This window comes from Euphorbia lathyris, chromosome 4 (assembly GCF_963576675.1).
Source record: "Euphorbia lathyris chromosome 4, ddEupLath1.1, whole genome shotgun sequence".
Classification (NCBI taxonomy): Eukaryota; Viridiplantae; Streptophyta; class Magnoliopsida; order Malpighiales; family Euphorbiaceae; genus Euphorbia; species Euphorbia lathyris.
Genome location: NC_088913.1, coordinates 44135524 through 44207612, shown reverse-complemented (window position 1 = coordinate 44207612; position 72089 = coordinate 44135524). Strand labels below are relative to the sequence as shown.

General features: G+C 39.4%; 1 protein-coding gene and 1 non-coding gene across 7 annotated transcripts; one reads left to right on the top strand and one right to left on the bottom strand.

Annotated features, from left to right (window-relative positions):
* The first annotated feature begins 34383 nt into the window (after window positions 1–34383).
* Window positions 34384–38557, top strand: LOC136226599 (pentatricopeptide repeat-containing protein At3g53170). Of its 6 annotated transcripts, none has more exons than XM_066015176.1 (5): window positions 34384–34913; window positions 35480–36560; window positions 36778–36850; window positions 37501–37663; window positions 37825–38557. In XM_066015176.1, exons 1-5 carry the CDS (start codon window positions 34575–34577, stop codon window positions 37831–37833), a joined length of 1665 nt encoding a protein of 554 aa, XP_065871248.1. In that variant the 5' UTR covers window positions 34384–34574; the 3' UTR covers window positions 37834–38557. The 6 variants fall into 6 exon arrangements, 5 of the variants coding, with proteins under 5 accessions (XP_065871248.1, XP_065871247.1, XP_065871249.1 ...); XM_066015177.1 differs by having other exon boundaries at window positions 34385–34913; window positions 37501–37591; XM_066015175.1 differs by having other exon boundaries at window positions 37501–38557.
* Window positions 38558–44180: 5623 nt separating this feature from the next.
* Window positions 44181–44287, bottom strand: LOC136228087 (small nucleolar RNA R71). Its single transcript, XR_010688422.1, has one exon. It is a non-coding gene; the product is annotated as a small nucleolar RNA R71 (small nucleolar RNA).
* Window positions 44288–72089: the final 27802 nt, after the last annotated feature.

The window sequence follows — 72089 nt, the reverse complement described above, 5'->3', positions numbered from 1 at the left end:
CCCCCCTTAACTCTATAAAAATGGTATTTTTCACCCCCTTAACTTGTCCAAATTTGTCATTTTACCCCTTCTCAACCCATTGAATATCCTATTTACCCCATTAACTCCATAAAAGTGATATTTCTCACAACTTATGATCATATTTACCCTCTTAACTACATAAAAATGGTATTTTTTATCCCTTTATAGTAGTAAAAAAAGTTGAAAAGAGAAAGAACGAATAAAAAATACAAATAACAAGAACATTAATATAAACAAGTTAAATACATTATATGTAGGGATAATGTACCAAAATAGGCCTATGATTTTTGGGGAAGTATCAATTTAGGTTCCACTTACAAAATAGCATAAATATAAGTTTAACGTTTAAAATTTTTTATCAATTTAGGCCTCGATAACGGATTGTAAGGGGTGAAAAATACCACTTTTATGGAGTTAAGGGGGTAAATAGAACATTCTATGAGTTGGGGGGATAAATAGATAAGTTGAGGGGGGGATAAATAGATAAGTTGAGGGGGTGAGAAATACCACTTTTATGGAGTTAAGGGGGGTAAATAGGACATTCGATGAGTTGAGAGGGTAAAATGACCAATTTGGACAAGTTAAGGGGGCTGGGGAAGCATTAGGCCTATATTATACTAATACTTAAAATTTAAAATATTATTTTTTATTTATTTTTTTATATATTTTGATAAATATTGTTAAAAATTTAATTGATCTCTGCAATATAAACAAAATTTACATAGTATTTAAATTTTAAATATACATAAAATAAAATTTTAAACTCTGAGTTTTATAATTTAATTTAAATTATATATATATATATATATATATATATATATATATATATATTATTTATAAGGTTATCTAGTTCAACCAATCCAAGTCAATCGATTGAACCAATTAATCTTTGACTCAGTTCTCAAACCGGTTCGATTTTCAATCCGATTTTTAAGACATTGGTCAAAAAAATATAGAACAACTGTTGATTGCTTTTAAAAGAGAAATAGGATGTTGTTAGAAAAAGCAACAAAATGTTACTGGCTCTCCTAATCTATTGTTCCCTTATACCATGTTATTTTTAAGGGTAATTAATTTATTAGTCCCTATATTTTGACAAAACACACTATTTAATCTCTGTATTTTTAAAAAAACACACAGTAAGGTCCCTAACCTTTTTCTCAATGAACTGTTTAGTCCCTGCCGTTTTTCTCGGTGAACTGTTTAGTCCCTATCGTTAGACTCTCATGAAGATTCTGTTAGTCAATTTGAATCTGAGTCAAAATCTATTTAAAATAAAAATGTAATGCCTTAACTACCCTTTACCACAAAATCAAATATATAAGACCATTATCTTCATTTTTTCTCATCTTTGCGTCTTCTTTTCCTTTTTATTTTCCTTTCCTTTAGACTCTACTGCATCTGAAATCAACTTTGAGTGTTCTTCTTCTTGATTTTCTTCTTAATCGTTGAAATTCGTAAGCATTGGGCCCATGTTCTTTTTCTTATTCTCCATGCAAATAGGTTCTTTTTCTAAATTGGATTTTCTCTTCTGAAATTTGAAGGCAAATAGTAAAGGGTAATTTAGTTATTTCTGAATTCATAAACGGTAAAAAAATCTAACAAGCAGACGGAATGATTAAACAGTTCACCGAGAAAAAGGTTAGGGACCTTACCGTGTGTTTTTGAAAACACATAGACTAAACAGTGTGTTTTATCAAAATATAGGGACTAATAAATTAATTACCCTATTTTTAATCATCATTAGATAGAAATTGGGTAAATTACACATATGGCCACTAAACTATACTTATTTTCATATTGTGGCCACTGAACTTCAATTCTTCACGGTATGGCCATTGAACTTTGCACTTTGTAACACCGGTGGCCACTGTGACCATTGACCAGCCTTTTTCAACCGTTGACTCCCCTTTTAACCGGATGCCTCTCTCATTTCTCCATTTTAAAACCTAAAATTCCCATTTTACCCTATCTTTCTCTTTCTTTTTCTCTTTATCTTTCTCTTTATCATTCCTTTCTTTGTCTCTCTTTCTCTCTTTATCTTTTGCCTCAAATTAGAAATATGTGATCCTCACTCACTCCTTAAATATGTGATCAATTTAAGAGGTTAGGTGATGCTCGTAAAATATATAGCAGTTAATAGGATTATAGGACAAGTGTATCCTGTTGCAACAAGTAATATTGTGCTAAGCACGAGATCGAACCACAAAGACTATTTGTTATAATTAGTAAATCTACCTAGGCTGATCTAATCATTTAGAGGGTTGAATAAAGGTTTGGGTTTTTAATAATTAACTAAATGAATTAAAAGTGATAACATAACAAAATAAAGTGAACAATTAACAAGGTAGAAGGTGAATTGACGGATGGCACAATCTAGGATGAGGAATCCTTTGATTAAATCCTATGTATGGGTTTAGGGAGCTCAGATTTATGTTTTACCAGTGATTGACGATAATTACCCTAATAAGAAGGACAAATGTGATCAAAATTCATCTAACCTATTCACATGCATTCAGCTAACGACTTGATTAGGCATATAACTTAGGGCATGTAAAGCATTAGGTTCTTTGGCAACTAAGGCTAAAGCCGTAGCCCAGCCACGAAGCCGCATTCCTAGTGGTCTCTAGCAAGATCAGGTTTACACAGGTTCAGCATAGACAATTCCATGGTCAAATTCTTATCTATCTATAATCCTATCTTTGTCAGGTTTATAGGCATTAGGCACAATCATATATACAAAGCAGGCTAGTTGATCGTCATCGAGTCTATAATCCTATTCCTGACAATTTCAAGGCATTAGGCATGTATAAACTGATCAATCAAAGGCCCTAGATCCCTAATCATACATATTCATACAATCAATTTCATCCCCATCTTAGATTGGATGGGGATCAGTTTATAGACAAACTAATCATAGCAATAGAACAATAGAAATAATGGAAAAAGCTTCAATTAAATATAAAGGTAAAAGATAAAAGGGAAAAAGAGAAATCCAAAACCCGTTTGTCTGATCCGATTACAAAAATAGAAGATGAAGTGCTTCTCCCATCAATTGTTCTTCAATAAAAGAAAAGCAAAAATAAATCTAATCTAGAAAGCTGGAAAATAAAACTAAACTAAAATATAATTCTACATTGTGAAAGAGGAAGGAAGAAAAAGATAGAACTAGCTCCCTATTTATAGAGTTAGGGAGAAACCTTAATGCAACAAGGATGAAAAAGACATTTACATAATGTTTTAATGGGCTCCAGGGCCCATATCCGCGAATTTCAACAAAGGGGAAGGCGCTGGTGCGCCTTTCCCCGCCTCGTCTCGTCGAGACAATGAGTGTCTCGACGAGACGAGGGCCTGTCTCGATGAGACAGGTAATGTCTCGACGAGACAGGTCCTAATTGGGGCGATTTTGCTCCGACTTTTATCTGTTTAGGTCCCTGGGCTTCCGAAAGATGCTCTAATAGTCCCTGATGAATCCTAAAAGTGCTCTGATTGTCCCTAAATAGTCTAGAAATGCTCTAATGGGCTTTGGCCTGGTTCGAAAATGCTCGAATAGTCCCTGGAAATCCCTGAAAACACTAATAATGCCATAAATAATGAAAAATACTAAATTTAACTATAAACTATCAAATTAACATCTAAATTAACTAAAAACTAAACTAAAACAATCTAAATTAATCCTAAAAACTCTATAAAATAGGGAGCTATCATTAGGGTTTGAGGATCATGAATGGGAAAAGAAGAAGTGAGGGAAAAAGTACTAGTGGTGGTGGTGTTAGAGGTCGTGGGTCAGTGGTGCCAGTTTATCTCTCTAAATTTTGTTCCTTCACTGCCATCATTGTTTTCCCGCACGCCGTTATTTTCCCACGCACTTCCCTTCACGGATTCACAATGAGGGGGGGGGGGGGGCGCAATAGGGCACTTGCCCCCACTGATTTTTGGGAAATTTTTGAACCCTATATACTTCGCCTCCATTGATTCCGGCAAATGAATCTTTTTGTTATGGTTTCCGTCGACTTGAAAGGGAGAAAGGAAAGGTAGAAGATGAGATATGTCTTTTTATTTCATTAATAACAAATTAGTACTTTACTAAGATTTATTTCGACATTAAGAAGCAGAAATTTGTTACTATTTGCTTCGATCTCTAACTCCAAATCTGCATTTTCTAAAATTGAAGGAGTTGCTTTATAATAAATTTCTTTAGTTTCAATACTCTTTCGATACCCTTATTCCCTTTACTCAGATTATCAATTCCTTTCCTCATTTTCGATCTCTCTCTTGTTCTTGTTCAGAATGAATATTTATTTTCAATCTATGTCATGACAGAATATAAACAATAATGAGTTTGAAGAATGGGTAAACTACACCCATGGAATATTTTGAGCCAATATATGTAGAGATGGAGGTGTATATAAGAGCAACACAGGCAAAAACAAAGCCTACTGAATTTCCAGAGGAAAAGAGTATCCATGGCTTTTCTAGGAAAGAGAGAGTGTGTGTGTGAAAGAAAGAGAAGAAGAGAGAAAGAAGGGTAAAATGGTAATTTTAGGTTTTAAAATGGTGAAAGGAGAGAGAAAGTCGGTTAAAAGGAGAGTCAATGGTTGAAAAAGGCTGGTCAATGGTCACAGTGGTCACCGGCATAACAAAGTGTAAAGTTCAATGGCCATACCAGGAAGAATTGAAGTTCAGTGGCCACAATGTGAAAATGGATATAGTTCAGTGGCCATTAGAGGTGCACGTGGCCGGTTAACCAATCCATTAAGGTTAATTCGGTCGGTTAACCATTTAATCGGATTTTTAAAATACTAATCGTACACTAGTCCACTAAATTCGATTAACCACTAATCGGTTAACCAATTATTTCGGTCGGTTAACCTTTTATTTCGGCTTCTAACCATTTGTAAATAAAAATAAAAATAATAAGAGAATTCTAATTTTTATTGTGAGTGGAATGATGGGTCAATGACAAGTTGAAGAGATTACATCAAACTGTAACAAAAAACAACAGGTAAACCAAACAGTCCACGCATTTTTCCCTTACAACAACTCTTTACAACATCAAATTACTATATTTTTTTGGACTAAAATTATTATTCTCCATGCTTTACCAACTAAGCCCTATTTAAGTATATTAATTTCACTAATTATCTAATTATTTGACAAGTTGGTAATATGAATTGAGCCTTAGTCACCGAAAATAATTAGTGTTTCTTATTAATTTTTTTTGTTATTAACCCTATATTTATTCTAAGTGGGAAAATTATACAATTATATATAAATATAAATAAATATATATTTTAGATGTTTTTAATATTTAATTGATATTCGGTCGGTTTCGGTTAACCGCGGTTTTTTAAATACAAAAACCGTAACCGTAACCATTAACCACTATTTTAAAATTAAAAACCATATACTAATCCATGGGTTTCGGTTAATCTTATTTTTGATTTGGTTTTGGTTTAGTTTTTCGGTTTTTCAATTTTACGGATTTTTGTGTGCACTCCTGATGGCCATGGGTGTAAATTTACCCGATAGAAATTTAACTGACCTTCATTTACAAAATTAAGGCATCAGTAATTTTTATTATTATTTTTTTTAATGAATTACTTCAGCACTGTAAAATGGTCTTTAGTGTTAGTTTAGATTTGTGTCAACTAGGGCTGTAAATGAGCGGCTCAGTGATCGGCTCGATAAAAGCTCGGCTCGATGTTGTCCTAAGATGAGACTCTAGCAAGTGCACTAGATACAAGTAATAAAGTGATAAGTTAAGTATCGTCTCCACAGGGATTGAGATTCAAATGTATATCAGAAATTGTTGCTAAACAGCGTGTGTGTGTCAAACAAGTTTTCTCCTTTTTAATTTGATTGTGTGATGTTGGTTTCGTAAGATGTAAGAGGGCTGATGCAGTAAGAAATAACACAACTTGGTAATGATTTAGAAAATAGAACAGGCTCGACACTGCCGAACAGGTTGTGCTAAGCCTTGCAACATTCCAATGAATACAAGATAATGTCAATGAAGCCAAAGTATCAGTTTTGACGTGAGCTTGAGTCAACTTTCGTGTGTTCTCAAGCTCCTAAGAATTACTAGAACCTTTAGCGTCCTAAAGATACGTTCTTTCTTGCATTAAGAACAAAACTGCATTTCTGATTAAGAAAACCCTTGACACAACCATCTAACTGGTCAGCTTCGAGGTTGGGAGATTAATAGAGATATCAGTGAAGATGTAAGCAGTGTCCTAACATCCATCTAACACATGCATAAATGCCGAGGCATGAAAGTTAAATCCTCATCAATCACAACATTGACAAAATACTAATATTCATTAAAACGATGTAAAACTTACATTACCGGCTCGGCCTGGCCTTGCCCATTCAAAATAGACTACTCACTCATTCTGAGCAGTGAGTAAATCGGAGTTCTTGAAATGTTAAGAGACTCCATTAGAGCTCTCCTTCTTTCTTTCTACAGACAACTATTCTACTTCTAAAAATTACTAAAAGTTCCGAACTCCCTATCTTTCCTTTGCTACACCTACTTAAAGGAGAAAGACAGGGGCAAAAATGGTACAACCTTCGTACCTTTCCAGAAAAATAAGTCAACTAAAAACTAAGACAAAATAACTGAAATGATTAAAGATCGTTTGACCCTTGAACACTCAAGGGGTTGATACTTCATGTCATCATGCTTCTTTAGGTAATGTCGCCTCTACACTTCTCCACCTGCTGCTCTGTCTCTGCCTCTGCCACCTCTGATCTGTCGCTGTCCGTCATTGGATAATCCGGCGTTTGACCGCTGGACATAAGAAAGGCTCCACTCCTCTTTGGCCGTAGTGAAACAAGCTGTTTCCAGCGAGTTTAGCATTTATCTTTACTTATCTGCATAAAGACACTAATCAGTCCTTATTCTTTGCAATATAGCATAAATAACACCCAAATCCCTTAAAAATATCAAGTTAAACTTAGTCAATTTCATGCCTAACAAATACCCCAAAATTGAACCTTTGCTTGTCCTCAAGCAACAAATTGTAAGAAGGAATCAGAAGAAGAGTTAGGAATGAAATTTGTTTCAGAGAATGAAGAAGGGAAAACAAAGATTGTTTTGTGTAATGAGGAAATGAACAGATGCATGCTAAGATTTCATTGACGAATTAAAGCTTGTCGTAAACATTGTGTCCTTTTTGCTCAAGACTTTCCTTAAATCTTAAAATTTAGACTTCCTCCTTCACAAAGAGCTACCTACTTGCCAGACATGCCTTACTAAGGAATGGAATAATTCACTCACTCTCGCATGGCATTTACCTACCACAGGAAAAAGAATGTGATTTCACTCCTCAGCTCAGACACCACACCCTTAGGGTGCGAGTTTGCCTATCGGTCCCGAATCTAAGGGTCAAAGTTCCTCCAGACATAGTCCAAAGGACTTTATAAAGGTTGTAATGTTAGGCTTAGGTTCAGGTTTGACAGTGAAAGGCTATTTCAGTGTATGAACTCTGTCTTTTTGCGATTTATTTACCCTACACAGCCTATATTGATTACTTTTATTCCTCCTTTTTGCTTATCTACACAACCTGTTTCCTCATAACCCAGTGCTCTTTTTGTTATTTCTGAACAGTCATTCCGGTTCCTCCCTCCCCACATTATATTTCCAAGTTCTTTCAGTCTTTTTCTAAGCAATATTTGTTCAACCGCTTATTTCTGTATAACTTAAGCACGTGATTCTATTTTAAACGATTGGCTTTTCGAAGCATAAGACAGAATTCGGGGTGTTTTAGAGTTTTAAGTGAAGGGAGAGGGCTATCATTCGTGGTTCTTCAGAAAAATCAGGTCATGGCTCGACTTGGTTATCCTAATCATTGGAGTGCAAAGCACAGGTGTCTTTTGTGTAGCGGAGAGGGTAACTAAATGCCTTTTTCCTCCTATGAGAGTCAGAACCAATCACCATTTCAACAGGGCACCAAGGCAAATTCTACCTAAAGATAGTGAGCACTGGCCCACTCAGAAAAGAAACAATGCATACCATAGATGCATTCTTAGGCTCAAGTTCTCACTATATTTGGGGAAATACAGTAAGGCAAGGGTTACTAATTTTGAAAGAGGACTTAAAAATTTAAAAAAATTTGGAACTTCCTGATTTGGGGACACAAAATGCAAACAAGCAAGTAACACTAAACTACTACATCAAAACATGCACAGTCTGTTCTTTGATTCCCGGTGAACACAAAACAATTTACTAGATGGTGAATAAATAGGCAGAAGAGAAAATGAACACAATTATCACAATAACTACTGAGGATATATGCAACAGAGATTCTCAAGGGATATTTGTTCTACATCAAATTACTAATTAAACAAACAAAATTTAAAACATTTATCATGTCATGCCCGTATAAATTGTGATACACAATCCCCACCCCCAAATGAAAACCAAACATTTCCTCAATGTTGTTAATACGGCAGTAGAGTGTAGACAAGTGAAAGCATAAATATTCAGGCAGAGCAAAACATGATAGAGTAAGGGTGTTAGAGGTTACCAGATGCTAGGACATCGACAATTTGGACAGATCAGGCGGGTTGGGAGAGAGAGGAGTTAACCTCTCTATCCACAGTGGCAGGAATGCCATCCTCTTTCGAGGGCGTACCAGCATTAGCATTAACATGAGCACTAGTAGGTGTTTCAGGCACTTTTCTTACCGGACTCTTTTCAGAAAAACCAGAAGGACTTTCCTTTCCATGCTCCTCAATACAAATGGTTTTGAGCATATCGATCGACCCTTGTTGAGACTCATATTTCTGCTCCAAGGCGAATATCATTTCGCGGTTTTCCTGATTTTGGGCAAACAGGGCATTGAATCGATCCATTATATCCTCGATGGAAAGCTTTGCACACTTCTGATAGAATGCCAGGTCCTTTGGTTTCTCGACATGTTCAGAATCTGATGAGACCGACACTGTTGGTTCGTTTTTCCTTTTACGGATTTCTGTTTGCCTTGATGTGACAAAGTCCGACATCCATACCCACTTCCCATTTACCATCTTTCCGAACAACATCTTCTGTAGGCTCCGGAGGTCAATCTGGTCCGGGTGGTTCACAATCGTGAGACGAGAGTGGTCTTCGGGTTTAAAAACTCCGATTGATTCAGCAATCCTGGTGACGATGCTCCCACAACAGATGAGTGAAGAGTTCTTCTTGCAGAAAGCGCTGATGTATTCTCCAAACCAGTAGCCTAGATTCATTCTCGGTCCAACTGCCATACTCCACAAGGCGGTGAGATCTGCATGTGGCATGGTGGCTTGATTTTCTCGGGCAAATATTGTGCCGGAAATTAGCTTGTGCAAATAGCGGATTGCATAGTCATCAACATTGGAAGCCTTGGATACGCTACCATCATAGTATTTCTGTCCCGAAATTAACTCCCAGAAAGCCGAAGGGTCAAAGACATCTGGTGTCTTGGTGAATGCCTCTTTGTAGCTTTCCGATTCAAGATCATCGTCATCGGCAGCACCTAACATCTGGTTGAATAGGTTGAGCGACGGTCGCTGGGAGTGACCCATGAGTCGAAAGCTGAACTTTCCCTCTTCCTCATGATCGGTTATCTCCACGTTGTGCTTAAAAGTGGCCAAGAACTCGAGTGGCAGTTCTCGATAGGCAGGTTCCTTCATCTCAAAGAAGCATCCAAAGTGGCCTGCCTCCATGAGTGCGCGCACACGAGTATCAAGCTTCAGCCGCTTTAGGGTTTCCTAACAAACTGTTCGGATGGATCCGAACTCCAGCTTAGCTAGCTCTTCATAGTAAGCCTGTACGGTTGCGTCTTTGAATTGGGACAGTTTCTTCACCAGTTTCTCGTGAACGAAGGCTACAGTATTTTGCTCCGTCATCTTCCCCTTCGCTTTGTCTTTCTTGGATGAGCCCTCAACTTTTACGTGTTTTCCTGAACCACGGGTTCTCATGCTGTGCTCGAGTTTAAATAATGTTTCCCAGTGGTAAAGGGCACAGAGCATGGACTGTCTAAATGAAAAGATCAAACGAAGAAAAGAAAAGGAAAAGAAAGAAAGAAAAACATAGTGAGCGAATGACCGTAATGAAGTAGAGCTCTTAAGTAGGGAGAGCAGAAACGTCCCGTTGCCAATCTGTCATTATAAGGTCGATTCAGAGGACGCCACCTGGACAGATTGGCAAAACGACATGTTCATTCGAAATAGGTTCAAGGGTAACGAACGGTCATGATTTAAATTTCGAATTAATTGCTCCCTATCCGCTTGATTTCATCGAGGAAGACAGGCGAGATGAGTGCCTATGGGGATAGGATTGGACGTCTCTACTTTTTTCTGACTTATATTATTATTAATTTTTTTCTTTTTGTTTTTGCCGCCCAATTTTCCCAAGAGACTGCTCCCCTACGGAACAGGTACATTTGTAAAACTACACCTTTAGGAAAAGGTTTGAGTTTTACCACTGTGCCTGTTCATGAGATACCTATTACGAATCACAGTTCTTTGTTAAATGAATCTACTACAATCGACACTATTTAACCAAATTAAAATAATTAAAATGCAAAGTTACTTGTGCTACAATTGGTGTTTGTAGCGAACACCCTTTTTGTGCTTCTACTGGCTTGGGGGGTCCTGGAAATGAACGGTATCAATCTTCCTTGTGTGATCGTTCTCTAAATATGGTTTTAATCTCTGCCCGTTCACTTTGAAAGGTTCCTGACCTTCCCTGCCAATCTCAACCGCTCCATGATTAAACACCTTGTGCACCATATAAGGTCCCGTCCATCTTGACTTTAGCTTCCTATGAAACAACCTGAGTCTTGAGTTGTACAGGAGGACTCTCTGACCTTCTTGGAATGTTTTTGTCTGGAGTTTTCTATCATGCCACAGCTTTGTCTTGTTTTTGTAATTCACGACATTCTCATATGAGAACAACCTGAACTCTTCCATGTCGTAGAGTTGAAGTCTTCTCTGATCTCCAACAGCCTGTTGCTCAAAATTTAAGAAAGTTAATACCCAGAAGGCCCTGTGTTCCATTTCAACAGGAAGGTGACAAGATTTTCCGTATAACAATCTAAACGGAGACATTCCAATTGGTGTTTTATAGGCAGTCCTATATGCCCAAAGAGCATCGTCAAGCTTGTTCGCCCAGTCTCTCCTAGAATTGCCAACAGTTTTCTCTAAAATTCTTTTGATTTCACGATTGGAAATCTCTACCTGTCCACTTGTTTGTGGATGGTAAGGCATGGCAATTCTGTGAGAGACTCCAAGCTTTCCCATCAGCTTCTCGAATTTGGCATTGCAAAAGTGGGTTCCTTGATCACTAATGATCGCTCGTGGGACACCGAATCTAGCAAACAGCCTTTTCAGGAATTTTACTACCACACGGGTGTCATTGGTGGGACTAGCCATTGCTTCGACCCACTTGCTCACATAATCTACAGCCACTAAGATGTATTTATTTCCCAAGGATGTAGGGAATGGTCCCATAAAATCTATGCCCCAGATGTCAAAAATTTCGCACACAACTATGTTGTTGAGGGGCATAGCATTCCTAGCCGAGATGTTGCCTGTTCGCTGGCACTCATTACAAGTGCTAATGAACAGATGGGCATCTTTAAAAAGTGTTGGCCAGAAAAAACCTGATTGAAGAACCTTAGCCGCAGTTCTGCTAGCGCTATGGTGTCCTCCAGCTTCACGGTTATGACAGTGGCTTAGAACATCATGTCCCTCTTCTTGTGATATACATCTTCGAATAATTTGATCCGTGCACAACCTGAAAAGATAAGGGTCATCCCAAAAGTAATATTTAATTTCAGCAAAAATATTTCTCCTCTGATTAATGGACAGTTTGTAAGGCTTGAGCGAACTTGCTAGGTAATTGGCAATATCGGCAAACCATGGCGCAGACTGTGCAGTGTATAGATGTTCGTCTGGAAACCTTTCAACAATCTCTGGTTGTTCCTGACTGCCTTGGTGATCAATCCTTGACAAATGATCAGCTGCGACATTCTCCGTTCCCTTTTTATCCCTTATTTCTAGATCAAACTCTTGAAGCAATAATAACCATCGGATCAGCCTCGGCTTAGCATCCTTTTTAGTGAACAAGTATCGCAACGCAGCGTGGTCTGTGTGAACAACAACCTTGGATAGCACTAAGTAGGGTCTGAATTTGTCGAAGACATACACAACTGCAAGAAGTTCCTTCTCGGTAGTTGTGTAATTCTGCTGGGCCTCGTTTAATGTCTTGCTTGCATAGTAAATGGGCCGGAACTTATTCTCAATCCTTTGTCCAAGGACAGCTCCCACACAAGTATCGCTTGCGTCGCACATCATTTCAAAAGGTTGCTCCCAGTCCGGTCCTGCTAGTATAGGCGAGTTGATCAGCTTGGTCTTTAGGAGCTCAAAAGCCTTTACACAGTTTGCATCGAAAGAGAATTCGGCTTCCTTATGAAGTAAAGCCGACAAAGGAAGCGCAATCTTTGAAAAGTCCTTGATGAACCTGCGATAAAACCCTGCGTGCCCCAAAAAACTTCGCACATCCTTTACATTGGTAGGCACAGCTAGCTTTTCTATCACATCTACTTTAGCTTTGTCCACTTCCATCCCTTTTTCTGAAATTTTATGCCCAAGGACAATTCCTCCCGTGACCATGAAGTGGCACTTCTCCCAATTTAAGACCAAGTTAGTTTCCTTGCATCGCACAAGCACAGCTTCGAGGTTGTTTAGACAACTATCAAAAGAGTTTCCATAAACCAAGAAGTCATCCATGAATATTTCTACGGTCCACTCCACCATGTCATGAAAAATGGACATCATACATCGCTGAAAAGTGGCTGGAGCGTTGCACAACCCGAACGACATTCTTCTGTAAGCATAAGTCCCATATGGACATGTGAACGTTGTCTTTTCTTGGTCCTCACTATGAATTGCAATTTGGTTGTATCTTGAATAACCGTCGAGAAAACAATAGAAAGCATATCCTGCTAACAGCTCCAGCATCTGATCAATGAAGGGCAAAGGGAAATGATCCTTCCTCGTGGCTTCATTGAGCTTTCTGTAATCAACACAAACTCTCCATCCTGTAATCATTCTTGTGGGCACCAACTCGTCTTTCTCGTTGAGGACTACTGTTGTTCCTCCCTTCTTTGGCACAACATGAACAGGGCTTGTCCACGCACTATCAGATATTGGGTAAATAATGCCAGCATCGAGAAGCTTGATCACTTCTTTTCTCACAACCTCCTTCATGTGGGGATTTAGCCTTCGTTGTGGTTGGACAGTTGGTTTGTGCTCCTTTTCCATCAGGATTCTGTGAACACAGACTGCAGGACTAATTCCTTTTATGTCATCAATTTTCCATGCGATTGCATCCTTCTTTCTTCGCAAGACCGCCATGAGTTGTTCCTTTTGATCAGGAGTTAACTTTGAGAATATGATGACCGGACTTCCGCTGGGTGGTTTAAGGAATGGATACTCGAGGTGTGCAGGCAACGGTTTCAATTCCGGTTTAGTCACTGGCACAGTTGGTATCTCCGGTGGTTCTTGATGAGTAGGAACAGTGGGATCGAAAGGAGGTGCCGGTAAGCTAGATTCAATGGAACAGCCTGTTCCTTCGCATATGTTCACCTCTTCTCCCAATAAAGTTTCTAAAGTGTTCTGTTCCTGCAAAATAGAAAGACTTTGAAAATCATCCAAGAAACAACATGTGTCATCATTATTATTTGCACGTCTCATTGCCTCGTTCATCTTAAAGATGACTTCTTCCCCATTAATCCTTAAAAATAATTATCCCTCGCTTACGTCTATTAATGCCTTCCTTGTGGCTAAAAATGGTCTACCTAGGATGATGGGAACATGCAAGTCTTCATCAATGTCCATTATAATGAAATCAACGGGCAAAATAAATTTCCCTACTTTGACTAGCACGTCTTCCACAACCCCCCTAGGATAGCATACTGAACGATCAGCTAATTGAATAGACATGCGAGTAGGTTGGGGTTCCCCTAATCCAAGTTTTGCATATACAGAGTATGGCATGAGGTTTATGCTAGCTCCTAGATCACATAGTGCATTTTCAATATTTAGCTTTCCAATTGAACAAGGAATCGAAAAACTCCCTGGATCTTTTAGCTTCTTGGGCAGCTGGTGCTTGTTTTGGAGTATTGACGAACAATCTCTATTGAGTTGTATCATGGAAATGTTCTCCAGTTTCTTTTTGTTCGACAGGATGTCTTTGAGGAATTTGGCATATGTCGGCATCTGTGCCAGTGCTTCCACGAAAGGAATGTTGATGTGTAACTTCCTTAAGGTATCCAACACTTTCGAATTCTGCTTTTCCAGCTTTTTGTTGATTAGACGTGTTGGATATGGCACAGGTGGAACATACGGCGGTGGTGGCTTATACATTCTTTCGCCCTCCTCTTGGTCTGGCTTACTTGTATAGTTTGCCTTTCTTGTTTCTTCATTACTAGGAACAGCCTGTTCCTGTTCCCCTTCAGCTTCTTTGGACGTTCCTGCACACTCAGCATTCTTATCAGTCAAAACAATTGGTTGAGTTTCGTTACCAGACCTTAGGGTGATTGCCATGATATCGCCTTTAGGATTTAGCTCTGTGTTGCTTGGCATTATTCCCTTTCCTTTTGATGTGGATGCAGCTATCTGGCGAACTTGTGTCTCCAGATTCTTGATCGACGCCTGTGTCTGTTTCATGAACTGCATCATCATTGTTTTCATATCTGGTTCTACATCTTCCTTTTGTGGCACAGGTTGCTTGTATTGCTTCTAAGGTTATCGTTGGTACTGTCCTCCTTGATGTTGTTGATATCTTTGTTGGTCTTGATACCGTGGTTGGCCCAGCTGGTCTGGTTGGCCTGTCCATCCAAAATTTGGATGGTTCCTGGTTTCAGAGTTGTACGTGTTAGAATATCGGTTAGGCTGGTTCCTTTGATTATACCCTGCGTAGTCACATTCAGCATGTGTGCCCTTTCCTGGCTTAACTCCTGGACAATTTATGTTGAAATGAGCTCCTCCGCAAAAATCACAAATGTCATTGAATGGTGGTTCATTGTGGATTGAAGACACGTTGATCTTTCCCAACTGTCGAGCAAGATGTTCTACCTGACTTGTTAGTTTCGACACAACATCATCATTTCCCATCTTTTTCCCTTCACTCCTGGCTGAGTGCCAGTTGTAACTTGTGCTGACTACCTTCTCAATAAGGTCATACAAAGCCTGTGGCTCAAGATCTTCTGGATTACCGTTAGCAATGGATTCAATTTGAATTTTGTAAATGTTGGTCACACCATTGTAGAAATTTTGCACTTGCATCCACATAGGGATACCATGATTTGGCACCCTTCTCAACAACTCTTTATATCTGTCCCAGGCTTCTGCCAGCGACTCATCCTCTTCTTGTATGAACCGAGACACTTCATTTCTCAGCTTTATGGCTTGTCGGGGTGGGAAATATTTCATCAGAAAAGCTTGCGCCATCTCTTCCTAACTTGTGATTGTTCCTGGCTGTAAATTTCTTAGCCAGTTCTTCGCTTTATCCCTCAGGGAAAAAGGAAACAGCTTCAATCTGATCACATCGTCAAAAACACCTCTGTTCAATCTGAATGTGTTGCATAACGTGATGAATTCTTGAATATGCCCATTTGGATCTTCAGATTGAAACCCATTAAATTGTACGGAGGCCTGGATCATCTGTATCATGGACCCCTTTACTTCGAACATGTTGTTCCCCTCGTTGGGTAACACGATACATGAGGAATGTCCCTCTGTGGTTGGCCTCGAATAATCTCTGATTCGCATAACAGGAGGGTTGTTATTCTCTCCTTCTTCTTCTTGGTTTGGTTGAACTGGTTGTTCGGGTGGTACCCTTCCAGCCATTCTTCTCTCTCGTTGTCTTTCTCTCTGTCTAGCATGTCGAGCTCCCGCTCTGTTTCGTCTACATGTTCTCTCTAACTCGAGATCAATAGGAAAAATAGGAGGTCCAGTTCTACGCATAAACAGGTTAAGAACTTCTTTGTTTCCTACACGCCTTAGCAAACAGATTAAAAACACCCTGTTTCACAGAAATTTCAGATAAATTTTTGTTGCTTTCAATCCCCGGCAACGGTGCCAAAAACTTGTTGTCCTAAGATGAGACTCTAGCAAGTGCACTAGATACAAGTAATAAAGTGATAAGTTAAGTATCGTCTCCACAGGGATTGAGATTCAAATGTATATCAGAAATTGTTGCTAAACAGCGTGTGTGTGTCAAACAAGTTTTCTCCTTTTTAATTTGATTGCGTGATGTTGGTTTCGCAAGATGTAAGAGGGCTGATGCAGTAAGAAATAAGACAACTTGGTAATGATTTAGAAAATAGAACAGGCTCGACACTGCCGAACAGGTTGTGCTAAGCCTTGCAACATTCCAATGAATACAAGATAATGTCAATGAAGCCAAAGTATCAGTTTTGACGTGAGCTTGAGTCAACTTTCATGTGTTCTCAAGCTCCTAAGAATTACTAGAACCTTTAGCGTCCTAAAGATACGTTCTTTCTTGCATTAAGAACAAAACTGCATTTCTGATTAAGAAAACCCTTGACACAACCATCTAACTGGTCAGCTTCGAGGTTGGGAGATTAATAGAGATATCAGTGAAGATGTAAGCAGTGTCCTAACATCCATCTAACACATGCATAAATGCCGAGGCATGAAAGTTAAATCCTCATCAATCACAGCATTGACAAAATACTAATATTCATTAAAACGATGTAAAACTTACATTACCGGCTCGGCCTGGCCGTGCCCATTCAAAATAGACTACTCACTCATTCTGAGCAGTGAGTAAATCGGAGTTCTTGAAACGTTAAGAGACTCCATTAGAGCTCTCCTTCTTTCTTTCTACAGACAACTATTCTACTTCTAAAAATTACTAAAAGTTCTGAACTCCCTATCTTTCCTTTGCTACGCCTACTTAAAGGAGAAAGACAGGGGCAAAAATGGTACAACCTTCGTACCTTTCCAGAAAAATAAGTCAACTAAAAACTAAAACAAAATAACTGAAATGATTAAAGATCGTTTGACCCTTGAACACTCAAGGGGTTGATACTTCATGTCATCATGCTTCTTTAGGTAATGCCGCCTCTACACTTCTCCACCTGCTGCTCTGTCTCTGCCTATGCCACCTCTGATCTGTCGCTGTCCGTCATTGGATAATCCGGCGTTTGACCGCTGGACATAAGAAAGGCTCCACTCCTCTTTGGCCGTAACGAAACAAGCTGTTTCCAGCGAGTTTAGCATTTATCTTTACTTATCTGCATAAAGACACTAATCAGTCCTTATTCTTTGCAATATAGCATAAATAACACCCAAATCCCTTAAAAATATCAAGTTAAACTTAGTCAATTTCATGCCTAACACTCGACTCGGCTCGATTTGTAAATGAGCCGCTCGTGAACACGATTTACTGGTTCGGTTCGTAAACGAGCCAAGCTTGAGCAGGCCAAAGCTCGTCTCGAAAGCTCGCGAGTAGGCTCGATTAGAACATTTATGAACAAATTTTAGTTTTGTAGGAAACTATATAGTTTTGTGTTAGTTCACAAATATCTAAACTTAATATTATTTCATTTGCTATTAGATGACTTCGTTTACAAACTTAATAAATGAGTAATACACGAACTATTTGTAAGCATCTTGTTTATTTATTCACGAACTTTGCTTGTGAGCTTGTTTATGTACACAATTAAAGAGTTATTTACGAGCAAACTTCACAAATATAATTAACAATTTACTCACAAACAATTCATGGTTAGATAATTTTCTTAATGAACCAAGTTCAAAAGAGGATTTTGGGTTCGAAACAAGCTCGAAGCTCGGCTCAAGCTCGTTGAGCAAGACAAAGCTCGGCTCGGGCTCGGCTCGTTAATTTTATAGCAAGCTCGGCTCGGGCTCAAACTCGTTAATTTTATAGCGAGCCAAGTATGAACAGGCCAAAGCTCGGCTCGGCTCGGCTCGATTACAGTGTCAACAAATTAAATGATTGAATATAAATTCTTTATAGAAAAATAAATTTATTTATAAATTTATTTTATTATTATATTTTTATTTAGTTATTTAAATTAATTTTATTATTTTAAAAATTAATTTTATATTTTTATTTAAAACATGTCTATATTAGTTATTTTATATACTAACAGTAACTAACAATTATAATTTTATTAAACGCTAATAATTAAACAGCAAACAGTAAACAACAAACAACGACAACAAACAATAAACAACAGATAAACCAAATGGGCCCTTAGTCTGCTTCCTAAGAATAATATAAACAATGGATAAGGTACCAAAATAGGTCTAAGGTTTTTCGAAAAGTATCAATATGAGCTCCACATATAAAATAGCACCAATGTAGGCTTAACGTTTAAAAAGTATCGATTTAGGTCTCGATAACGAAATGTGATACATCATTCATATTACTCCATTAAGTTAAGTACGTACAATTGACAAAACTTAACGGAGTAATAGAATGACGTGTCACGTTCCGTTATCGGGGTCTAAATTGTATTCTTTTTTAAACGTTAAGCTTATACTGATCCTATTTTATACGTGGAGCCTAAATTGATACTTCTCCAAAAACCATATGCATATTTTAGTACTGTATCCCTATAAACAATTGACTGTGGATGATTTAAGGGGTGACTAATACACATCATCTCTTACAATGTTTCTTATATTCACACCTTATTTATTATTTTATCATTAAAATTATTAAGTATCGTTATATTTAGCAATAATAGGATAAATGAGACTCCTTAATAAAAAAAAATGAAATAAGGATGGATGAGAAGAAAAGAGAGACTTCTCCATAACAGGGATGAGAATATATTGGAGTTGATTTTTAATGATTTTAGGAGTGAAAATATATCGGAGTTGCTTTTTAACTAAAACTCTTCAAATTTTAACTTAAAAGCTTAAATAAATCTTTTGGAGATGCTCGAGATTAGTAAACGTTGATTGAACCCTTTTGTTGGAGAATGGATTTTAGAAGCGTAAATGTTTTGCAAGGTTTGGAAGTATTTATTTAGCATAAATTACATTTGTGGCCATTGAACTTTACCAATTTTAATATTGTGGCTACTGAACTTCAATTCTTAATGGTATGAACACTGAATTTTGCAATTTTTAACACTGATGGACACTCAACTTTAACTAACTCCTCAAAATGACCGTTAATGAACTCAAAATGAAAATATTCAAGAATTAAAGTTGTTCAGAACGACATTTACCACGAAATCATATTTTTTATTTTCCAAAATCACAGTTTTTGGAGCTTTCACTCACTCGCTTTCAACCAAACAACACCTAAATGACTTCAAAATGAAAATTTTTAAGAATTAAAGTTACTTAGTGTTATGGGTCCAGCCCATATTTAAGGTCCATTTAATATTAATTTTGGCTTCTTAGAGAAGCTAAGTTAATATGTATTTAAGTGTATGAGTTGTTATTTATTAAGACAAGTGAAGGAAGAAGAAAAGACACACCAAAAGGAGATTTTCGGATTTGGCCTTTTTCTCTCATTAGGCCAGTTCACTTTTTTGTCGATTCCCGGAGATTGAACCGTCGGATCGTCACGAGTTTTGGACAGGAGCTTCTAGACATATTGTTACTTGTTCTCACCGTTGGGATCGCCGTTCGGAGGTCGGGAAGGTCTGTTCGGAGTTGGGGCAGATTGTAGACTGATTTCTTCTGTTTCTTGGCATTTGTCTACTTCTTGAAATCTCTTATTGTTTCATGATTGTTGGTGGGTTATAAACCTTTTGTAAGACTTTGTTGGGTTTGTTTTGCCCTCAATTTTATCATAATAAGAGAAGTAGGGTGGACTCCTCAAACGTCCCGTGGTTTTTACTCTTCACACCGAAGAGGTTTTCCACCTATAAATCTTGTGTTGTTGATTGTGGTTTTGGATTTCCATTCTTGTGGTTATAGTTGCTATTTTTATTTGGACTTGGGTTGTGCTTTGGTTGATTATTTGTTAGATTGATCCTTGTGGTGTTGTTATTAGTATTCCGCGTATTTGATTGTTGTTATTGGTAACCCGTCTTTTGGGTCCTTCAATTGGTATCAGAGCAAGGTTAATTTGAAGTTAACTATGGAGTCTAATAGCAATATTAGTTCCATGGTTAAATTGACATCAACCAATTATTCTATATGGAGACCTATGATGGAAGATTTGCTTTATTGCAAAGACTTGTATGACCCAATTGATACAGAAATTAAAGAGGATGGTAGTGTGTCTAAACCGGTTAAACATGAAAAGATGGAAGATAGAGAATGGGAAAAGTTGAAAAGAAAGACTTTAGGGACTATCAGACAATGGGTTGATATTAGCATTTTCAACCATGTTTCTCAAGAGTCCGACCCATATGATTTGTGAAAGAAATTAGAAGGTCTTTATGAAAGAAAGACTGCTCATAATAAGGCTTCTTTGATTAAGAGGCTTGTTAATTTGAAGTTGAAAAGTGGGAAGTCAGTTTCTGAACATCTTAGTGATTTTCAAGATATAATCAACAAACTTACCACTATGAAGATTATTCTTGATGATGAGTTGCAGGCTTTATTTCTGTTGAGTTCATTGCCAGATAGTTGGGAAACTCTTGTTGTGACTATTAGTAACTCTACTCCAGATGGTGTACTTTCTTTGGATGTGATCAAAGAGAGTATGTTTAATGAAGAGATAAGAAGAAAGGAGATAGGAGTTGATAATTCACAAGCTCTTGTTGTTGAGAACAGATGTAGAGGCAAGAGTAGAGGTCCAAAGAGGCATGGTAACTCGAGAGGTAGGTCTAAGTCTAGAGATGGGAAAGAGCCTATGGTATGTCATCACTGCAACAAACCGGGTCGCATAAAGAAATATTGTTATCGTTGGAAAAGAGAATAAGGCAAGAAGCAAGATTCTCAGAAGGATGGAGATGACAAAAATACTGCAGCTGTCACTGCTAAAAGTGATGATGGTGTGTGTTGCTTTGATTTGTGCAACTAGTGAGTGTCATTGATAGCGCGTAACGCCTAGTGGTAGAGTTTCTTACGACGGAATATGTGTATTATGAGTGCGGACTCTGTATCTATGGATATGATCTTTTAAATGTTCTTAACTCTACTAGACGCTACGACTACTTAGGGGCAAGTGTACCCCGTCATATCAAGTAATAATCCGGTTAAGACCGGGTATCGAATCCACGGGATTTATAATTACAAGTATTAGATGACTCGGTTTCGTATGTTATTTAAGCGGCGATTACTTTGGGGGTGAAATAAGATACAACTACACACTATCCTAACTATTGGCGACTCAGATTTGTGTAGCTAAAGCCCTATGAAGTGGGATGAATATTGATAAGTTATAACCACGATAAATAAAGACTCTAAATGTATACGGATAATAATTTACTCTTGCAAAGACGACTAAGTATAGTAGGACCGACCCATGAAGCACTTAGACTACGTAATTCCTAGTCAAGGTGTGTCTAATGCGGGGGAATTAGAAACTAGGGCCCGTAAGTTCCGTGGCTTGTTAATTCCTACGGTTTCCGGTTTGTCACTTCCGGTAGGGCAGCACCTATATAACTCCCTAAAGATAGCCCGAATGGCGTCGGAAATCGCGTTCTCCTACACAATAGTCAATTATCAATATAAAAACAAGTAGCAAATACTAACACGTAAAGGGAAATAGAGATTATAAATCCTGAAATTATAAATATGAAATGTATATAAATGGGATACAACCAAGCCTAGTACATAGGAAGAGTACAAGCTAATTAGCACGTAAAAGGGGAGAATCCGCCCTTGAAACTAGCTAACCGGACTCAAAGCCGTCTCCTAGGTCGTGGAGGTGGAACTCTCGAGCTTGGTGACGAATGGTGGAGCGGAACTTCGATGGAATGCCGGAACAACCGAACAAGCTCTCGAGGTGGAGAGTTTAGCTACAAAAACTGAATCTATACTACAACAAGTAACAAAACAAGTATAGTTTGCTCTCTAGTGTGTAATTATTTCTTGGTATTAAATGAAGTTCAAGAGCTTCCTATTTATAGACATCAAGCAAGGGCAAGCTTGTAATTTCACAAAGCACAAGTATGGAGCAACATTATTTGGTGCAGAAATCCCATGATACGCCCCGCGTGAAGTGGTCTACGCCCTGCGTAAATGCCCATTCCGTCAGAAATCTCCTGCATGTGGACCAATTCGTTGTCTTGTTGTCTCAAGCACGCCCTGCGTAAAGGATTGTACGCCCCGTGTGTTTGAGTCTCTGAAGTTTTATTGCTTGAATTGGAGCTTTTACGCCGTGCGTAGCTGAAGTACGCCCCGCGTAAATGAGTCTCTGATCTTTTTATGTTGAAGAACTAACTTTTACGCCCCGCGTATATGGTGATACGCCCCGCGTATGGAGAGTTGACTCTGGGAGACAATGCAGTCTGACTTTCAGGATTAGGCCAATTATTTCCGACATGTGTCATACGCCCCGCGTAGGGTGGCATACGCCCCGCGTATGCTGAGTCAGTTCCACATGGCATCTGCGGATAAGGCAATCATTACCGACACCATGTTTCATGCCCCGCGTAGAGGATTATACGCCCCGCGTATGGAATGGATTTTTTCTCCTTGCTCGTACCTGAAATACAAAACTTGCGAGCCGAGTTAGCTTGACGTTTTTATTTCCTAAACTAATCAAAAACGAGGAAAATTAACTGAAAGTACGAAATCTATTTTTATTTCTTTATTTTATCAAAATGCTTTATTTTTGTAATTAAACTTATTTATTTTATCCGAAATCAACCCGTAAATCACGCTAAAAGATAGGGGTAAAATACCCCTATCAAACCTCCTCGGACTTTAAAGTTTTACTTGTCCTCAAGTAAAAGAAATCGAAAGACAAGGGATTGAGAAAATTAAGAAACAAACCGAAGGTTGGTTTTGCCAAGTGCGTGATTTCAAAGTTATGGTTTTGTGCAAAGGTTTCGGTAAGTACCTACGCAAACAATTGAGTACGGAACTTGTTTGAAACCTCCATGATCAAGATTTAATAGGCAATATTAACGGGGGCTGATTATCTTTTGAGAACCCGATAGTACCTCACCAAGGGATTTCGCTCTTACGCTCAATTTTAGGTGGGTCGGTGTTTTAGCACTCTTCTTTGCACTTACTCGAGATCATGTTGAATTTGCATTTTCATCCGGGTTTTTCCTCCTAAAATATGGTTGGGCAATATTAAAAATGAACCTAGAGGGGGGTTGTAATGTGGGTGGCTTCTTTAGTGGTTAGTTTAAAGAAACTCGAGTTCAAAAATACCGTTTTGTGATTGCACCGTATCATTGCTTATTTCGGCCTTGGCGAATTTTACAAGATATACTTCAAAATTTCTCGGGTGGAGCTTGAGAATGCCTTTTTATTTTTATCGTATCCTTTATTTTGATAGAGGCACAAAAACAATATTTTGAAAACTTATGGTGCTCATTTGCTAAGGCCGTGACTTATTTCAGGTAATTCGGGTGCACTTTGATTATGTCGGTAATTGAACAAGAGGAAAAAGGGTTAAATGTTAAGAGGGTATTAACAAAAAAGTTGGTTAATAGGCTCGAGGGGGTTTCTTAATGTTCAATGAAAACGAGAAAAATAAATTAAGAAAAATTAGCCTAAGTGGGTTCGGTTTATCATCTATTGCCTTTTTACCACAAATAAGTGTACTTAACCCGATATTGGATGCAAATTCTATGAGTCGAGTGAAGTCAAAGCTCTAGAAAAATTGTGAAAGAATTAGAGTTCTCGTACGAACTCCTTTAGGCTCAAAAATACCTCACAAAGATTCAGGTTTAAATTGTGTACTATCAAGTCTTCGCTAAATTCTAAACTCTCCCGTTTTTATTGCCTTTTCAAAGTTCATTATGGAGATAACATTTGGTTTAAGACTCAATGCCTTAGTTTAGTACTAACTTTAAGTTTTGCACAAATTCCCTAATTTCAAAACCAAGACTAAAACTCCTTAATTAGATCATCCCCTTGTGTTGACGTCTTTTATTTTTGACGACAAATAACAGAACTTTAATTAATTTCCGAAGGAGGGATAGCGTGTCGGGATAAATTAGAAGAGTCAATAAATTAGTTTAATTATTTTGTTGTTTATTTTATTTTTATTTTTGTTTTTGTTAGTGCAAACCAAACTAAGAGTGCGGGGTTGCACGACCCTCCGCGTTATTAAAATGACGCCTATTCCAAGGGCGTCGCAAAAAGAAAACAAAACAAAAACAAAAATAAAGAATGAGCTGAAAAAGGGGCCCTTAAGGTCAGATCCTACGCGAGGCGTATCCCTGGGGGCGCCCCGCGTAGAAGAGGCTTTTTAAGTGCACCGGGGCTAGAGACTCAGATACGCGGGGCGCACGTAGAGGGACGCCCCGCGTGTTCCGAGCTCTGAGCCATCTTATTATGGAAAAGGTGGAGCACGCGGGGCGTAACAGGGATACGCCCCGCGTGAATGTTATTAACTCACGCAAAAACAGAAATACAAGTACGGTGCGCGGGGTGTATAGGTGTGTACGCCCCGCGTGGCTTATTCTCCTTTGGATAAAGTGGGAATTTTTTTTTTTTTTTTAAAGAAATGACATGCGGAAAAAAAAATTTGGGAAAGAAAACTCCCTTATTCGAGCTTGGGTTGCCTCCCAAGAAGCGCTACGTTATAGTCGGTGAGCTCGACTTAGCATTTCCTCCTAGGTGTATGCTTCCATTCGCGTTAGAAATGCAAATTCTTTAATAAACAATCCGTACCTACAAAACGGATTGTTAGCTTCAAAAGAATTTAACAAAAACCAAAAACTATATTTACAGAAATTATTGAAGAGTTTCGTTTGCTCCCTTTTCGACTCCTTTGGTAGTTCAAAAAGAGTGAAATATTCCGAGGTAGAAGGAACCTCAAACTCTTCTAGCTTTGGATTTATTTCCATGGGCCCGCACACAACCGGCTTATCGATTAGGATTTTCGGCTCCTCGCAGTTGAGACATCCTACATGACTTGGGGACTCCTCTTGAGAGGGCTCAATTAACTCGACCCCTACAACTTGACCACCCGGATTAGCATCTCGAATTGATTCGTCCGCGGTTGAATCAATATGAGACGTCAATCTAGTGATTTGATTTCCCAAATCCCTGCAATATGCCTCATTGTTAGATAATCTCACTTGAATATCTTTAAGGATAGAGATTACCACATCAAATTGCGAGGGAGATTGTTGGTGCGAACATTCGTCATCCATGAGGTCGCCCCACAGATGACGATTATAAGACATCATACCATGGAAAGAAAATTATTAGTAACATCAAGAAACACAATAAATTATTCACAAAAAAGAAAATGATATTTACAACTGCTTAGACTAACAATAAAACGTTTTTGTCTAATATTGCAAGAAATTATAAATCCCCGGCAACGGCGCCAAAAACTTGATAGCGAGTAACGCCTAGTGGTAGAGTTTCTTACGACGGAATATGTGTATTATGAGTGCGGACTCTATATCTATGGATGTGATCTTTTAAATGTTCTTAACTCTACTAGACGCTACGACTACTTAGCGGCAAGTGTACCCCGTCGTATCAAGTAATAATCCGGTTAAGACCGGGTATCGAATCCACGGGATTTATAATTACAAGTATTAGACGACTCGGTTTCGTATGTTATTTAAGCGGCGATTACTTTGGGGGTGAAATAAGATACAACTACACACTATCCTAACTATTGGCGACTCAGATTTGTGTAGCTAAAGCCCTCTGAAGTGGGATGAATATTGATAAGTTATAACCACGATAAATAAAGACTCTAAATGTATATGGATAATAATTTACTCTTGCAAAGACGACTAAGTATAGTAGGACCGACCCATGAAGCACTTAGACTACGTAATTCCTAGTCAAGGCGTGTCTAATGCGGGGGAATTAGAAACTAGGGCCCGTAAGTTCCGTGGCTTGTTAATTCCTACGGTTTCCGGTTTGTCACTTCCGGTAGGGCAGCACCTATATAACTCCCTAAAGATAGCCCGAATGGCGTCAGAAATCGCGTTCTCCTACACAGTCAATTATCAATATAAAAACAAGTAGCAAATACTAACACGTAAAGGGAAATAGAGATTATAAATCATGAAATTATAAATATGAAATGTATATAAATGGGATACAACCAAGCTTAGTACATAGGAAGAGTACAAGCTAATTAGCACGCAAAAGGGGAGAATCTGCCCTTGAAACTAGCTAACCGAACTCAAAGCCGTCTCCTAGGTCGTGGAGGTGGAACTCTCGAGCTTGGTGACGAATGGTGGAGCGGAACTTCGATGGAATGCCGGAACAACCGAACAAGCTCTCGAGGTGGAGAGTTTAGCTACAAAAACTGAATCTATACTACAACAAGTAACAAAACAAGTATAGTTTGCTCTCTAGTGTGTAATTATTTCTTGGTATCAAATGAAGTTCAAGAGCTTCCTATTTATAGACATCAAGCAAGGGCACGCTTGTAATTTCACAAAGCACAAGTATGGAGCAACATTATTTGGTGCAGAAATCCCATGATACGCCCCGCGTGAAGTGGTCTACGCCCCGCGTAAATGCCCATTCCGTCAGAAATCTCCTGCATGTGGACCAATTCATTGTCTTGTTGTCTCAAGCACGCCCTGCGTAAAGGATTGTACGCCCCGCATGTTTGAGTCTCTGAAGTTTTATTGCTTGAATTGGAGCTTTTACGCCGTGCGTAGCTGAAGTACGCCCCGCGTAAATGAGTCTCTGATCTTTTTATGTTGAAGAACTGCCTTTTACGCCCCGCGTATGGAGAGTTGACTCTAGGAGACAATGCAGTCTGACTTTCAGGATTAGGCCAATTATTTCTGACATGTGTCATACGCCCCGCGTAGGGTGGCATACGCCCCGCGTATGCTGAGTCAGTTCCACATGGCGTCTGCGGATAAGGCAATCATTACCGACACCATGTTTCACGCCCCGCGTAGAGGATTATACGCCCAGCGTATCGAATGGATTTTTGCTCCTTGCTCGTACCTGAAATACAAAACTTACGAGCCGAGTTAGCTTGACGTTTTTATTTCCTAAACTAATAAAAAACGAGGAAAATTAACTGAAAGTACGAAATCTATTTTTATTTCTTTATTTTATCAAATGCTTTATTTTTGTAATTAAACTTATTTATTTTATCCGAAATCAACCCGTAAATCACGCTAAAAGATAGGGGTAAAATACCCCTATCAGTCATCATATTGATGGTTCAGACACAGAGTGGCTTGTTGATACAGGAGCTTCTTATCATTGTGTTCCTAGAAAGGAATACTTCTTGAACTACAAAGCAGGAGATTTTGGTAGTGTCAAGATGGGAAATCAGAGTTCGGCAAGCATTGTTGGCATGGGTGATATTTGGGTGAAGACAAGTGTTGGGTGCATGCTTATATTGAAGAATGTGCGTCATATTCCCGATTTACGCCTTAACTTGTTGTCTGCAAATGTTCTTGATCAAGAAGGATTCAGACATACCTTTGGAGATGGCAAATGGAGATTGTCCAAGGGTTCATTGACAGTTGCTCGAGGCGATTTGTGTTGTTCTTTGTATAAAACATACTTGAGTGTATGTTCTAGTGAGCTAAATGCAGTCGAAGAAAAGAACTCTCCAAATTTGTGGCATAGAAGATTGGGACACATGACAGATAAAGGGTTAAAGCTTTTGGTAGGTAAATTTCTTATTCCTGTTGATAAATCTGTTTCTTTTGACCCTTGTGATTATTGCTTATCAGGAAAGCAACATAGAGCTTCCTTTTCTAAGAAGTCTACAAAGAAGGAAGGAAAGTTAGAGTTGATACACTCTGACGTTTGTGGTCCTTTAGAGGTGGAGTCTCTTGGTGGCAGTAAATATTTTGTCACTTTTATTGATGATGCTACTCGAAGAACTTGGGTTTACATGTTGAAGACAAAAAGTGAAGCGTTTGAAACTTTCAAGAAGTTTCATATCATGGTAGAAAGGGAGACAGAAAGAAAATTGAAGTGTCTTCGATCTGACAATAGTGGTGAGTACACTTCTAAAGAATTTGAGAATTATTGTTCACACCATGGAATTAGACATGTAAAAACTGTGCCCGGCACCCCTCAACACAATGGTGTAGCAGAGAGAATGAACAGAACAATTGTGGAGAAAGTGAGATGTATGCTTAGAATGTCTAATCTTCCAAAGACATTTTGGGCTGAAGCTGTTAATACTTAGTGTACTTGATCAATCGTTCACCATCAATTCCTCTTGGCCTTGAGATACCCGATAGAGCATGGAAGGGTAGAGATCCTTCTTATTCACATTTGAGAGTCTTTGGATGCAAGGCATACATGTATGTGCCAAAAGAACAGAGATCAAAGCTTGATTCCAAGACTAATCCTTGTGTATTTATTGGCTATGGTGATGAGGAGTATGGTTTTAGACTCTATGATCCAGAGAAGAAGAAGGTAGTGAGAAGTAGAGATGTAGTATTCTTTGAGCACGAGATGGGCTCAGAACTTCTAAGTACAAGGTACACTTCTACTCCAGATTTATCTTTTGATACTACTGATGTTTCTTCTACTTCTATTCCTATTCCTATTGAGCAGCCAACAAATGAGAATGTTGAAGCAACACTTGATGGTGTTGAGGAGGTACAACCAAATGAAGATGGTGATGCACCAGAATTTGATAATGATGGTGATGGTGTACCAGAATTTGATGATGCTCCACATGATGATCAGAATGATGTAGAGGATGTTCATGAGCAGGGGGAGCAGCCAGCTCCTTTGGTGGAAGAAACACCAATTCGAAGGTCAACTAGAGAAAGAAAACCTTCTACAAAATATCCAAGCTCGGAGTTTATTCTTATCACTGATGAGGGGGAGCCAGAGAACTTTGAAGAAGTGTTGTCTAGTAAAGACAAAAATCTTTGGCTTGATGCTATGAAGGAAGAGATGGATTCCTTGAAAAAGAATGAAACATATGTGCTTGTGAAGCCTCCTAAAGGCAAGAAGGTCTTGAAAAACAGATGGGTTTTCAAGAATAAGAAAGATGGTGACAAGATAGTGAAGCGCAAAGCTTGATGTGAAAACTGCTTTCTTACATGGTGATTTGCATGAGGAGATATATATGGAGCAACCTGAAGGATTTGAAGAGAAGGGAAAAGAAAAGCTTGTTTGTAAGCTGAAGAAGAGTCTTTATGGGCTCAAACAGGCACCAAGGCAATGGTATCGGAAGTTTGATTCTTTTATGACAAACAATGGTTATAACAGAACTTCAGCAGATCCTTGTGTGTATTTTAGAAATTTCCCTAGAGGTAACTTCATTATCCTTTTTTTATATATGGATGATATGTTGATAGTTGGACAAGATGCAGAGATGATTTCCAACTTGAAGAAGGATTTGTCCAAGTCATTTGACATGAAAGACTTGGGTCCAGCTAAGCAGATCTTAGGAATGGAGATAGCTCGTGATAGGAAAGCTGGAAAGTTGTGGCTATCCGAAGAAAAGTATATTGAACATGTGCTTGAAAGGTTCAATATGAAGAATGCCAAGCCTGTTAATACACCTTTAGCAGCTCACTTCAAGTTGAGTAATAGAGCTTGTCCTAAGTCAGATGAAGAAAAAGCGAGTATGTCTTATGTTCCTTATTCATCTGCTGTTGGTTCTTTGATGTATGTTATGGTTTGTACTAGACCAGATATTGCACAGGCTGTTGGTTTGGTGAGTAGATACTTATCCAATCCGGGTAAGGTTCATTGGGAAGCTATTAAGTGGATTTTCAGGTACTTGCGTGGAACTTCCAGATTGAGTTTGTGTTATGGAGGTGGCAAACCGATTCTTGAGGGATATACAGATGCAGACATGGCTGGTGATCTTGATAATAGAAAGTCTACCTCCGGTTATGTGTTTACATTTTCAGGGGAGCCATTTCATGGCAATCCAAGCTACAAAAGTGTGTAGCATTGTCTACTACTGAGGCAGAGTATATAGCAGCTGTGGAAGCGTGTAAAGAGATGATTTGGTTAAAAAGGTTTCTTCAAGAGTTGGGTTTGAAGCAAAGTGAGTATGTAACTTTCTGTGACAGTCAAAGTGCTTTGGATTTGAGCAAGAATGTCATGTATCATGCTCGTACCAAGCACATTGATATTAGATATCATTGGTTGCGGAATGTGATTGAAGAGAAAGAATTGTTGTTAAAGAAAGTCCACACAGATAAAAATGCAGCAGACATGTTAACCAAGGTGGTTCCCGGAAGCAAGCTTGAACTTTGTAATAAGCTTTCCGGGATGAGATTCAAAAATTGAAGAATTTGAGTTTCTTCCTCTCCGTGATGGGCTGGAGGGGGAGATTGTTATGGGTCCAGCCCATATTTAAGGTCCATTTAATATTAATTTTGGCTTCTTAGAGAAGCTAAGTTAATATGTATTTAAGTGTATGACTTGTCATTTATTAAGACAAGTGAAGGAAGAAGAAAAGACACACCAAAAGGAGATTTTCGGATTTGGCCTTTTCTCTCATTAGGTCAGTTCACGTTTTTGTCGATTTCAGAAGATTGAACCGTCGGATCGTCACGATGTTTGGACAGGAGCTTCTAGACATATTGTACCTTGTTCTCACCGTTAGGACCGCCGTTCGGAGGTCGGGAAGGTCTGTTCGGAGTTGGGGCAGATTGTAGACTGATTTCTTCTCTTTCTTGGTATTTGTCTACTTCTTGAAATCTCTTATTGTTTCATGATTGTTGGTGGGTTATAAACCTTTTGTAAGACTTTGTTGGGTTTGTTTTGCCCTCAATTTTATCATAATAAGAGAAGTAGGGTGGACTCCTCAAACGTCCCGTGGTTTTTACTCTTCACACCGAAGAGGTTTTCCACGTATAAATCTTGTGTTGTTGATTGTGGTTTTGGATTTCCATTCTTGTGGTTATAGTTGCTATTTTTATTTGGACTTGAGTTGTGCTTTGGTTGATTGTTTGTTAGATTGATCCTTGTGGTGTTGTTTTTAGTATTCCGCGTATTTGATTGTTGTTATTGGTAACCCGTCTTTTGGGTCCTTCACTTAGAATATCATTAAATCTTCATATTTTTTATTTTGAGGTCGTCAACGGTCATTTTGAGGCATTGAGTGGCTATCGATATTTAAAACTATAAAGTTCAGTGGTCATACCGTTAAATTGAAAGAGCCGGGTTGCTATTTGTGAAATCTAATATGACTCTAGTGAATTACAACTGTATTGTACCGCAATTGGTGCATTGGTCCTTGCAGCCTTAATGCTTTTTGCTGGTTGGTTCCATTATCACAAAGCTGCTCCAAAATTGGCTTGGTTCCAAGATGTAGAATCCATGTTGAATCACCATCTAGCGGGGCTACTAGGGCTGGGCGCGGATCCTGGAGATACTGGACCGGACCGAATATCCGAGGGAAAAACTCCAGAATTGGACCGGACCGTTGACTTTTTTTGGAGAACCGAACTGGATTGGACCGTTGACTTTCCGTCAAAGAACTGGACCGAAATTTATCCGGAACCGGACCGATAACCGGATTGGATTGGATTGGATTGGACCGAACTGAAATAACCGAAAGTTTAGCAATAATAAATTTATATTTCATACATTAACTTTATATAAAGAGAAATATTATATAATATATAGTTATATATTTTGTAAGGTTCGGTAAACTAATTACAATAACATAAATTTATAATTTATTAATAAGGTATAACATTATTATATAGTAATAAAAATTATCCCGATTAATTCCCGTTTATAAAATGAAATAAAAAATATTTACCTAAAATGTAGATATAGAGAATTGAACAACTAACCAAATGGAACATCGTTAATCGCATTAACCATCTGAACCAATTCTACTTCTTGTTAACCATTCAATTAAGTAACAAATATTAGAAGTTTTAAATATTAAAATTTTTAAACATTTTACAAAATAGAATCTCGTGCTTCTCTTACTCTGCTTAATATATATAATTGAAGTGTTCAAAGCTCAATTAGCAAACAGATTAGTAAGAATGTGGGACTTTTTATGTGTCAATTAGTCTCTTCATATGAAAGCTATGTTTTTGTTGTTAATGAATCACGACAAGGAGGACCGAATACAATCTAGTCTTAGGGATGTAAGCGAGCATAGCCGCTCATGAGCATCTCGGCGTTCGTCTCGATAAAAGCTTGACTCGATTTGTAAATGAGCCGTTCGTGAGCACGATTTTCAAGCTCGGTTTGTAAACGAGCAGAGCTTGAGCAGACCAAAGCTCGGCTCGAAAGCTCGTGAGCAAACTCGATTAGAGGTTCATAAACAAATTCATAAACAAGCTCGTGTAAAAGCTCGTAAAGAATACAAATTATATTTACATAAAATATGATTTACACACAATAAAAATGATAATTTAAATTTAGTAAAAATGGTAATATTAGGCCCAAAACAATTAAATAAAAAGAGCAACCCATCATCCATAAAATATGATTAACATGAGGGACCATGGTTTAATTTTAGACATCAGCACATCACATAAGTTAACAGGTGAGAACGATGCTAATGAGTTGGTGGCACAAGTCACAAAGATTAGTATTGCATTGTTAGATGAGTATATAGTGCAAAATGTGCAAGAAAATGTGAATCTTGGAGCACATTCTTCTAGTTTGGATGAAGCGGATGATGACATTGATGATGAGATTGATGATTATTTTTTGAATATTGATAAAGATATGTCAATTGAGGGAGAATGGGAAAGATATGTCAATGAGGCACCTGAAAAATATGTAATTGAGTTTGACCTTCTATTGTGGTGGAAGATTAATGCTGTGCGATATCCTGCTTTATCCAAAGTTGTAAAAGATGTTTTTGCAATTTAATGCTCAACCGTGGCTTCTGAATCTACGTTTAACACAAGTGGTAGAACTTTGGATCAATTTAGGAGTTCTTTAACTCCTGCTACAGCTGCGGTTTTGATTTGTTGTCAAGATTGGTTGAAAACTTCAACTCAAGCTTTCAAGCATGAAGAAGAAGTTGAAGATCTTGAAGCTATTGAGGAAGGTAATATTTACTTAGCAATTATATTTCATAGTTTTATTTTAATTAAATGTTTATGAATACTAACTATATAAATGTTATTTAATTTGTAGAAATTAGTTCTGATCCTGAAATTGCATCATCTCTTTTATCCATATTTCAATTGGATATCTAAGGTTTTTTTAACCGAATCAAATGCACTTTGGTAAGCATATTTTTTTTCCTTTTACTTTTTGTTAGTGTGTTGATTAATTTTATTGAAGTGAAAGCTAATTAATTTAACATTTGTTGATTCACTAATGTGGTATATTTTATATGTTTAGGTTGATGTTTGGCTTTTACTGCCTTTGCTTTGGAAAACAAGGAACTTGTTGTGTTAAGAAGATTCAATTACAAATTGGGATGATGATTAAAGAGATTTTGCTAATGAACTGTTGTCTTTTTTGAATTAAAAGTTTGTTTGTTTGTTTTTATAGATTTGTTATTTTGTAACTTTGATTTTGTGGGCTTTTTTAGCCTTGTTGTCTACCGTAACTTTTAATACTTTGATTTGTGGGGTTTTTTTTATCCTTGTTGTCTACTGTAACTTTTAATGAATGTTGTTTACTTCCTAAAAAAATATCATTTATTTCAAGTTATGTAAGATAATAAAATTTTATATTATATTATCTTGTAAATTAAATTTTTAATTTATTTTTAGAACATAAACTATTAGATATTTATCCGAATCATCGAAAAATTATATTGGATTGGACCGGAACTGAATCTCCGAATCCCCGAACTGGACCGGACTGAAAATTTGGGGCAATTCAATTCTGGAGATTTATTTTTTCAATCCAATCCTGGAGATTTCTTTTTATTAATCTCCGAATTTCAATCTAATACTGGAGATTCATGAATCCCCGACTTGGACCGATCTGTGTAATGCGTAGCATACCCGGCTTTAGACGCAAGATTCAGTGCCTCTAGCCAGCCCGGCTTTCTTCTGCTTATGAACCCGCGGCTTAGGAGCCTCTACCCGGCTTTAGGCCTTCTTTGCCCTTATTTACCCGTGCCAACTTCTCAGCCTGCCTTGAACCATTAACTCTTCCCTGTCAGTGTCAGGTTTATAACCGTTAATTCTTAACTGTCTGGTTTAGATCCGTAAACTCTTACCTGTCTGCTTTTTAACCGTGCCCAGCCCTAGGGGCTACTAGGACTTGGGTCTCTTTCTTGGGTAAGCCACGGTGCAATTTACCCTTCATTTTATTGGAATTCTTCCAAAATTCTTTTACCACCAATTTGGGGTTTAAAAGGGCTGAAACTTCCCATTGCTTCCCCTCCTCCTCCTCCTTTATCATAACCAATTCTCCGTCCTATCAAACTCCAAAAGTTTAAGAAAATTTGTAATATTTTTGTTGATTTTCGATTTTATTCTCCTTTCATTATTTTTTCTTGTTGTGGGATTAATATATAAAATTTCTCTCGATCAATACACACCCCCCGCGAAATGCAGCTACACCCCCTTTCTTCCACCAATCTTTGCTGGTCGCAATCCATCTCCTCTTCACCCACTATCTATTCGACAAAAATCTTCAAAGAACCCAGGTTTGGTTTGGATTCACCAATTTTTGCTGTTCGGTCATCGAAATTGAGCTCCGACCTGAAGCCATTGGGCCTGCAGAGGCAACCCAAGAAGGAATTGTCGCGGATTCTCAGAACGGATGCTGCTATAAAGGCTATAGAACAAAAGGCCAAGTCGAACAAGTATAATAACCTTTGGCCTAAGGCTGTTTTGGACGCTCTTGATGAAGCAATAAAGGAGAACCGCTGGGAGTCTGCTCTTAAGGTTAATATCTTCTTCCCCCTTATTAAGCTAGCGGTAGCCAAAATATCATGAAGTAAAGTATGATTGCGTTCAGATGTATGGATGAATACTATGGTTTCTTTTCCCTTAACAGTTATGAGCAGGCATTTTAGTGGTTAGTTTGTCTCTTACTGCCTTGGTCTTCTTTCATGTTATGTTCTCAAGGTTGTATCATTATACTTACCATTACAAATTGTTTTTGATGGTGTATGCGCTTCCGGTTGTGTCTGTGATGTGTTCCACCTGAAAAAACTCTTTTAAGTATTCTCTATGCTAATGAGATCACCAAAAGTGAGAAACTGAACATAAGGAATTTCATGATTTTTTATAAAATGCATAATTCAACTAGAAAGGGATTTAACATATTTAGAAGGTTGCGTCCTTGTTAAATCCAGACTGCTGTATTTGCAGTAACTTGCAATTTCTGACAAGTTTACAAATGCTACATCATTGTTGAGTTTTATGTTTTGTTATACACTGTACGCTTGTATTCAGAGACTATTCAAGTTCATACCTGCTTCTTGTAATAAAAATGCATACCTTGATAGATTTTTGAGCTTCTCCGGAAGCAGCAATGGTATGAACCCAGATGCCGAACATACACAAAATTATTGATGATGCTTGGCAAGTGCAGACAACCTGATGAGGCCAGTTTGCTTTTTGAGATCATGCAGTCTGAAGGACTCCAGCCCACTGTTGATGTTTACACTGCTGTTATGAGTGCTTATGCAGAATGTGGCCAGCTTGACCAGGCATTTTCTACTCTTGATGATATGAAATCAGTATCTGACTGCAAACCAGATGTATATACATATTCTGTCCTTATAAATTTTTGCTCTAAACTTCATCGTTTTGATCTGATTGGAAGAATTCTTTCAGAGATGTCATATTTGGGAATTGAATGCAGCATCGTCACATTCAATACTGTAATCAATGGCTATGGTAAAGCTAAAATGTTTAAAGAAATGGAGAACTCGTTGACAGATATGATTGACAGTGGAAACTTTGTTCCAGATCTTTTCACTTTTAATTCAGTTATCGGAGCCTATGGGAATAGTGGGCGTATTGAGAATATGGAGAAGTGGTATGATGAATTTCAACTAATGGGAGTAGATCCAGATATAAAAACATTTAATATCCTTATAAAATCATATGGAAAAGCCGGCATGCATGAGAAAATGACGTCTGTTGTAGAGTTTATGAAGAAAAGGTTCTTCTCTCCAACCGTTGTGACTTATAACACTATTATTGAGACATTTGGAAGGGCTGGTGATATTGAGAAGATGGATGAATACTTCAGAAATATGAAGTATCAGGGAATGAAGCCTAATGCTGTGACCTACTGTTCTCTTGTCAGTGCTTACAGCAGAGCTGGTCTCACAACAAAGGTTGATTCAGTTTTGCGACAAGTAGAGAACTCCGATGTAGTACTAGACACCCCTTTCTTTAATTGCATTATCAATGCCTATGGTCAGGCTGGTGATGTAGAAAAGATGGCTGAATTGTTTCTAGCAATGGAAGAAAGAAAATGCAAGCCTGATAATATCACATTTGCAACGATGATCCAAGCCTACACAGCCCATGGAATGACTAAAACTGCTCAAGCTTTGGAAAATAAGATGATTTCAGGTATGTTGTGATGCATTCAGCAGTCTAATTGTAGTTTTTGTTGGTTTATAAGAATCTTCTTTAAACTAACTTCCTTTGCTTCTCAATTGATTTTCTAGGCCCAAAAAGGCTTCATGTTTATAGATTTTAAAATTGCTTATAAAGGCTTCATCTTATTTGACATTGTAGGCAAGACTCATGGATACACTATCCCATGTTATTTTGTACCTTCATTCAGGAACAAGGATGATTGAAGCTTGGCATGTGGATTATTATGGATTTTTCCTTCTTGTGGCTAACATCTTTAGTAGGTAACTGTTTAGGTTTTCTTCCAATTAATTTCCAACTACTTGTAGTATTAATGTGTTACACACTATCAAAAAAATATAAATAAATAAATATGTAAAAAAAGAAATAAAAAAGTTAGGACCGTACTAATACTTATCAACTATGACATCAAGTACCCAGTGGTTGATTTGATTGTGTCCTTCATAGTGCAGGAGGTCAAATGGTTATATTTGAACCCTAACTGCCCCTCCCCTCCAATATTTTTAAATGTTCCAGCACCAAAAAACTAATTAAATATTGTAACATTTTTCATTTGTGAGTGTTGCTTCTGTTATATAAATGTTTACAAAACCATTGTCTTTAGGACACAACACTAACTAACAGGAAGATGCAGCCACCTTTTGCCGGGTCCTCTTCAATTCATCATGGGTTATATTAGGAGTGGACTTTTGCTTCCTTATGATGATATTTGGCCGGCTCTCCTAGGAGCCACCTCATTGGCCTTAAGCCCAATCTGAGAACAACCTTGTTTAATTAGGTTGTTATCAGACCCACCTAGTAAAAGAGAAGAAAACACCTTTTAGGTTTTGTTAGAAACTCTTCATTTTCTGTATAACTTCTATCATACTGATCAAATGCAGTGTGCTTCAATTTGTATGACTTTCCCTGACAGGTGTATGATTACGATGAAGGTCTTTCAACGCCTTTTCTTTGATTATCTTATTCAAGATTTCTTCTATAGAACGGCAACGCTTCCCTCCATCGTATGTTGCCTTTATCTTTTCGACTTTTATTTTTGTGGCTTGTGGAGAACCTCCATTCTTTTCATTTCTTTGGTAATTTCTCTTCTTTCGTTCCTCTTTCTGGAAAATTCTTCTTATCTTCTCTCCTCCTTAGAGTGAAGGAAATGGGCTGATGGGAAAATCCCAAAGTTGTAAGTTTTTCTTTTTATATATAGAGGATTTCTTTGTTTAAAATTTGTTTCTCTTTCTGACAGGGTTTTTAGTTATAAGGGATCGTTTAGCAACTGAAAAGAGAAAAAGGCAAAATGCGAGTTACAACCTTGTTTCCTTTACCCTCCTCATCTCATCTACCGTCTACCGATCATCCTTCTTCTTGGAGGAGCCGACTCTCGATGATTGGCATTTTTCTAGTCCACATGGGACTTAGATAGAGTTATGGTCATACTCTTCTTGAACTGTTCAACTCAGACATCTTGGCTCTATGTTTCTTTTCTTCCTTATTTCCTTCTAATCTTCATTGATGATGACGAATGGCGCTCAAAATTTTCCTAATGTGGGAGTCAGTCTCATTGACATTGTCTTTGTTTCCCCTTAGCCTATCGAAATTGGTCAGATCTACTATTCGAAAACAAGACCGTGTGGGCCCGTCCAGGCACTCGAAATCAAGAATCTTCCCCAATTTTCTCCCATTAGTCCCTATGTGCATTTTTTGGCCCTTATGCGATTTTTAGCGGCTTGGATTCCGCTTAGACCGCCGCCTAATCGACGATGAATAAAAGTGTTTTTTCTTATTTTTTTTCTTTATTATAATTCCCTTTTGAACTCTGTCGCATGGTTATTCGTGAATTGTGTTTAATATTTTTAGATATTTTGATTTAATTGCGTCTTATACTTATTTTCATAATATGGTTTAAGACTTTAAGGATATTGTTTCATAGCTTTTATTGAATTATATTATCCGAGAATATTATATTTCATTTGTTTGAATTATTTTAATGATATTGTTGTTAAAATGTTTATTTTTGCATATTTTTAAAGATATATGTTACAACTATAAGTGTTTTTCTATATTAAATAATTTTATATTATTATTTTTAGATAGTATAATACATATTTTTTTATTGAATTTATATAACAATTTGTTTATTAATAAAAAAAATAAAAAATACAAAACCTATTAATCCCCGACTAATCCATGATTAATTTTTAAGGTCCATGTTCGTCCGACTAGCGTTTAACATTTTTTACAACCTTGCTCACATCTACTTTAGTCTCATATCTAAGGGAACTTCTAAACTTACTAGATACAAATAATGTCTTGAGCTTGTAACTGAAATCACTGACTTCTGTCATTTCTATTGCACTCGAATTAGAGGCAATCTTTGTTTACTGAGTTATACAGCTAAACGAAGCTTGATTTTGCTTATGATCTTTCTAAACAGAATGCGACTCAACCAGAGGAGCTTCTGTTCGGACTTAAGGTTATGTGATCTATTGTGCACAATAGTCGGAAGCACCACTTAGGTGATTTAATACAAAAAAAAAAAAAAACAAGCAAATATTAAAAGTAAGTAAAGTAAAGTAAAGTAAAGGGTTAGAGAAAAGTTACTCAGCGATTTATACCGGTTCGACCTCCTGCCTACATCAAGTCCCCAGAATACCTTCTGCTGGGTTTTAATCCACTAATGAACGCTTTCAAATGGTAGAGCACAAACCTTTACAATAGACACAGAGACATTGCAAAGTACTGTTCTTTGCACACTACACTCAGCTATTTATCTCTACCTCTCAACCTATTCACTTATAACCGAAGTGAACAGAGGAGCTTCTAATCTTTTAACAATTGATGAATTTTGTTCTAACTTAGAACACAAAGTAAAGTTCTATCAACTATTACACGAATTAAAAACAATGGATGTGTATAAGCTTTTTCTTTTTGCTTTTGGCACTTGAAGAATGATTCTCTTGATTTCAGCGTTAATGGTTAAGTACAAATGTAGCTTTTGTTGGGGCTTTTATAGTGAAGCCTGTAGGAGGGTCAATTCGAATTTTGAAAAGACCGTTAGAAGGAAAGCTCCTTTCTGTCGCTTTCAGCTTCTGGCTTATGTACAAAAGCTTTCCGTTGGAGTTGCTTTTCCTTCTGCCTTTTTGAGACATCATGCTTCTGAATTCTGCCGGAGGCAGTCTGACTGTTTGGACAATTATGGCAAAGAGTCCAAATTGTCCAGGAGGATACGCAGTCTATTGCTTGTACTTCTTTCCCAATATAGTAGCGTATCGTTAGGTGGATAAATCAACTTTGATTCTATTTGATTCTCTTGTTTTCCAGTTGATTAGTCTTCTGGGCTTGGGATCATCTTGTGGATCCTTTTAGATTCTGGGCAGGAAAAGGACTTGGGCCTTTAACAATTCTTAAGGTCTTTCCTTAATTTCTTTTCTTTCTCTTTTTCTTTTTAATAAAAAACACTTAACAACCATTAGAGCAAATAAATCAACATTTAATTTTTATACTTAAATTATTTTTGGGATTTTAATTTTCTATTAAATATTTTTGTCATAATCAAAAGTCACTGTGGAAATCGTGTTTCAACAATCTACCTCATTTTGATGGTGGTAAAAATTCAGAGGATGGGAACATTTAATTTAATTTCCCCGTAATAGTTGAACTTATATTGCTTCTGGATACTCCCCTATAAGGGTTGAACTACCGAAAGAAATTTCACTTAAGATAAAAAAATGTTAGAAGTGAAAAAGTTCAATAGTAAAATTAAGTTCAGAGTCAGAATCGTAATGTATCAGAGGCATAAAGTATCGAAAGAAGTAAGGTGCATACAGCGATATTTGAACAATGTTTTTAATTTTTCAAAAATAGCGTTGAAGCGTTGAAACATTGTATAAATTTGGTTAAGTCTTGATCTATCAGAGTTATTCATTTAAGAGAGAAAAGCAGTTAAGTAAATAATGTTCAGAAGTAGTGTGGAAGAGATAAGATATTCATTTATAACAATCAAGAGATAACAACACATATGAAGCTCAATAGCTTATAAGAACAGAAGAAGAAACAAAAGATCATATTTGTCTAATGTTTAAGGTAACATTATTGTTCTTCTTTGGAGATGGTTGTTGTTGTGTTGTTGCTATTGTTCCAGAAGCAACGTTATCGTTCTTATGTTTGGCTTCTTCCTTCGAGGCTTTCTCCCCCTTTTGTCAGCAACAGTAATGGGAAAAGAGCCCGGAGGTTGACTATGACCAGTGGTCCTATGTCAGTCCAAGCAAAAGGAGGTTTCAGATACTTCATTAGCTTCATAGATGATCATACTAGATATGGTTATATCTATTTGATGAAACACAAGTCAGAAGCTTTTGAGAAATTCAAATGCTTTAAGAATGAAGTTGAAAATCAAACTGGAAAGACTATTAAAATACTTTGATCTGATTGAGGTGGAGAATATCTTTTAGAAGATTTTATGAGTTATCTAAATGAATATGGAATATGCTCACAATTGACACCTCATTATACACCACATCACAATGGTGTGTCAGAGAGGAGAAATCGAATCTTATTGGATATGGTACAATCCATGATGAGCACCGCATCTCTTCCAAAGACATTCTGGGGCTATGCCTTGGGAACTGCTCTATTTACCTTGAACCGAGTACCCACCAAATCCGCTAGTGCTGCTCCATTCGAACTGTTCTTTGGAAAGAAACTCGTTTTCACTTTCATGAGAATATGGGGATGTTCAACATATGTTAAAAGAATAGTATCAGATAAGTTGGATTCTAAATCTGATAAATGCTTCTTCATAGGATATCCTAAGGAAACTGTATGATATTACTTCTATCATCCAGATGATAAAAAAGTAATCGTATCCAGAAATACAGTGTTTCTAGAGAAAGAGTTTCTGGAAGAAACACAGAATGGAAGTTATGTTGAACTTGATGAAGTTCAAGAGGAAGCACCTGCTGAAACCGCGGAAGAGGAAGTGGAACGCGAACTTGCTTCACGAGATAAAACACAAGTGTCATTTCCCACTCGTAGGTCTCAAAGAGATCGTGAACTCCCAGTTAGATATGGTTTTCTAGTGGGAGATAACGAAGTGGTTTCCGTGTTAGACGACGAACCTGAAACCTACGAAGAGGCTCTTGCTAGTCCATAATCTAAAGCATGGCTTGAAGCCATGAATTCTGAAATGGACTCCATGTATGCAAACCAAGTGTGGACTTTGGTTGATCCACTCGAAGGGATAAAACCCATTGGGTGCAGCTGGATCTTCAAGAAGAAGACAAACATGGATGGAAAGGTTAGTACCTATAAAGCTAGGTTAGTAGCGAAAGGATATCGTCAAAAGCAAGGAGTTGACTATGACGAGACTTTCTCTCATGTAGCCATGTTCAAATCCATCAGAATATTGCTTGCAATTGCCGCTTATTTTGATTATGAGATTTGGCAAATGGATGTGAAAACAGCTTTCCTAAATGGAAACCTGCTTGAGGATGTATACATGATGCAACTTGAAGGTTTCACGTCGAAGGATGCAACGAAGGTTTGCAAACTTCAAAGGTCCATTTATGGACTCAAGCAAGCATCTAGAAGTTGGAACAAATGTTTTGATGAAACCATAAAACAATTTGGTTTCGAACAAAACCCTGAAGAGGCTTGTATTTTGTTAAGCATGAATTTGATTACGATTTAACATGTTATTTATAATGAATTAAGGGTGTTTTTAGGGTTAAAATACAAGAAAGAAGGTCTTATAAGTGTTTTTGTGCAGATAAGGAAAGATTAAGTCGAACGGACTGGAAGCAACCTGTTTCGCGCATACCATGAGGAGTTGAGCCTTCTTTGATCCAGCGGTCTAACGCTGCGAATTCTGATGACGGATAGCGACAGGACATAAAGCAGGTGCGGCAGGCAGGAAAGGCGGATAAGAGCAGTTTAAAAGTAGCATGATGACATGAAAGTTCGACCCTTGAGTGTTCAAGGGTCAAAAGGATTTTAACCATTTCTAGCATTCTAGGATTTGTGAACAATTTGGTTTGTTTTTGTAATATTTTCTTAGATACTTTATATACCGTTTTGACCTTTTCTTTTTCCCTTAAATAGACGTAGTGGGGAAAGGAAAAGGGATCATCTTTTGTTGAACTTAAAAATAGACGTTTTGGTAGAGAGAAGAGCTCTCAAGGAAGATGACTCCATTGATGGAGTACTGTAGAATGGAAGCAGACTGTTCACTCGGCAGTATGAGTGAGTAGTCATTTTGAATAGGTTCGGCCAGTTAGGGCCGGTGATGTAAGTTCTCTAATTTCTATTTATGAATGAATGTTGTTAAATTTATGAAGTGTTTGATGAAGCTTTTTATTCCATTGCTTATGCAAGTATGCTAGTGCTAGATGAATGATAGGGAACTGCTTTCATCTTCACCAAACTTTTTATCAAACATCCAACCCCGAACAAGAATGTTAGGAGGTTGTATCAAGGGTTTTCTTTATTGAAATGCTGTTTCAATCATAATGCAAGAAAGAACCAACCGTAGGGACGCTTATGGTTGTAGTAAGTCTTAGAATCTTAAGAACACACGAGAGTTGACTTAAGTGAGCATTAAAGCAGAGACCTTGACTTCACTTTGCGTCATTCATGAATAAATATGGTGTTTAGAGACTTAAGATAACCTGTTCCGATGTGCCTACCCTGTTCTACCTTTTTATCATTATCAAGTAATCGTTTTTTTATAAGTTAAATCTTTGACTTTGTTACTTATTCACAATATCTCTCAATATAAAGAATTCATACACCATGAACACCCTGTTCTGCAACGTTTTTCTAGTAAAATTTGGTCATCAATCCCTATGGAGACGATACTCACTTATCACTTTATTACTTGTATCTAGTGCACTTGCTAGAGTCTGTTCAGAGGACAACAAGTTTTTGGCACCATTGCCGGGGATTGAAAGCAACAAAATTTATCTGAAAATTTCTGTGAAACAAGGTGTTTTTAATCTGTTTGCTAAAAAGTGCAGCTAGAAGGAGTTCTCCATTTGTTTATGCGCAGAGCTGGACCACCAATTTTTCCTATCGATCTCGAATTAGAGAGAACGTGTAGACGAAACCGAGCGGGAGCTCGACGAGCAAGACAGAGAGAGCGACAAAGAGAAATAAGGATGGCTGGAAGAGTACCACCAGAACAACCAGTTCAACCTAATCAAGAAGAGGAAGGAGAGAACAACAATCATCCAGTTATGAAGATCAGAGACTATTCTAGGCCAACCATGGAAGGACACTCGTCGTGCATTGTGTTGCCAAACGAAGGAAACAACATGTTTGAAGTGAAAGCATCTATGATCCCAAATGTTGCAGGCCACAGTGCAATTCAATGGATACCAGTCGGAAGATCCAAACGGGCATATCCAGGAGTTCATTACACTGTGCAACACTTTCAGATCAAACCGAGGAGTTTCCGATGATATGATAAGGCTAAAGCTGTTTCCTTTTTCTCTCAAGGACAAAGCAAAGAACTGGTTGAAGAACTTACAGCCAGGGACGATTACCACTTGGGAAGAAATGGCCAGTGCTTTTCTAATGAAATATTTTCCACCTAGACAGGCCATCAAACTTAGAAATGAGGTATCCCGTTTTACGCAGGAGGAGGATGAATCCTTAGCCGAGGCATGGGAAAGGTACAAGGAATTATTAAGAAGGGTACCGAATCATGGCATCCCCATGTGGATGCAAGTGCAGAATTTTTACAATGGAGTCACCAACATTTATAAAATCCAGATTGAATCCATTGCCAATGGTAACCCCGAGGATCTTGAACCATAAGCCTTGTACAACCTTATTGAGAGAGTCGTAAGCACGAGCTATAATTGGCACTCAGCTAGGTGTGAAGGAAAAAGAGCGGGGAATGATGATGTTGTGTCGAAACTGACCACCCAGGTGGAACATCTTGCAAAGCAGCTCAGCAAGATTAATGTATCATCCATTCACAGCGAACCACCGTTCAATAATGTTTGTGATTTTTACGGAGGACCTCATTTCAACATAAACTGTCCTGGAGTCAAGCAAGGGAAAGGTGACCAGGAGCAATGTGATTATGCTGGATATAATCAAAGGAACCCACCAAACCCATACTCGAATACCTACAACCCAGCCACAAGAAATCATCCGAACTTCGGATGGACTGGGCAACCAAATCAGGAACAACCAAGGTACCAGCAGCAACAAGGAGGACAGTACCAGAGACAACCTCAACAACACTACAAACAGCCTGTTCCACCAAAGGAAGATATAGAACCAGACATGATGACTATGATGATGCAATTCATGAAGCAAACACAAGCGTCAATTAAAAATATGGAGACACAGGTCCATCAACTTGTTGCATCTTCGTCCAAAGGAAAAGGGATGATGCCAAGTAATACCGAACCAAACCCCAAAGGAGATGTCATGGCCATCACTCTGAGATCTGGTAAGAAAACTCAACCCCCTTTTCCCACTGATGAAAATGCTGAGTGTGCAGGTACCTCTCGAACTATTAAAGAAGAAAAGAAACAAGCTGTTCTTAGTCAAGAAGAACCTGTCGGGGTAGAATTGACCGCTGATAAACAAGAAGCTTGAAGAGCAAAATTCGAAAGTGCTGGACACCTTCAGGAAGTTGCATATTAACATTCCCTTCGTGGAAGCACTTGCTCAGATGCCCAGATATGTGAAGTTCTTAAAAGATATCTTGTCAAACAAGAAGAAGTTGGAAAACATATCGATGATCCAACTAAACAGGGACTGTTCTTCAATACTCCAGAACAAGCAGCAGCTTCCGAAAAAGTTGAAGGATCCAGGGAGTTTTTCTATTCCCTGTTCAATTGGCAAGTTAAATATTGAAAATGCGTTGTGTGACCTAGGAGCTAGCATAAACCTTATGACATATTCTGTGTATGCTAAACTAGAACTAGGACAACCACAACCAACCAGAATGTCCATTCAGTTGGCTGACCGGTCGGTATGTTACCCTAGGGGAGTAGTGGAAGATGTATTGGTCAAAGTAGGAAAATTCATACTGCCTGTTGATTTCATCATAATGGATATAGATGAGGACCTGCATGTTCCTATTATCTTGGGTAGACCGTTCTTAGCAACGGGTAAGGCATTGATTGATGTAGGAGAGGGACGATTATTTTTGCGAGTTAATGGGGAAGAAATCATTTTCAAAATGAATGAGGCTATGAGACGGGCTAACACTAGTGATGACACTTGTTGTTTCTTAGATGATTTCCAAAGTCTTTCTACTTTGTAGGAACAGGGACAGGACACTCTGAAGGCTCTCTTGGGGGAAGAAGTGAACTTATCTGAGGGAACAGGATGTTCCATTGAAACCAACTTGCCTACACCTCCTCTAGATCCCAATGTTCCTACTCATCAAGAACCACCTGAAATACCTACTGTGCCATTGACTAAACCCGAACTAAAACCTTTACCATCACACCTAGAGTATGCGTTTCTTGAACCACCCAGCGGAAGCTCGGTGATTATATCTTCAAAGCTAACCCCTGATCAGAAAGCTCAACTCATGGAGGTATTAAGAAGAAACAGGGATGCTATTGCGTGGAAAATTGATGATATCTGGTAACTGGCGATGAACTTCTGATCGGATTCCTTCCCTGTGGGGGGCGTCGTTGGGTTCGACGGGGGGAAGCTCCGATGCCAAAGTCAGTATATGAATAAGAATAAACTGTGTGGCCGTTAGCTCATTAACACTCCATTAATTTCCTTTATAGGGAATCGGCTCAACCGTCTAGCGGGCGGATCGAGGCATGATGGCAGGTCTCACGCAGGTTTGACTACGGATCATGTGTGGCGGAGTCTAGGTGATCCGCCACTCGGATGACTTGCTTGATACGCCATTGCTTCCCAGACTGCCCAAATACGCGGCCGTTTTGGTAAATATCCTCTTTGATCCCGTGGATAATATCCCGATGTTATCAGAAGCCCCCCCAAAGTTCCGTCAAAGTCCTTTAGGGCTTTTGGTCTTCCTTGCACGCCGTCATGATGAATCGCATTTATTGTTGCTCTGTTCCAGGCCATTCATCGTGCGACAGGTGTCCTAGGCGCGCTGCTCGAGGTAAGTGGCGATTCCTTCTTCAACCTCTCTTCTCTCTTCTCTCTTCTCTCTTTTCGCTTCATTTGCTATTTTCTTTTCCATTTCGTTCGAGTTTTTCCAGAGCTTTTTTCGGCATCAAGAAGCTTCAAAAACTTCCGATTTTCCATGTAAGTGAAATTTCTCGTGTTTCTGGGGTTTTTATGAGTTCTGAATCAACCATTAAACTTTTTAATTTAACTTCCCCCTTTGAGCCCTCTTTTAGCTGGTCTTCTTCCGAGGACTCAAGTTCGTCTGAGAGTACCTCTAGTTGTGATTTGTCGGAGTTAAATAACACGGTGAGGGAGAGTAGGAGTCGTCGTCCCTGTTTAATTAGAGCCCAGACCCTTTCTGTCATTGTGACCCAAACTGCTCCGGCAATAGATTCTAGGAGATTTTCCGGGATGGAGGCTTCCTCTTCAACTCCGATTAGGAAAAAGATGCCTCGTACAGAGACTACTCCGTCTCGTATGGGTGCCGCGGATCTGGCAGATTTGGCGGATCGCTATCCGTGGATTAAAAACTATAAGACCGAGTTGGCGGTCGCTCATCAACGACCCGCCTGTAGGGTACCTGTCTGTATATAGTTGTCATGTGGAGAGAGGATTATGTCTTCCTCTTCCTAAGATGATGGCGGATATCCTGGAGTTTTTTGGAATCACCGCCTGCCAGCTGCATCCAAATGGCTGGTTGGATATTGCTCTCGATTGTTATTTAGCATCGAACCTGGGGGTAGTCTGTAATCCTCGTGTCTTCCGATCTCTTCACAAACCTACGAAGCGTAAATCCGAGTCCTTTTATACCTTCGCCAAATTCCAGACTTATTTGCCATACTGCGGTAAGATGTCGAACGTCCATCTCTGGGACGAAAAAAATTTCTTTGTTAAGGTGAAAGAGGACAAGCCCCTCGGGTTCCCATTGAATTGGAATGCCAAGCCCCAACACATGGCTGGGGATTTACGTATATTGACTGATAGTGACGAGAAGGTGGAAGATCTCATGAAGAGCATTAAGACGGATGCTTGGACGTACGCCGATGCTCTGGAATTCATGATGAATGACATTCCTCTGGCCCACCGTGTGGGGGATGTGATTACTTACGTGAAGTTTACTCAACTTGATGAAGGTAACTTTGTTTCTTCCTTGAACTTTGATTATCTCGTTGTTCCCTTGTCAGGGGTTTGTCTAAAGCCAGTCGCGCCCTTGTAGAGATGCGTAAAAAACAGAAGGAGCTGGAGGCACAAAAAGATACGCAGGTGGCGGATCCCCGTAAGAGCTCTGGGAAACGTCTTGCTGAAGGCGTTGCGGATCCCCCTCTTAAGAAAAAGAGGTCCGTCGCTGCTGGCGGAGAAAAGTTATTGGGGGATGCCATAAGAGCCGAGAAACCTAGGCTGGAGCTTAAGTGGGTACATTTACTTTACCGTTTTTCTTTCTTTTATCATGGATCTTGACTTGGGCCTTCTAATCTTTACATAGGTGGTGAAGCCCGACTTGGGAGGGTAATGGCTCGCCAAGTATGGTGATAAAGGGTCTCTGAGGAATGAGTCTGTTATCAATGATCTTGATGAGGCCCTCGGTCAACTTGGCGAAGTACAGGAGAACCAGAACAAGTTCTCCGGATCAGCCCATGCCAAAATGGGAAAGAGGGATCTCCTTTTGGTGAGCTTTCTTTATTTCACATTTTTGGATGAAAGAGTGATCTCTTTGAGGAGACTTTTGTTTTTTACATCATCCTTTGTTTTGATAGGCGTATACGCACATGCGTGCTATGGAGGCGGATCTACTCCAACGGGTGGCGGATAAGGTGACCATAAAAAGGCTGGAGAAAGAGGTTATCGTCGCTAATGCAAATGCTGCTTCCGCCATTGCCCTCAACGAGAGCAAAGACGCAGAGATCCGCAGCCTGAAGGAGAAGATGGGGGAAATGGAGGAGGATGCTAAGAATCACAAGGCTGCATTGTTGAACGCGGAGATCCTGGCGGGAGAACATTCTTACTATTATGGCGAGTGGATCATGGCGTACGTTAAGCTTTCCTACCCCATAATCAATTTTGTGGATCCAGAGTACGTGGTCCTTGAGGTTGAGGACTGCCTTAAGTATCGCAAGATCCCGAACGTTAAGGATTATATCCGCGATCAGATTCGGAAGGAGCTGAGCGGATTAGCCGAGGAGAGCAAGCCTATCGTTGATCTTGAATCAGATGACCTCGGCAAAGCATCCCAGGGGGCGGGTGACAAGAGCAATGAGTTGATAATTGATTGTACGGTTCCTCAGGAAGGAACTATTGTTATGGAAAAGGAAGTTCCTGTTGAAAAACACCTTTCCACATGATTTTGATTTGACAAAATTATTTAATAAGAATTAAATCTCCATGATAAAAATATTCCAACACATTAAATTTAAATGCTTTGATTTATTTGTACTAATGTGTTTGATCAATGTTGAGTTACTTAAATCTATAAGACATCAAGTTGTATGGCCCAAAGGCCCACAAGAGAAAGTCAAGCACAAGTCAACGTGTCAATGCCTCACGGCCCAAGCAGATCAAAACGCAGGTCGCACTGAGTTAAAACGCAAGCCCATCATTGAGAAGGATCGAGAAACCTTCGACCAAAAGCTTCAAGACGAAGCTGCTGAGTTGAGCGACAAGATAGTCAGGTCAGCAGCTGGCCTGAATAAACTTGGAGACAAAGTATTTCTACTTCGGGTAAAGTTCAGAAGACGTAGAAAGCTGTCTAGAAGACTTTACCATAAATGTGGAAACATTCTGTTCTGTCTGACGAAAAGCTGCTGAGCACTGCCGAAGACAGAAGATACAAGGTTTTGATTGGCCAAAGACGCTGAGCACGTACTGAGTGAAAGCGACAGGAAGCCGTTTCCCTCTAACGGTTATTTCGAAATTCGAAATAACCAGTGCATCAAGTGTCACTATAAATAGGCCACCCAAACGCTTCATTCGATGCAGATCTTCAATCAAGTCGAAACGCTGACCAAATTGATATTCGAAGTTCTGTGAGAAAAGCAAAGCAAATCTTACACCAATTCCAATTCTGTGTAAAAGTCTAGAGTGATCTAAATCATATAAAGTGTCTTAGCAATTGTTGTTTAGGACAAACAAACACTTATCATTTCTAGAAGAATAGAAAGGAGAAGCTGAGTACTCGGTTATAGTACTCAATTGTAGAAATAGGAGTGAGTAGAGGAATAGAGGAAGGTACTCTTGTATACTCAGTTTGCTATTGTAAAAAGTTTGTGCTCTACCTTTAAAGAGCTCAGTAGAGGATTCCAAAAAGCTCGGAAGGAATTTCGGGGAATGGACGTAGGCGGAGAGGCCGAACCTGTAGGAAAATAGGCTAACATATAGCAGCGGAAATATAAAAATTTTAACCTATTTCCATTAACCCCAAGATCCGTTAACCGTTATTTCATACAAAGAGGGATAAGAAGAAATACCTTTTAGATGTTTTATCTACCATTGCAAACGAAGTGCCCACAACTCTTACTTCGAGTTCCCGAGCACAAAACAAAACAACAGAAGATCAAGTTAGAATCAACCGTTTATTAACAACCAAAGTAGATTGTCTCTAATTAATCAACACAAGATCAAGGATAAAGAGAAAGAGATGAAAATCAATTGAACGGAAGGAAGCGGTGGAAAATCTCGTCCTCGAGCTAGGGGTCGAAATTCTCTCTCTTGTTGCTAGGGTGGAATTTGAAATTCTCTAGCTTGTTCTTAGGGGTAGTTTTCGAAAATCTACATAGGGGGTATTTATAATCTTTCTTGTATCTAATCCTTAGTTAGATAGAATTAGGTTTATTGAATAAGAATTCAATTCGGAATAGAATTCTTAAATATTATCTATTAATATATCTAAATATAAAAGATAATAACAATAACCTTATTGGATAATAATAGGAGTAATTTAATCTAATTAAAACTCCTAACTTATTTATCCTTTAATTAATTTAATTCATAATCCCAATCTAATTAGAATTGATAAAATCAAATTAATTATTTATGTATCTCCATACATAAAAATTGCCCCCCATGGTAATTTGGGCCTTATTGGGCTCAATTGGGCTTCCTTCAATTAATTAGCATCTGTCTCTCTTTTGGGTTCCAAGTCTTATGTGTGACCCATTAGGTTCTTATCGCTTCTAGCCGTATGCAACGTTATTAAATAATTTTCAAAGAATTATATTTAATCTTTGCATAACGGAATGATGTACAGAGTATGTGATTAGCAAGTCCGTAATCATTACCCTAGAGCTATAAGAAGACAGATTGATTCTATCGTTGACCTTTCCGTATTAGTTACGGTATAATTCGATCCTTTATCAACTACGTCCTTGAACTGAATCTTATGACTATGGGTGATGTCAAGTCACATATAGCGAGACGTTCGTTTTACTTGTTTTGGCCGAGTCAACTCCAATTAGATAGGTTAAGAGAAATCTCATTTCAATCTCAAGCTATCACCTTGCAAGGATTTAGAGTCAAGACTTCCACAAGCGATCCATGGACATATCTCCCATTTATCGGGAGTGATAAATGCTCAATCCAATGTATAACGATCCCGCAATCACTTCCTGTGATACCCAACGTCTGCTGTTCACACCCCAGAGTCATCTCTGTTAAGGATCGTGTTACACCAGAGTCAAAGCGTCACATTCCGTAATCCAGAATACCAATTAACATTCCTTTGAGTCTGAGGATTATTTATACCTATTAATACCAATGAGATGAACATGTGACAAGGAAGAATCTACCCATCCTGTTATCTCAAGTCGGGTCCCCAATCCTAATGAACTACCTTTCATCGGATCCATGTAACTGTCCAGATATCTATATATATGAAGCTTGTGAGATCAGCTTTCTGTCGGACAGAAGACATTGTTACATGCAAGTCTCAACCGCGATATGTCAATCCTAAACATATTGCTTGACTTGGGGTGGTTTTAAGTTTATTAGTTTATTATAAAGTTTTGTCTCACTTCATGCTTGTATGAGCACTTTATAATCACTTTAAACAAACTTACGGATTTCCTTTTATTAGACTTTATTTAGTGCTTAAAAGGGTTTGCCTTTATATAGTTATAAAACATATATCTCATTAAAATAAATGATATAAAGAACACTTCATTTACATTAAGTCTGTATCCTAGAACAATTGTCTATAGGACACTAAAACCCCAACATACTCCCACTTGGACTAAAGCCAATTGTTTCTATAACTTATCCTAGTAGAAGTTAGATGACGATCATGTACTTTCTAGGTTAAGGGCTTTGTCAACGGACCTGCAATGTTGTCTTCTGTAGGTACTCTTTCTATTCTCACATCTCCTCTTGCCACAATTTCTCTTATAATGTGGTATCGTTTAAGGTAATGCTTGGATGCATTATGAGACCGTGGTTCCTTTGCTTGTGCAATGGCTCCATTGTTATCACAGTACAGTGTAATGGGATTTACAATGTCAGGCACTACACCAAGTTCAGTAATGAACTTTCTAATCCAAACTGCTTCCACAGCAGCGATATACTCTGACTCGGTTGTGGAGAAAGCTACACTTCCTTGCTTGGAACTCTTCCAGCTGACCGCGCCCCCATTTAGGATAAACAGGTATCCCGATTGGGATTTAAAATCGTTCTCATCTGTGAGATGACTTGCATCTGAAAATCCTTCTATTTTCAGATCCCCTTCTCCGTACACTAGGAACATATCTTTAGTTCTTCTCAAGTACTTAAGAATGTTTTTGACGGCAATCCAGTGCTCGTCTCCCGGATTTCCTTGGTAGCGACTCGTTACAGATAACACGAACGCTATGTCAGGTCTAGTGCATAGCATAGCATACATAATCAAACCGATTGCGCTGGCGTACGGGACTACAGCCATGCGCTTCTTATCATCATCGGTTTTAGGACATTGATGATTGTTTAACTTTACTCCATGTAGCATGGGTAAGTTACCTCATTTCGATTCAAGCATGCTAAACCTCTTTAGCACATTTTCGATGTATGTAGCCTGTGAAAGACCAAGCAGTCTTCGTCATTTATCTCTATAGATTTTTATACCAAGTATATAAGCTGCTTCACCGAGGTCTTTCATTGAGAAGTTACCAGATAACCAAACTTTTACCGACTGTAGTAGAGCTACGTCATTTCCCATTAATAATATATCGTCCACATATAATATCAGAAATGCTATAGAGCTCCCACTTGCTTTCTTGTAAATGCAAGCTTCTTTGCAATTTTGTTCGAAACCAAATTGTTTTATGGTTTCGTCAAAACGCTTGTTCCAGCTTCTAGATGCTTGCTTGAGTCCATAAATGGATCTCTGAAGTTTGCAAACCTTGTTTGCATCCTTTGATATGAAACCTTCAGGTTGCATCATGTATACATCCTCAAGCATGTTTCCGTTTAGGAAAGCTGTTTTCACATCCATTTTCCAAATCTCGTAATCATAGTGAGCGGCAATAGCAAGCATTATTCTGATTGATTTGGACATAGCCACAGGAGAGAAAGTTTCGTCATAATCAATTCCTTGCTTCTGACGATATCCTTTCGCTACTAACCTAGCTTTGTAGGTGCTAACCTTTTCATCCATGTCAGTCTTCCTTTTGAAGATCCATCTGCACCCAATGGGTTTTATCCCTTCGGGTGGATCAACCAAAGTCCACACTTGGTTGGTATACATGGAATCCATTTCAGAATCCATGGCTTCAAGCCATGCTTTAGAATCTGGACTGTTAAGAGCCTCTTCGTAGTTTTCGGGTTCGTCGTCTAACACGGGAACCTCATTATCATCTCCCACTAGAAAACCATATCTAATAGGGAGTTCACGAACTCTTTGTGATCTACGAAGGGGTGGCACTTGAGTCTCATCTGATGGGACTGCATCGGGTTCCTCAACCGCTTCTGTTGTTTCAGTTGGTGTTTCTTGTTCTTGAACTTCATCAAGTTCAATCATGCTTCCCTTTTCTGTGTCTTCGAGAAAATCTTTCTCTAAGAAGGTTGCGTGCTTGGATACTATTACTTTTTGATCATCTAGATGATAGAAGTAATATCCCATAGTTTCCTTAGGGTATCCAACGAAGAAACATTTATTAGATTTAGAATCTACTTTGTCGGACGCAATGCATTTCACATATGCTGAACAACCCCATACTCTCATGAATGAGAACACGGGTTTCCTACCAACGAACAATTCATATGGTGTGGAACTAGCGGATTTAGTTGGTACTAGATTTAGGGTGAAGAGGGCGGTTTCTAAGGCGTAGCCCCATAATGTCTTTGGAAGTAATGCTATGCTCATCATGGATCGTACCATATCTAGTAAGGTACGGTTTCTCCTCTCGGATACACCATTGTGTTATGGTGTATAGGGAGGTGTCCATTGTGAGCATATCCCACATTCAGTTAGATAATTCAGAAAATCATCTGAAAGATATTCGCCACCTCGATCAGATCGAAGTGTCTTTATTTTCTTTCCTAATTGATTTTCTACTTCATTCTTGAAGCATTTGAATTTCTCAAAAGCTTCAGATTTGTGCTTCATCAAGTAGATATAACCATATCGGGTATGGTCGTCTATGAAGCTTATGAAGTATCTGAATCCTCCTCTTGCTTGGACTGACATGGGACCACATACATCTGAATGAATGAGTCCCAGAGTGTCTGATACACGCTCACCTTTATTGCTAAAGGGTGTCTTTGTCATTTTACCTTTTAAACATGCTTCGCACGTTTCCAATGATTCAGGATCAATTGAATTTATAAGCCCATCTTGATGTAGCTTAAGCATGCGTCTTTTGTTTATATGGCCTAAACGACAATGCCACAAGTAAGTTGAATTATCTAGCTTATGTCTTTTGGTATCAATTGCGAAAACATAAATTTTGTCATCTAACACATAAATCCCATTTTGTGATATTCCTGAAAAATAGAAGATCGAATCTCTATAAAAATCGCAACATTTGTCTTTTATTGAAATATAAAAACCGTCGTCAACGAGACAGCTAATAGAAATAATGTTACGAGACATTTGTGGAACGTATAAACAGTTCCTTAATTCTATTACAAGCCCAGGGGGCAAATTTAAAACATAATCTCCAATTGCGAGGGCGGCACCTCTTGCTCCATTTCCTACTCGCAAGTTTATGCTTCCTTTCTTCAATTCCTTAGTCTGATTTAGTTCCTGCATATTTGTACAAATATGAGATCCGCATCTGGTATCAAGTACCCAAGATTCAGACTGCGAAATTGTATTTATTTCAATATAAAACATACCAGATGTTGAAGTCCCGGCTTCTCCCTTCTTGAGGGTGGCTAGGTACAACAAACAATTTCTCCTCCAATGCCCCACTTCACCACAATAGTGGCACTTGCCTTTGGGCTTCTTTAATTCCTTTCCCCTCGTTTCAGTGAGCATTGCCTCCTTGCCTTTCTTAGGATGGTTTGGATCGGGAGATATCCCTTTCCTATTCTTTGATCCTTCAAGGCTTGGTATCTCCTCGTTTTCTATTATATTGGGCTCGACTGTCTCGAGCATATTTGCAAGCTCTTCAAGAGAGGTTTGCAAGCCACTCGTTTGGTAGTTCATAATGAACTCCGAGTAACTCTCGGGGAGGGACTGAAGAAGTAAGTTCTCACTTAGTTCACGGTCCATCGCATCTCCAATACTAGAAAACTTGGTGATAAGGCTGATCATCTTAGCACAATGTGCCATTATAGATGTGCCCACCTGCATCTTGCATCTATATAACTGCTTTGTTATTTCGAAGCGTTCGCACCGAGTTTGATTCACAAATAACTCTTTTAGGTGCTTGACCATGGAATAGACATCCATATCTGCATGTAGTTGCCTTTTTACTCCCGGTGTCATAGATGCAAGTATGATGTCTCCTGCTTGATCATCATCAGCCTTATGCTTCAAGTAAGCATAAAATTCTTGGTAGGGAGCATCATCCGTTGGGTAAGGGGGTATCCGTGTATCAAGTACATACCCTTTCCTTTCGAACTTCAAAACAATTTTGAGGTTACGAAACCAGTCGGTGAAGTTTGAACCGTTCAACTTGTTATCGGTAAGTATGTTTTGCAGATTGGTGTTAGTCATGATTTTAAGAGTGTGTAATTAAACTTGAGAGTGAGAAAGAGTAAACATATGTTATTCATTTGCTTTAAAGTATATCAATCTAAAATTATAGGCCTTTTAGTTTATTTCAGATTGCTCCCACTATTTTGCCAAATTAATAGCCCTCCATATTAATTCGAAGAATTTCACAAATCCTTTAGTGAGCTAGGATCCTAACTCCTGAGATTTCGCCTTGATTTTACTCAACAAGCTAGTCTCATTCATTAGGTAGATTCATGTAATCAATCACATCTTTAATGTGATTCCTAGGTTATTGGGTTACTAACCACATTAGTAACTAATATGCTATTCATATTAATCTCAACCGTATTGCCCATTAGTTTATGAAAACATGAGTTTACTCATCCAATTATCATAATCTAATTTAAGTATTACCTCATATTCATGAAAAATGATTTTCGATAATTCAGGTGTTACCATAAGACCCCGAGATTGAGTTTACTCAACAACCCAAAGGCCCTCAGTACTGCCGGCTGAATTATAATATTAGGGAGAGGCAACCGATTTTAATAACTTGCTTATTTACTTAACTTTTAATGAGGGATTTTATTTTAGGTCTCATAATCTAACTTAGTCTTGATTTGCTTTAGCATACATCAGACACATACATTGGCGTTATGGACATATCATCTAAATTATTCCGTCGAGCCAGAGACGGAATAAAAGGGCAAACCTAAGGAAATACTAACTATTACATATTTCTCTTTAGGTTCTCCGTCTTCTCCATGGCGCCTTGAAATTACATATTAATTTTTATACTACTAAAGAAAACTTCAATTAAATTGAAGGGATTTAGATGAGAGGAGAAATTACAATAGATAATAGAAAGGCAGGACTCGCAGGCCCTATTTCAAAAATACCAAAAGACTAAAAGAGGGTCCAAATATGTTCATAACTCCAAACATGCATAAACTCAATTAAATAAATTTAATTGGTTGATTACATAAGTATTTTATGTAATATTTAGGTTAATCATATTAACTCATCAAATTAACTTTCATCCAATTTTACTTCTAACAGTTTCGTATCCTTTTATATTAAACTTTTAGATTAATATAACTATACAAAACTTTAATTATGCACGTCCCAATTATTTTGATTTGAATTCATTTAAAACCTTTTTGATTTACAAATAGGTAAAACAAACTTTTAAACAAATTTTCATTCGATAATCAAAACAGAAAACTATTAATTTCTGAAACATATACATATATATATATACAAAACTAATTTTAAACGATTTAAAATTTAGTGGGTCTTGGGCCGGGCCCGAGGTTAGGCTGCTGCCGTTTGGCAGCAGCCCTAGGCGTCTGACCCGCAGCCCTAGGCGCGACCCGAACTGCTGTAATTTTTTTTATATCAACATAAAACATATACATATATATATATATATATATATATATATATATCGGTTTTAAAACGATTTTCAGAAAATAGGAAAAACTATCATAGATTTTCCGTTTTATCTTTTAGAATAAATAAAACTGATTTTATCAATCTAACCATAAAACTAATAGATTTTGTTATATTGATTATCAACCAAAATTATTAGGAACATGTGCATAACTTATTTTAATTAACAATTAATTAAAACTTATTTATCTTTTAGAACTAATTAATCAAAACAGTTTTGTTAATTAACTTAACTATAAATACTTATTTAATCTGATTGAAAAACTTCTAAATTTTCATATATGAAATAACGGATTTAACGCAGGCTCTGATACCACCGTAGGAAAATAGGCTAACATATAGTAGCGGAAATATAAAATTTTTAACCTATTTCCATTAACCCCAAGATTCGTTAACCGTTATTTCATACAAAGAGGGATAAGAAGAAATACCTTTTAGATGTTCTATCTACCGTTGCAAACGAAGTGTCCACAACTCTTACTTCGAGTTCCCGAGCACAAAACAACACAACAGAAGATCAAGTTAGAATCAACCGTTTATTAACAACCAAAGTAGATTGTCTCTAATTAATCAACACAAGATCAAGGATAAAGAGAAAGAGATGAAAATCAATTGAACGGAAGGAAGCGGTGGAAAATCTCGTCCTCGAGCTAGGGGTCGAAATTCTCTCTCTTGTTGCTAGGGTGGAATTCGAAATTCTCTAGCTTATTCTTAGGGGTAGTTTTCGAAAATCTACATAGGGGGTATTTATAATCTTTCTTGTATCTAATCCTTAGTTAGATAGAATTAGGTTTATTGAATAAGAATTCAATTCGGAATAGAATTCTTAAATATTATCTATTAATATATCTAAATATAAAAGATAATAACAATAACTTTATTAGATAATAATAGGAGTAATTTAATCTAATTAAAACTCCTAACTTATTTATCCTTTAATTAATTTAATTCATAATCCCAATCTAATTAGAATTGATAAAATCAAATTAATTATTTATATATCTCCATACATAAAAATCGCCCCCCATGGTAATTTGGGCCTTATTGGGCTCAATTGGGCTTCCGTCAATTAATTAGCATCTGTCTCTCTTTTGGGTTCCAAGTCTTATGTGTGACCCATTAGGTTCTTATCGCTTCTAGCCGTATGCAACGTTATTAAATAATTTTCAAAGAATTATATTTAATCTTTGCATAACGGAATGATGTACAGAGTATGTGATTAGCAAGTCCATAATCATTCCCCTAGAGCTATAAGAAGACAGATTGATTCTGTCGTTGACCTTTCCGTATTAGTTACGGTATAATTCGATCCTTTATCAACTACGTCCTTGAACTGAATCTTATGACTATGGGTGATGTCAAGTCACATATAGCGAGACGTTCGTTTTACTTGTTCTGACCGAGTCAACTCCAATTAGATAGGTTAAGAGAAATCTCATTTCAATCTCAAGCTATCACCTTGCAAGGATTTAGAGTCAAGACTTCCACAAGCGATCCATGGACATATCTCCCATTTATCGGGAGTGATAAATGCTCAATCCAATGTATAACGATCCCGCAATCACTTCCTGTGATACCCAACGTCTGCTGTTCACACCCTAGAGTCATCTCTGTTAAGGATCGTGTTACACCAGAGTCAAAGCGTCACATTCCGTAATCCAGAATACCAATTAACATTCCTTTGAGTCTGAGGATTATTTATACCTATTAGTACCAATGAGATGAACAGGTGACAAGGAAGAATCTACCCATCCTGTTATCTCAACTCGGGTCCCCAATCCTAATGAACTACCTTTCATCGGATCCATGTAACTGTCCAGATATCTATATATATGAAGCTTGTGAGATCAGCTTTCTGTCGGACAGAAGACATTGTTACATGCAAGTCTCAACCGCGATATGTCAATCCTAAACATATTGCTTGACTTGGGGTGGTTTTAAGTTTATTAGTTTATTATAAAGTTTTGTCTCACTTCATGCTTTTATGAACACTTTATAATCACTTTAAACAAACTTACGGATTTCCTTTTATTAGACTTTATTTAGTGCTTAAAAGGGTTTGCCTTTATATAGTTATAAAACATATATCTCATTAAAACAAATGATATAAAGAACACTTCATTTACATTAAGTCTGTATCCTAGAACTATTGTCTATAGGACACTAAAACCCCAACAGAACCAGGATACGTCTGCTGAGTAACATCTTTCTAACCCTTATCTCCTTAAATTATTGCTTGCTATAACACTGCCTAGTTAAACGCTAAAAAAAACACAAGCTGAGTTGAGTCAACTAAGAAGCTGAGTTCAGGAATAGACTCAAGTGCTATCTCCTGACTCAAGGATAGATTCATTCTTAGTCACCTGTTGACTAAGCTTGTATCTAAAACTTACTCAGTCTCACCGTGCTAAAAGACTTCGAGAAAGTCTAAGTTCGAAATTAACAGTCAGCCATACGTGAAAATTTTAAATAGTTCCTAACCCCCCCCCCTTGGAACTAATATTGTCACGTTACACGGGACCAACAAGTGGTATCAGAGGTTAACAGCTCACTGAACAAGATATAACTATCTTGAGCTGATCCCCACAATGGCTGAGAACAGCACTCGTTTCCTCCCAGGAAATCAGACAACTCAGATTCTTCCCGAGGGACTGTCCATTACTAGGCCTCCTCTGTTCTTCGGGTCTAACTATACCTTTTGGAAGAACAGAATTGATAACATTGAGATATTATCCTGAGGACCAAAAGGGGTATTCACCTCAAAGTACGCCGCGAAGTGGTCTCCAAAAGGAAGCTGGTTGGCGGATCTCCCCAGATCAGCTCAGAGAGATCCGCTGGCGGACCTATAGGGCGAATCTCTCCCTTCGCCTCTATAACGGCTGGCCGCTGACTCGGCCATAAAAGATCATTAATGAGTTATTAATTAGCTAATCCGCCAGGTTCAGAATAACCCGTAACCGCCATTAATGAGGCATTAATGGAGACTTTCTAGTTACCTGAAGGTTACAACTTCCCAGCTATATATAGCCTGACCCCCTAGGTTATCAAGGTACACACACATTCTCACCATTCTTGTCAATTCCGTTGGTTTTCTTGATCCATCTTACTGACTTTGGCATCGGAGTGTCCCCGGCCGATCCCAACGGCACCTCACAGGGAAGTGCTCCGATCGAGGATTTTTCCTCAAGTTAACATTGGTGCGGTGATCGTGGAATCCTTAATCAAACAAAGGGTTTTTTCGTTCACGCTGAAAACGCAATGACCAACGGAGGTCAAAAACCCTCCTCAGGGATTGAAACACCGTTAGTTACACCATCTAGTGCTGGTCGCACCGATACAACCGCTCCAATAACGCATGTCGATAATAATATGCCTACCGCTGCTTTTATCAATATGTGTGCACAAGATATCGAGGCGCGATATGGACTCGAGATAGGAAATCGCCTTCGAACATACATGACTCTTCCTCCGCGTTGGAATACGACGTCTACTTCAACTGTTTCATCTTTGCCTTTGTTAAACTTTGGCCTTGGACCAGGTGCCCATAGCTCCTCGTTCCTTCAAGCTCACAACACGGATTCCATGTTAACTGCCACGACATCAGGTGGCGAGCGACCAATTAATCGGGAGTTATTCCCTGGGGAAGGAAGTCAAAGAAATGATATGATCCTTCCTGGCGGATCTGGGGGTCCGGGGTTGAATCTTGGTGGGTCCGATATACCCAGGCGTCCACGGACGAATTTATCCCTTGGCGGATCTAAAGGGCCAACTCGCAAGAAGCATAGAAAAGAGAAGGATAAGCGGATAAGGTCACCTTCGCCCCGACGAGTAAGATCCTCCCGTTGTGGCAGATCGCCCCCATCTACTGGCCGTAGGCGAAGTAAAAGGCCAGAAAAGGCATCCCATGCAAGTGGACCACCACCGCCGCCGCCTTCAGAAACTGTTGGACACATCCCGTCAGGAGGCCAAGGGGGAGGAAGCGGTCCGACTCCCCCAGGTGGAGGAAATGGAGGGAGAGGTGGTGGTGGAGGAGGAGGCGGAGGAGGAAGTGGACGCGGTAATAAAGGAAGACGTTCGCCATCAGATCCATCGTCTGATTCAAGTTCTTCTTCTTCTTCTCCAAGCAGATCGACACGAAGAGGCCGTCCCAGGGCGGATCCGGAAAATTTTGATGATAGGGTAAGGGCCCTGGTGCTCCGTATGAATAAAGAAAATGCCAGGCACAACCCGTTCGCCAATAGAGATTCGCCTTTTGCAGCTTGGATTGAGGCGGAGGAGACAGAAAGAGCTTTTAAGATTCCCAATCTCGCAATATACACAGGCAAAGATAATCCAGAAGCTCACGTTCGAAAGTATCGAATACTGGCCAGGCTCAACCGAGCCACCGAGCCCGTGCTCTGCAAAATGTTTGTCACCACGCTGGGGGGCCCAGCCTATTTGTGGTTTCAATCTCTACCTCCGGGCTCGATAAACAGCTTCAATCAATTGAGCAGGGAATTTTGTGCTAAATTCGCCGGTTGTATTCCTGCAGTGGTGAAATCTGGAAAGCTTTTTGAGTTAAAGCAGAAAGCGAATGAACCCCTTCGGGAGTATGTGGACACTTTCAACCAATTGTGCATACAAATCGTTGATGTGGATATCTCCGTAGCCGTGGAATGTTTCGTAAGAAACACTACCTGCAAGAGTTTGCAGGAAGATCTCATCCGAAAGAAACCCACCAGCATGGCGGAGCTGATGGAGCGTTGTAAAGATTTTATAGAGGTGGACGACATTCGCCGAGGTTCACCATCATCGCCAAAAAGAGACAGGGGCGAATCTCGTCTTCGAGATCGGGACAAAGACAAGCGTCAGGATCCTTCCTCCCGAAGCAAGCGAAGAGAATCTAGGAATAAATCAACGTTTGTCACCTCCTTTACACCTCTCAATGCTTCTAAGAGTGAAGTTCTTATGTGGATCGAGAACAGCCAACACAAGCGGCGCATTTCATACCCCGAACCAAAGGGGGGGGAGTATACCAATAATGGTAAAAACCCTAAAAACTATTGTAAGTACCACAGGAAAAATGGCCATGACACTAATGCATGCTGGGAATTAGCTCGAGAAATTGAGCGTCTCATAGAAAGGGGCAAATTGGATCGGTTCATCCAAACGGAAGGTAAAAGAGGAGAAGGTGACATACCCAAGGAGGACCCAAAGAAGAAAGGAAAGGGTACCATCAATGTCATAGCAGGCGGACCTGGGTACCAGCCAACGTTGAAAAAGGCAAGGACTACTGCCCTTGACAGGACGTCATTAAATCGCCCCTTTTCAGATGCAGGTCCTGAGATACCACCCCATGCAGATGCTCTGGTCGTCACTATGATGGTTGAAGGCTGGGAGATGAAAAGGGTAATGATTGATACTGGAAGTTCATGCAATGTCATTACCCGAGGAGCTTTCGCCAAACTCAGGATTGATCCTGTTTAAGTAGAGCCAACCGTGGTCGATATCTTGGGAGTAACGGGACATACTATTCAAACAAAAGGCCAAGTTACTTTGGACTGTGAGCTTATAGACGATGATCAAGTTTGGAGGGGAGATTTAGAGTTTTCGGTCTTGGATGGTCAGTTAGCTTACAATATCATCCTCGGACGACCTTTTATCTCTGAAGTTGCAGCTCTTATCTCCATTCGCCACTTACCACTTTACATTCCCACGGCCAAGGGAGGTGTAATGATCAAAGGTAGCCAAAAGGTGGCCCAAGAGACGTATTCGGCATCATTAATGATTCGCCCCCAGTCTAAGGAGGAAGATGAAGAGGAGCGCGTCACAATGGCCTTGGGCGAGACTGAAATGTACCTTATGGCGGATGGAAAGCAGGTGCGAATGGCTAAGGGGCTCAAGGGCGAGATTAAAGATGCAATCACCAAAGTGCTCTGTGAGGTGGAGGATGTCTTTGCATGGAAGGATGAAATTCTCCCCGGAATCAGCCCAGACGTAATCACTCACAAACTCAACATTGATAAGGATGCAGTTCCTGTGGCTCAGAAACGGAGAAATCATGGCCCGGAAAGGCAGAAGGTGATTGAGGAAGAGATCGCCAAGCTCCAGAGGGCGGATGCCATCGAGGAGGTACTTTACACTCAGTGGTTGGCAAATGTCGTGTTGGTGAAAAAAGCTGGCGGATCTTACCGTATGTGCATTGACTTTACAGATCTCAATAAAGCTTGCCCCAAGGACAACTATCCTTTTCCATGTATTGACATGCTTGTAGATGGAACCGCCGGTCACGCAATGTATTCCTTTACTGATGTGAAGTCAAGTTATCATCAGATCCCTATGGAGCCCTCAGATAGAATCAAGACCTCGTTCGTAACACACCAAGCCACTTATTGTTTCAAAGTTATGCCCTTCGGGCTTAAGAACGCAAGTGCAACTTATCAGAGGATGATGAACAAGATATTCGCAGATAGTAAAAGGGGTAATTATTCTGTCTATGTAGATGATATGATCATCAAAAGTACAACCGTAGAAAAGCATGCAGATGATATAAAGGAGGTACTGGACGTACTTCGACGCCACAACATTAAGTTAAACCCAGAGAAGTGCACTTTCGGGGCAACCTATGGAAAATTCTTAGGGTTCATGATCAGCGAAAAAGGAGTTAGCCCAAATCCTGACAAAGTTAAGGCAATCCTGGAAATGCAAGCGCCACGGAATATCAGAGAGGTACAACGCCTTAACAGGCATATCATAGCCTTGGGCAGGTTTATCTCTTGTTCAGCTCGCAGATGCCAGCCCTTTTACGAAGTCATCAAGAAACAAAAGGCATTCGAGTGGAATGAGGATTGTGAAAGAGCCTTCGAAGGAATCAAGCAGTTCCTCACAGAGCCACCCATGATGAGTCGACCTTTGAAGGGAGAAGATCTCTACATGTATGTATCGGTCACAGACAAAGCCGTATGCACGGTCATGATACGAGAAGAGGATGGCCAGCAATTTCCGATTTATTACGTGAGCAAGGTTTTGAAAGACGCCGAAACCAGGTATTCAAAACTTGATAAAATGGCACTGGCTATTGTAACCACCACAATCCGCCTTAGGCCATATTTTCAGGCGCATACTGTAGTGGTTCGAACAAATATACCAATGAGAAAGGTGTTGCAGAAACCAGACACTTTAGGAAGGTTGATGGAGTGGGCAATTCGCCTTGGTGAATTCGATGTGAGGTATGAAAGCAGGTCAGCTTTAAAGAGTCAATTCCTGGCGGACTTCGTGAATGAATTCACTGACGAAGGGATAGATCATCCCATGCCTCCGATAGAGGAATGGTCAATGTACACCGATGGAGACTCCTCGGCGGATGGAGCGGGTGCAGGCGTTGTGATCAAAGGTCCCCAATACATAAAATTACGATACACAGCAAAATTAAATTTCCATGCCACTAATAATGCTGCCGAATATGAAGCTCTGCTACTGGGATTACGCCTACTCCAAGAAATCACTCCGGAGCGGATCGTAATCTATAGCGACTCTAAACTAATGGTCAACCAAGTAATCAAGAATTACGAGGTGAAAGACGAGGTTCTGGCCAAATACGTAGCGGAAGTCAAAAAGTTACTGGATCACCTTGAAGCTAAGGAAACTAAATGGGAGCTGATTCACGTACCAAGGGAGTCCAACACAGAGGCTGATCATTTGGCCAAAATGGCCTCTTGTGAAGAAAACTGGACAGATCCGGATTGTCCCTTCGAAGTTAAAATAGCTCCAGCATTTGCCTCAGAGGAGGTATCCCTACTCACAACGGTAGAAGATGATTGGAGATCGGTCATTCGCCAATATCTGCTAAATGGAACCTTACCTGAAGACAAGGAAGAGGCACGGCGGATAGTCAGGAGAGCAGCTTATTTCTCCTTGATCAATGACGGCCTTTACAGAAATTCCTTTAGTCATCCTTGGTTGAAATGCATTCTACCGGAAGAAGGGCAACAGATCCTCAAAGTGCTACATGAGGGATCATGTGGGGCACATGAAGCATCCGCCGCCATCTTGAAAAAATCCAGGTTAGCAGGTTTCTACTGGCCCACGGCTGAATTGGATGCCCAAAAATTGGTAGAATCTTGTCACAATTGTCAGATTCATGCGAATGAATCACATACTACCAAACACATTCAGAGGCCAATCATAGAAGGACGTCCATTCGCCCTCTGGGGAATAGATATTGTCGGCCCATTTCCCCTGACTCGTCGGCAAAGAAGGTACGTGGTAGTGGCAGTGGACCATTTCACCAAATGGGTAGAAGCCGAAGCTGTTTCCTCCATTACTGCAGAACGAATGGTGGAATTCGTCAAAGACAACATCGTAGGAAGATACGGTGTTCCACATACCATCATCACCGATAATGGAACACAGTTCAACTGTGGCGAATTCAAGGCTTTCTGTGAGAGGTTGGGCATCCTGAACAGATTCGCCTCCGTTTATTATCCCCAGTCCAATGGAATGACCGAAGTAACCAATCGAACGATCGTGAAGGGGATAAAGAAGAGATTGGGAGAGCATGATAAGAAATGGGCGGATCAACTAACAAGTGTTTTATGGGCTTATCGCACCACCCCAAGGACGGCTACAGGGGAAACATCGTTCACCCTTTCTCATGGCGTTGAAGCCGTTATTCCAGTCGAAATACAGGTCCCCAGTGACCGAGTGGCCTTTTATTGTGAAGAGGACAACGGCAAACGACTAAGGGAGCACCTAGATCAGATTGAAGATCGCAGGGATCAATCCTATATACGCATGGCAGTATACAAACAGCGGATTGCAGCTTACCATGATAAAAACGCCAAACTTGTGGATCTAAATGTGGGAGATCTCGTGCTCCGTAAAGCTGATAAAGTCCAATCTCGGGAAGGCAAGGGCAAGCTAGGACTTAACTGGACGGGTCCATATCAGATAGTGGACAAGATTGGACCAGCCACGTTTAAAATACAGGACATGGAGGGCAATACACTACCACGCACGTGGAACCTCCAAAATCTCCGCAAATACTTTGTCAGAAAATGAAGTGTATACACGGTCTTGAGTACTCTTTTTCCTTTAATAAGCTTTTTCCCATGTGGTTTTTCTTATTAAAGGTTTTAACGAGGCTCACTTATAAGACCTACTTGCTGTAATAAGGTTTCTCCCATTAATAAACATCATTTGTTCTATTATCTATGTTCTTTTTATTGTTTACTGCAGCAATATCAATATTCCAGTCTTAAAAAGAGGGGGGGCATCCAACGCTCTCCATATTTGCAATGTATCGCTATCTTAGAGATACGTCCTCGATGCCCTTAAAAACATAAGAGGATCAATCTTATGGGCGGATCCGCCTCTAGGCGGATCCCAATCTCCAATAGAGTTAAAACGATCCTTGGATGCAAGGTCTTTACACTCTCTTATCCTTCCCAGAAAGGAATTCACAAGTCCTACGGGCGGATCATTTCACCTCAAAGATAGGTAGCAAATCGATCCCCTGGGCAGCTTTACTTCCTCTAGAAGGAATAGAACAGCTTTCAAACCTTCACAAAGGTTCATACAGTGGAGTATGGCTGGCCACCTACTCCAAATCCTAGGTGTCTATATATTTCCTTACGCAAACGTAAAGGTAAAATAACATAGTTTCCATAAAGGATCAAAACAAATTGTACTTAGAAATGTTTTTACAATATCCCAAATAAAAGCAAGCTAAACAACAATAGGAGCATCCTCCTTTGCGCTTTCTTCACCCACGGTGCTTGCTTGGGGATCCTCCTTCTCCACATTCGCAGATATGCCATCAGGAGATACCTCCTTATTCACCAAAGATGCGGGACCAAGTGGAAGAGCCTGGTCAGGAATTGGTTCTGCATCCGCCTTAAGGGGCACTTCATCAAGCTCATCCACCAAGACCGTAGTAGAGGGTTTGGTTTCCTCCATAGGTCCCTTCATCCATCTTCGAACGTAATCACGGAGGTACTCCTTAGCGTCTGGCATTTTATTGAACTTCGCCACATCTTCCGATTCAGGGACGGCGAATTGCGGATCTGTGAAGTTAATCTCAGGATGCGCCAAGGAGAAGTACGCCATAAGCATCTCGCCGTAATAAAAAGCTTGCACACCCGCCGTGTATTCAGCTTCTCCAAGGGCGTCTTCGTGGCTCTTGGCATCAGATGCAATCTTTGCCTTTAGACTCTTAATCTCCTCATCCCTGAGAATTAAGGCGGCTGTGGCAGAAGCAAGGTTTGCATTCGCAGAAGCAAGACCTGCATTAATAGAAGCAATAGTGGAATTGGCTTCCACTATCTCTTTCTCCAACCTCTCAATAGTTGCCTTATCCGCCACATTCTGAAGGAGCTCATTTTCCATGGTGCGAAGGCGAGCATACAACTGTAAAAAACAAACGATTCAATCAAAAAGCAAAAGGACTAAGGAACTAATACTTTCTCACCGAAAGGAGCTCCGTCTTCCCCTTTTGAGCATGAATTGAACCAGGAATCTGGTCATAGTTCCTCTGCACTTCGCCCACCTGACCCAATGCCTCATCCAGATCATTTAGGATGGATTCGTTCTCGAAAGAACCATGGGCTCCCAATTTGGCGGACCAGTATCCACCAATATCAGGCTTCGCCGTCTACACAAACATGAAAGAGTCATACTCCGGTCCGAAACTTGATGAACGAAGGGAAATCAAAAGGTAGACTACCTGTGCAATCTCCTCAGCAGGTTTGGCGGACCTCATGGCGTCCGCCATAAGCTTAAGGCCCCCAGTGGTGTTAGGCTTCCTCCTCTTTAGTGGCGGATCAACCACCTTCTCTGCGGGACGTTTACCAGTATCAGCTTGAGGATTCATCGCTTGACCTTTCTTGCGTGCGCTAGCCTCCAAAAACTTCCTACGTGTCTCTGCAAGAGCGTGATTGGCCTTAGATACACCCCTGCCAAAGAAAACATTAAAGTAATTAAAGTTCACAAAGAAATGAAGGGTACCTTGGTCAAATTGCGTAATCTTTGAGTAAATAAATTTATCCTCTTCCCGGGGAATCAATGGGATATCACTCATCATGAAAGCTAAGGCATCTGCATAAGTCCATGCATCCGCCTTAATCTGCTTCATGAGCTCCGCCACCTCCTCATCACTGTTTGTTAAAATTCGCATGTCACCCGCCATATGTAGCGGCCTGGGATTCCAGACTGAAGGAAAGCCCAATGGTTCGCCATCCTTTATCTTCACGTAGAAGAATTTCTCATCCCAGCAATGAACATTAGACATTTTTTCGCTAAAAGGCGAATAAGCTCCGAACTTGGCGAACGTGAGATAAGATTCGGACTTCCTTTTTGAGGGTTTGTGAAAAGCTCTAAAGATACGGCCTGTGTATACAACTCCTAAATTCGAGGCAAGGTAGCAGTCTAAAGCAATGTCCAACCAGCAGTTAGGATGTAGCTGGCTGACTGTGATGTCAAAGTAAGAGAGGATGTTCGCCATTATCTTTGGAAGAGGAAGTCGGAACCCTCTCTCCACATGACTACTATACACTGTGAGGAAGCCGCTAGGCGGACAGGAAGGACGTTGATGAGATGCGGCGAGTTGGGTCTCATAATTTTTGATCCAGGGAAAGCGATCTACCAGATTCGCTAGATCCGCGACATTCATGTGAGATGGAGTGGACTCCGCTCGGGGATTCTTTTTCTTGGGAGGAATCGAAGAAGAGGCCATTGATCCCCAGAACCACCTAAGGTCACCGGCCGGAGCAGCACCGGAGATAGAAGTAAAAAGAGAAGGATTCCTAGTGGAACGAGTCTGGTAATGATTACGCGCCGAGTTATCAAACTCAGCTAAATCGGAATTAACCGTGTCCTCGGAAGAATGGGAGTTCTCCGATGACGAGGTAATCCAGCTAAAATCTACTTCAATTTCAGGAGGAGGAGAGGAATTAAAAAGTTCTGAAGTTGATCTAGAAGATGAAGACGAACTTCTAAACATCCAGGAAAAGTTAAAGTGAAAAGAAAAACTTACATGAGAAATCGGAAGCTTGGTGCAAAACCCAGAAGAAATCCCAGAAAAGCTTCGAGCGCAGGAGAAAAATGGGGAAATGAGGAAGAAAGAGAAAGCGTAAGAAGAAGAAAGAAGTTTTCTTCTTCCTGGGGCAGTGTGTCCACTACACGTGTCAATCATCCAATGGCATTGAACAATGTGCTCATTAATGCAAGTGTTTATGACGGTGCGCGAAAGTTCAAAAGCCCTAAAGGACTTTAAAGACATTTTAGGGGGGCTTCTGATAACATTGAGATATTATCCTGAGGACCAAAAGGGGTATTCAACTCAAAGTACGCCGTGAAGTGGTCTCTAAAAGGAAGCTGGTTGGCGGATCTCCCCAGATCAGCTCAGAGAGATCCGCTGGCGGACCTATAGGGCGAATCTCTCCCTTCGCCTCTATAACGGCTGGCTGCTGACTCGGCCATAAAAGATCATTAATGAGTTATTAATTAGCTAATCCGCCAGGTTCAGAATAACCCGTAACCGCCATTAATGAGGCATTAATGGAGACTTTCTAGTTACCTGAAGGTTACAACTTCCCAGCTATATATAGCCTGACCCCCTAGGTTATCAAGGTACACACACATTCTCACCATTCTTGTCAATTCCGTTGGTTTCCTTGATCCATCTTACTGACTTTGGCATCGGAGTGTCCCCGGCCGATCCCAACGGCACCTCACAGGGAAGTGCTCCGATCGAGGATTTTTCCTCAAGTTAACAAGAATGAAAAACTTCATTCAGGCAACAAACATGAGTGCATGGCTTTCCATAGTCCAAGGCACGTTTGTTCCTGTTGAAACTGTTGATGGACAAACGTCTATCAAAGCTGAGGCTAAGTGGTCAGAGGATGACCTCAAGAAACTGCAAAATCATGCCGCTGCTATAAACATGCTTCACTGTGTGTTAGATGCTGCAGAGTACAATAAAATCTTAGGTTGCGAGTCAGCACAGGAGATATGGAAGAAGCTGGAGGTCACCTATGAAGGAACAAGTAAGGTCAAGGAATCCAAGGTGAACCAACATATAAGGCTGTACGAGTTATTCGAGATGAATGATGGTGAAGGAATTTCTGACATGAATTCAAAGTTCACTAACATTATCAACGAACTCAAGAGGCTCGGCAAGATCTTCACTGAGGAAGAGCAAATGAAGAAAATACTGAGGAGTCTTCCCCATAGCTGGCAAGCAAAGAAGACAGCCGTTGAGGAAGCCAAAGATCTAACTACCTACAAGTATGATGAACTCATCGGATCCTTGTTGACCCATAAGATATCAATGAAGAATTTTGAGGTGAAAGAAAAAGCTGAGGACAAGAAGCAAAAGTCTCTTGTCATGAAAGCTGAGTCCACTGATGGCGACTCATCTGATGATGAAGAAATGGCCATGTTCACTAGGAAGATGAAGAAGCTGTTCTGCAAGAATGACAAGTACAGCAGAAAGCCATTCAAGAAATATGATAACAACAAAGCTGAGTCAAGCGACAGCAAATACTGGAAAGAAAGCTCAAAGCCTATCACATGGTTTGAATGTCATCAAACTGGCCATATCAAGTCAAGTTGTCCTACTTTGAAGAAGGACAAGAAAAGTGGAAGAAAAGCAATGGTGGCCACTTGGAGCGATAGTGATGAAACATCTTCATCAGAAGCTGAAGCAACTGAGTCAGCAAACATCTGTTTCATGGCAGATGATACTGCTGACCTCTGTCCGTCTGAGCAAGCTGACTCATTGTGTGCATCCGACAATGAGGAACAACCAACTGAGGTAACAACTCTACCCTTGCTCAGAAACGAAATGATTAACGCCCTGAGTGATCTTTACACACTTGTCAAAAAGTGTAACAAGAAAGTGCGTGCACTCAGCAGGCGATGTGATGAGATTGAGGAGATCAAACTCAGTGACCTTCGTCATCTTCTCCAGGACAATACTAGGTAAGATTAAAATCTCAAAATCATGCATAGTTATGTCACTGAGGTCAAATTAGACTCTAAGAAGCTGAGGAAGGACATCACATCTATTCAGAACCAGCTAAAGGTTCCGAATAAGAAAAATGTCCATCATTACGCTGAGTACTCAGGTACTAATCAGTGGAAATGGACTCCCCAACGAAATGTCCAATGTGACTTTTGTGGGAAGAAAGGCCACACTACCAAGGTGTGTTGGCATGCTCAGCACAATGGTGCTGACCCGCCAATAAGGCATCCACAAAGAAAGGTGCACTGTGACTTCTGTGGTAAGACTGGCCACACCACCAATGTGTGCCGTCATAAAATGAAATATGATGTATCACCTGCTGTGCCTAACAAGCGAGGACCCAAAAGGACTTGGGTACCTAAAGATAACTAGTTATATTGCAGGTCGGCCTGAGGTGTATTGAGAAGTCAAAGTTGTGGTATATTGACAACGCATGCTCGAGGTATATGACGGGTGATGAAACTCAGTTCATCACACTTGAACTTAAACGAGGAGGAAGCGTAAGTTTTGGAGACAACAAAAATGGTAAGATAGTAGGGTCAGGAACCGTTGGTGGTAATCCTACTATTGAGTCAGTCTCCCTAGTCAGAGGACTTGAATATAACCTACTGAGCGTAGCTCAGCTCTGTGATAGCGGTAGGAAGGTTATATTCGATGCCACTGGATGTAAAATACTCGAGGGGAAAACGAATGAATTGATTTTAACCGCCCCTCGCGTTGACAATGTTTTTATGCTGAGTTTAGAAAAGAAATTTTCAAAAAATATATGCTTAGTGTCAAAGGAAGAAAATTCGTGGCTATGGCACAGGAGACTTGGTCA

Coding starts and splice junctions, on each gene's coding strand:
- LOC136226599 (XM_066015175.1), top strand. CDS start 34,575: ATGCAGCTACACCCCCTTTCTTCCACCAATCTTTGCTGGTCGCAATCC. Junction 34,914..35,479: donor GCTGGGAGTCTGCTCTTAAG/GTTAATATCTTC, acceptor ATACCTTGATAG/ATTTTTGAGCTTCTCCGGAA. Junction 36,561..36,777: donor GGAAAATAAGATGATTTCAG/GTATGTTGTGAT, acceptor ACCTTCATTCAG/GAACAAGGATGATTGAAGCT.